We start from the raw sequence: 72,089 nt of genomic DNA on the forward strand, positions 1-72,089 counted from the left end.
CACCTGGGAGAAAGTTGTTTCAAGTGTCAGGGATACATCTGTGTGTAAGAGTTTCCCTTCAATCAGGACTCAGTGCTTGAAGAGGCACCACATACAGAGACAGCATCTCAGCATCAGCTCTGTGTAGTGCTTTCTATTGTAGTCCAGCAGGAGATAACACCACATCCAAACCTTTAAACTTACCTTTCATCACAATCCTCTTTAGGCTACCACTGTTACTTGTTAAACTGGTCCCCTATCTTGTCTATGTAATAACTATGTAATCTATGTAATATATGTAATAACTTTGTAAGTTATTACATATCCATATTAATACAGTTTTGTATATACATTGTTTTTAATATAATATTCAACTGGATAAATGTGGGTTTTAAGCCAGAATCCATCAAATTAACTAAAATGAAGCCTCAAATATGTGTTACATTTCCGTTTTGCATCTTTATTGATAACATGATTTTATCTTTTGTTTTATTTTGTTTTCCAAATTTCATGGTGAATGTGTTTATATGCAATTAAACTTAAGCTACATTGACTGAGAAGGATTGAAATAGTCTGGCTTTGCACTGGGACACCTTTCCTCCAAGTGACCCAGAGTGAAGTCATTATGCTTTCCACTCTCTCAACAGGAGGTGGGGCTTTTGGTGAAAACTTCTTCCACCCAGCTGCACAAAGAGGAGCGTGCAGTCGAGGTCTCTCCTCCAGGCTGTGGCTGCGCACACATCGTCCGCTCTGCTTCTTCAACCACATCGCCTGAATTTGCATAGCCTACTTTTCCTGTGCGTCTTTTCCAAGCTGATCGTTAACTATTCCGATTTCCCCACTCCCCGGGAGTGGTCCGGGAACTTTTTGCCATAATGAGCAAACAAACGGTCAACCTTGACACCTACAGCCTGTCGCTGCTCACAGCCAAAGAGGACATCCTCAACCCCCGCTCCTCTACCAACTGGTAACTCTTTTTTTCTCTCCTTTTACACGTTAATTTATGCGTAATACCCTTTTGCAAGATTATAGCCTTTTTGGAAACTTCGTGCTCTTAACGTTGTTTTATAGTTTTGGACAGCTCATGAGAGCGCACACGCAGTTGCGTAATGGGTGGTTATTAGAGTTAATCCAGTCGGGGATGTAGGTGACCAACTCAGGGAAACGCACGCTACTTTTGCTATATTTACCAGCAGGACTGTGACAAACGTCTTCAAGTAGATCTGTTGCAGCTATAGGTGATGCACTGAAGCTGGAGAGAGCAGCACCTGGCGTCCAGCTTGATGGTGGCCTCACCCTGGCCATGCGCTCTTGGTCTGCTGTCTCCAGAGGGAGCACTACTGGGATCGTGTTTCTTCTCTGACAGGGCTCGGTTTTCAGTGCTGGACCCTTTAATTTCTCAGATAACACTGCATTTCTTGGAATAATAAAAAAAAAAAATATAGACCAACAGACAAGACTGAGTACACAAAAGGCTTAGGATGCAACCGTTTACAAGAGAAAAAAAAAAAAAAAACTCCCAATTGTGTCGCATTAAAAAACTAACAGGTCTAGTTATTACTTTATTAATATTGCTGGTAAAGTGAAGCACATTGAGGTGTAATCTGACCACCGGATGTGGTCATTCTCCCTGTCTTTTTGTCACAAAGCCTGGTCACTCTGTCAGTGTGGCAACATATTCTTCCTTCCAAACAATCTCAGCCTGTTTGTTTTTTCTTCCCTTTCCCAGTGTGTTTATCAGGGACTAGGTGGTTTATTGGTATCAACAGGCCATCTCAATGAGAATATGTTGTCTCTTGCTATCTTAGGTAAAAAAAAAAAAATAATAATAATAATAATTTTACATGCATGTATGTATATCTGGCTGTCTGTCTGTCTATCTATATCAGAACATGGAACTTGGCCATCAGAAGCTGGAGTACCTGGAGAGAACCCAGGGATGCACAGGGAGAACAACTTGTAAACTCCATCCAGGACTATACTTGCTGCAAGGCAACAGTGCTCCTTACTGGGACACCATGCAGCCCTATTTATTTATGTATCAGAGAGAGAGAGAAATATGTAATCAATATTAGTGTATGTTTTCACACCTGATGAGCTCATGCATGTAGGAGTGGTATGGGCATTGATCACGTGTTCTATGCTGACTTTGCTGCTGAGATGATCAGCATTAAGGAAACAAATTTCCTTTTGAGAAGCTGAAAGCTTTATATTGATACATCACTGACTCACTATTTCCACGTGTGGATGCTTGAAAATAGGATAAACAACAGACAAAACCTTACATCGTCAGTGAGGTTTGACAAAGATTAGATTATGTCTGAACCTTTTCGTTCATCCATCCATTTTCTAGCACGCTTATCCCGAGGCAAACAATCATTCACACACACACTCATACCTAAGGGGACTGTAGAGAAGCCAATTAACCTAACAGTCTTGTTTTTGGACTGTGGGAGGAAACCGGGGTACCTGGAGAGAACCCACACATGCTTAGGGAGAACATGCAAACTCCATGCAGAAAGACCCCAGGCTGGGAATCGAACCCAGAACCTTCTTGCTCCAAGGCAGCAGTGCTACCCAACATCACTGAGCAGCCACCCTTTTCGTTCACGTGTTTAAAAAAAAAAAGTTAAAATGTATTTTATAAATCTGCACATGTGCATGTTGAGTCACTGAGGAGTTTGTTTACAGCGTGGTGGGAGCCTTGGTTGACTTAACAATCCCGCCCCCCCCTCTGTGTAACCTTGGGGTCCTTGTGTGCTTTATCTAATGACCTTGTCTTCTCAATGGCAAACTGGGGTTTTGTCAGCAAGGCTCCCTAAAAATAAGAGCTTTTCAATGCATTCTTCACTCAGACCTCCATGCTCTGTGTACAGCTTAGATGGGCTCTGCATTTTCTATCTGAAGACTAAGAAGTTTGTTCTTTCTGGGGTGTAAACTTGCACTGTGGCCATGTGTTATGTGTTTGTTTGTGCAATAAGGGAACAAAGGAAAACTGAACTAAAAAAAGAATACATTACAAGGGTAGTCCCCGTGAAAACGAATAGACTAAGACTTGTGATAGCTAAGCTAAACACTGAACGGTAAACAAAAGGGGGGGGGGGGGTGAAGAAGGTATATTACACTATAATTTCAGTATTGCAAACCATTTTACTTGAGACGTTACTTGCCAGTTCTTTAAAACGTCTTAACTAATGTATCGAGAACCTTTTGGTAGGATTTTTCAAGATTTCTTTCCTGTAGGGTGATTTTATACTGTGTGCCAAGTTTGTGGAATGTTTTCTCTGGTAGAGTTTACTGTAGTCAGGCATGGGCAGATAAAGTAAATATGTGATTTCATTGCATTAACACTCAGTAACGTTATTTAACAGTGCACACCTAAAGTGAAAAACTCTGGTTTGACTGGAATCTCGTGAAATAACACGTCTCTACAAACTTATTAAACCAAGCCATCGTTTTTTATTTGCTCATAAAGACCCATAGTTCTGTTTTCATGCCGTATTTCTATAGTCCACACCATCATCTGTTTTCAGAAGATGTTTATTTTTGTTATGAAAGTTATGTGATAGGAAGTAGTGTGATATATTATATTTGTACTCGGAAAGGAGTGTCCCAAGCCAACACTCACTCTGACTTGGAATGTTTGATATTTCCAAGCCACGCTCAGGTCAACATCCAACATGGCCGACGTATAAAATGTAGTATCAATTGCAGAAATTAACTGTTAATTTGCTCTCTAAATGGCCTGTATCTAGATAAGCCAGTGCCACTGTAATTTTTTTTCTCTCAATCTTAAACAATTCCTCTACTTCCTCATTGCGTAAAATCGAAATGCAATGGCTTTTATAGCTAATATTAGTTGTGCAAATGAACACCCTACTGGAGGGTTTGATGTTATTACCAGATCAGAATTTTGGCTTCCAAGGCAAATCAATGCCAAAAAAAACCTGACTCTAATTAATTCAAGTGCAAAGGAAAAAACTTTCCCAAACAGGGATGAAGAAACCTAGAATGGAAATAATGGCAGAAGATCAATTAGTTGCATCCTTAGGGACTTTATTCAAGGCACCCTATTAAGAAAATCGTAACACATAAAACGCGGATAATCTAAGAGGAAATGGGCTTTAAATCTTTTAATAGAAAAAATGGTACTTTATGAATAATCTTAAGATTGAAATTCAGAAGAAGAGCTCACACAAGACATGTTGGTTTCAGATCAAATTTCCCATGCCTGCTCCAGGGGCTTTGCTAATATACTGTAGTGTCTTTAATTCATCTAAAGTATTTGTTTTTGTAACAGGTTACCTTTATGACCCCTGGGGGCAAGTTGAAGTTAGTTTCTAATTACCCTGCCTGTGTGTATCTTGCATGTGGCTTCTTTACCTTGGACAAAATCTTAGATAAACAGATCTTTCTTTAGAAAACAGCCACGTACAATGACCTATATAAACATTTTTAAGATAAACTAACCATGGGACTGGCTTTGCACTGGGACACCAGTGATGGGATCCGTAAATGACAAAGGCACTTGTCAAACACATTCAAACCAAGCTTCGTCTGGATGGGGACCCAAGATACCAGGTGTGGTTCTGGACTTTTATACATTTCTTTAGCTCTAGACCATAGAAAAATATTTTCTGTTTACCTTCTGTAATGACACATCATATTTTAAAGTGGTTTGACTGGAATAGAAATTGACATACTGAATTTCTAAGTACTTAAAATTGATTTGAAAGGATTTGACACTTAATTAGGAAAGTCTTTCAGTCTGAACATTTGTAGGGGTTGGAAAAAGGTGCAATCTGTCAACGCACTGTAATACTCAGACCATCCCACTCATTCCAAAATCACCTCAAGCAAATCTGACAACTTTAAAGACTTTGCCTGAAACTCTTTTTCCTTTAAAAAAGGTTTTATGTCTCAGTAAGTTTTGTTTGGCAAAAAAGGATAATGTTTTCTTTGTCAAAAAAAAACCCAAACTTGTCTTTAGATGGTGAAACATGACATCCAAAGATTACCTAATGTAGAAGTTTGTAACTAAGTATTCACCAACAATATTTTTACTTCACAATTGCAGCATATATTCATAGGTTACAGCTAAAAAATATTTAGAGTAGAAAAAAAAATCAAACCTTTTTGGATATTGGGAGTGATGTCGAAAAAACTATGTTTTGAACACTCCTTAAAATGTTGAAAATAGTGAATGACCACTGATTAAAAAACACATTTTGTCATGAAGAGAGAAATGAAAGGAGGAAAACAAAATGTGTTGCTGTGGATGGAACCGTGATGTTATACTTTTTTAATAATTTATTTTTTTAAGGTTCCGTTTTTGCTCTGTCCTCTTCATATTTATGAAAACTAACTTAGTAATAAAAGTCATCTTATAGACGTTTTCTGATATGCAGACATTTTTGTAACTCCTGTGTAAAGCTGTGTAAAATGTTAATGATAGCCAGGCTGCAAGTTGATGAGAAGGATTTAAAGTTATTTTCCTCCATTTTTTCAGGATAATGCTTCTAATAGAAAAAGACCGATGGATCTTTTAGCATACTGTAAAAGCAGCATAATGTTAAAGAGTTTGTCCTTGAACCAATGCCCAGTCCAGTCTCTCATTTCTCTCTTGTTTGCTTCTTGCACAACTTCTGGCACTGGCTGCTCGAGTAACATCGATCACCACAGATTTCAGAAAAACTTATGTTTTTGGTACTTTTCTTTTATTTGAAAAGCCAGTTACTTTAATTTTTTTGTTGTTGTTTAGTGTTTGATTTTGCCTATAATGTGCCCAGTTAATGGGCTTAAAAGTAATGTGTATAGGAAAATTAGTCAAATGTGGCAAGTTCCAAGTAATTAGCCCACATATCTCTAGATTGAAAGACAAGAGACATCAAACCCAACCATGAGGGTTGTAACCCTGCCCACAGAATCATCTTCTGCCTGTGGGTGGCCTTTTAAAATGATGATAATTTGGGTAATACTCTGTCTCTCTGCCTAGCAAAGTCTTCAAGCCAGGTTTTATCATGTGTTACTTAACAGCTGCTCTCTACATACCTAAATATTGGTTATATTAATTAAGGTCCTGACAAAGTTAAAGCATTAAGGTGCTGCAGAGTTAAAGCAAGTTTTAGGCACGAAGAGACAGGACTTGAAATTGTTTGGTGATGTGTATGTTTGCCTCTAGTGTTTATGTGTTGGTACTTTGTTGGGTGAAAGGCCACAGACTGACAAAAGTTGTTCTGCCACACAGAGACTCTGTGAGCCGGCAATTAAAGTTTCATGACTTTATGGCTCTCCTGTGATGTCGTTTGTCTCGGTGTCGAATGTCTTTTAGGGAGCAAAGTCAAGCCCTGTTCATAAGATTTTCTGACCGCTCGTTTGTAATATACCTAGGTTGGAAAAAGTTGCTGTAGGTAAATGGTTTAGTTTTCTTGTTTTGTGCTTTCCTTGATTTTAGGTCATTTTTGGTGAGATACCAGAGAAAGAGCCTGAATGATCTGAATATCTCTGGTTGTATGTAACATACAGCTTCATACTGTGCTGTTACTCTCACACCTGTTGTGGTACAATTTCCATTGTGGCTGAAAGAAGGCTGGTAGACATTTCACGTGCTTTCATTAAAAAAAAAAAAAAAAAAAAGGTTGATTCTTTTTAAAAATATTTCAAGACGCCAAAAAAAGTTTCTGTTATTCAACTTAAATTAATTCCTCCCCTCACTCATTGTTAGGCAAGGGTGCTTTTCTTTACTACAGTTAGCAAAACAACAGCTTCTGTCTCTGTAAAGCAGCTGACAGCTTGTCAGCCAAACAGACCGAACGCCTAAATACCGTATTTTTCTAGCTCTATAATATAAAATATTTTACATCTGATGGGTCCAACTTTAGTCCTCAACAACACGTCCTTTCTCCAACATGGCTTATTCGAATTTGGACACACATTCTCATTCAAAGACTTTTCTTTTTTTCATGACTATGAAAATTTAAGATTCACACTGAAGGCATCAAAACTATGTATTAACACATGTTTAATTATATACTTAACAAAAAAAGTTGAAACAGCTTAATAATATGTCTTATATTCTAGGTTCTTCAAATTATCTACTCTTTGCTTCAAGAAGTAGACTTTTCACACTGAATAAGAAGGTGTGTCCGAAATTTCGATCTGTACTGTATGCATATATATATGTATATATATATATAATTATATCTTAAATTTTTTTTTTCTCCAAAAGTTATCTGTTTGATATTGGCTTCAATCTCTGCGTCTAAAGATGCACCTGCTTGGTGCTGTGGTTGATTGTCAGTGTCGCATTTTGTTTAATCTGGAGCAAACAGGACACGCTCCCCATGAAAGAAAGCGATTTGGAAACCCGACAACATATAACTACGTAATTCTTACTGTCAAGTAAAAAGGACGTTTTGACATTTTGCCAAAACCCTGTTCCTTATAGAAGTTCTTGTGGTCCCTTGCTGCAGATAATTTTCATGGTGGATAAATAACCCTAACCCATTTTATACATCAATTTGTCTAAGGGAGATTTTCCTCTCCAGTCACTGCATGGATGCATGCCTGATGTGAAGGATTGCTGAAGAGTAAACAACAAAATGTATTTGAAAATCGCTCATCCATTAGAAGCATATCTTGGAAGTCAATCACTCCATGTAATCAACTGGTTTTCATTGACAGAAATTTTAAACCAATCTGATTGTATTGTTTCTGTAAAGTGCCTTGAGATTACATTTTGAATTGGAGCTGTATAAATAAACTAAATTGAAATGAATTATCTTGGCATTTTTTCTATGGTCACAAGATTGTAAAACAGCGATCCTAGAACCCCACAGGAAGATGTCAAACTGTAGATTTAGAGCTACAGCCAAAGATTCCTCCACAATCTTTCATTAGTCCTCATCTTTTGTTTATGATGGCTAATAATACAATAAATGACCAGCATAAGAATGGTATTGTCTAATAGCCTTATAAAATTTGTCTAAGAAAAGCTGCATATTTTGGGCTGTGATTGGTGTCACTTCCATTTTGTTCACTATCAATTTAACAATCACCAACTAAAATACTACTGGCCTAAAATGTTTTTTGGGTTTGTAAAGCACTTTTTGCAAGTACTAAAGGCCCTCACATTTTGTCAGCTAATACAAACCCAATAAAAAAAGTATATTTGTCCTTTATTTCTCTGCAACTTAAAACAAATCCCAGAAATACCTAAGTAACAAGGATATAGTTTAGCTGCATTACAATATAAATCCTGGACAATAAAGAGTTTTAATGAATGTTGTGCAAGTAACCAAGTGCATTCTGAAATACTCAGTCATCCTGCCAGTCTGTGCCAAGCACAACACTGCTATTGCTCAGAGTTATGTTGCTTGTAATTGCACAATTATGAAATCATCAAAAACAGGACACACACACACACACACACACACACACACACACACACACACACACACACACACACACACACACACACACACACACACACACACACACACACACACACACACACACAGCAACACATTAGTACTTATACCCTGACAAAAGGCAGAGTAAACTTTTTAAAACAGACACACACTTGGTCTCATTTTTACTGCAGTCCTTACTACATAAGCCATTGTCTATTCTACTTTTTGGGTGTCTAAAGACAATTGCTCCTTTGTCACCATGGTTACAGCACAGCTAAGGGTTAACCAGTACTTTTCAGCATTTACACTGAATGCGTTCTCTTAGCTGAGAACTTCTCAGCTGCCTTTCTCCTGTTGCGTTTATTTGCTTGGCTGGTAAGGCTGAGCTGTGGGCCCTGGCTGAGAATTAAGGGGCTCCTGTTGTCCTGGCGACACCAGTGGGAAATCTGGGTTTCGTGCCAGGAGAAAGTGAATGAATTGATGGCGATAAGTGGAGAGGGATTTGAAACACTGACACTGGGCTTAAAGTGAATGGAGGAAGATATTACTTTGAAAAAGACATGGAAATAACAAAAAGTGTGAAGAAATATAGAAAATTTGCCTAAAATGAAGAAGCTTAGAAAATGAAAACTTGAATGAAAACGTAATATTTTTACTGTACTGATAAGGTCATAGAAAGAGGATGTGATAAAGAAAGACTAAGATATAGAGCAAATTAAAGTACTTGAGAGTTTACATATGAGGGAAAGGATCGGAGAGGAGATAAGATGTTTTTTTACTCTTGCTTGTCCCATAATAACTAAGATATGGCGGAAGGGGGTATTCTTGTGTTTATGCAAGTCAGCAAGAGCAGGAAATGCCACATAGATCCAAACAGCCCATGATTTGAGGGTATTATCATCCTTTTCTTCTCTTCTTTCCCCATTCGTCTTTGCCTTTTATGTGTACAAAGCAAATTCAGAACCCCCCTACCTTAACTTTTGGAGCAAGCCCCATGGCTGCTCAGAGTCCTAACAACTTACCACACGGAGTCATCTAACATCTACTCTGTGTTATTTTGCTAACATTGTTTGTCACTGTTTACTGCATATTCCTCTGCCCCCCCCCTTTGATTACCTCAATACCTACTGATTGTTTTCCATTAATATGTTATTGTCAGATGTTTTCCTCCTGGAAGCTCATTTATACTTGTATACAACCCCTGGTACTTTTTTACATTCAGCTTTTCTCCATCCCTGCTTCCCTTGCTTTTATAACCTTTTAAGCTTTAATGGTGAGTGGCGGCCTAATGGTTAGGGCAAAGAGCTTGGAATCCTGAGTTTCTGGGTTTCAGGCCCACTCCCACAGACTGCCACTTGGGGTCTCTGAGCAAGACCCTTAGCCCCACTCTGCTCCCCTGGGTGCCCCACGATGGCAGCCCACTTCTCCCCAAGGGGATGGGTTAAATGGAGAGGTACATTTCTCCAATGTGAGATCCATAAAGTTCAATTAAGCTCAAGCACTGATGAAAAAAACTCATTCCTTAAGCGTGAGCATTAAATTTCACATGACTACATGTTCTTAAATGGTGATTGGTTAATAGGAAACTCAAAAATCTCATCTTTTCATAATCAGTAAAACATTATTCTTGAACACTATGGGTAGCTATTTTTGTATTGGTGATGTGTGATAAAGATAGAGGAAGCATTGAACTGCAAAGTGTTTTCACTCAGACTGTGACATCCAGAGAAAACAAGAGTGTAAGGATTTTCGAGAATTTCTTAAAAGACCCACCTTTTCCACTTAAAAATAACAAAACACATACACAACCCTGTACCCGTTTCCAAGAGGAAACCCATATTAAACGGATGCTAGAGCATGCTGTTTAAAAGTTGCTGTTTGCATCGCTCATACAAGCTTAGTTTCCAAAAGAAGATTTGCAATTTTTCCACTATGTCAGACTCAATGTGAAAATGGGGATGAGCACATAGGATGGCTTTACGTAAACATATCACATGAATGAATGACATTTAGGAAGACCACTTATTTTGATGATTCACCTGGAAAAATAACATCCTTCACTATACCTTTAAAGGCTGAAAATAGTTGGGCCTTTCAAGTTCTGTCGTAAAATATGTAATAAAAAATAAAAATAAAATGTTAAAGTTAAGGTAAGGTAAGCATCTAAATCCACTTCCACATGGAGTTGACTGTTTAATAATGTCACCCACACCTACTATCAATCCCCATTGTTTGCTGCTACAGGGTGTTACATTGTCATACATTTGTTTTAAGTGATTAAAACCCTATCTTATACAAATTCTGGTATAATTCAAATGCCATTCAGACCTCTTTGATCTTAAAGATAACTCAGATAAAGCTGGTATTGGTAGGTCAAAAGAAAAAAAAGCCCCTTTGGTGACTTTGCATGCAAGAAAACAAAATAAAAAAAAAGGACATTATTTCTATCAATGTACCTTAAAACCTTTTATTCTGTTCTGCCAAAAGGTGTCCAAAATATTACAATTTCATGTTATGATATTCTGCCATTATTGTATAAGAGCACTCGTGAAGGTCATTATTTTCTTATTATTATTTTGCAATATGACCAACTAGTGTTATCTGTGGATTTTCTCAAGACTCTTACATGAAACAGTCATATTGACGGCTCTCTATGTTTTTGGCTCCTTATCTGCTGATGTAGCACCTCTGTAATTAACCTTGAGGGAGTTCTCTTATTTTCTTCGAAAATTGTTGTGTGGAATGACATCCAGCGAACAGAAGCTTAATCTTTTCCCTCTTGCACCCCCCCCCCCCCCCCCCCCCCTCCCCCCATCTCAGCTAAGGGGGGCTGTTTACTCTCACTGGTCCTCGGCAGTGATTTAATTACTTATTTGTTTACTTTGTCATATTCCAAACATCTCTGGCTCTGTGTTCTGCTGAGAAAAGAGATTTTCTTCCCTCCCCTCATCCTTCTGCATTCCAACCAGTCCTGTCTGCCCTTCAGTTTTTCACCCTCACTGTCTGGTACTGCATGCAATCTATTGTTTACATTTTAACCTTTTTTTTTAATTAAATGTCAGTTTTTTATATATATTTTTTTCTATCTATTCTCTGGAGGCCAAATAGTTTCAGTGTTCTGTAATAGTCTCTGGGGGAGTCTCATTTGGCCTCCACCCTGTCAACTATTATACAGATCAGTCAGTGTTACTCACAGGGTGGATCTGAGAAAGTGGTCCCTAGGATCAAAAAGGCAACCAACTTAAAGTACACTGTAACATGATTTGTCATCTGCAAGAGGTTTTACTCCTTCATCAGTCTCTGAGAAACCATTTCTGTCAGCATGAAGATTTCAGACATATTTTGGTTGTGCAGATGTTTTGTTAAATTACTTTCAAGTCACCTTGGCTTTGCAATTACACCAATAAAGTCAATTATTTTTATTGAAATCAAAGCTTAACTTTTTAAGTTGATTTTTATTTTTATTTTGATGAAAATATGCATGGTATAAAAATAAAACCCGGAAGTAATACAACTCTTGCAGAGTCTTTAGTCTTCTTTACCTTACAGAGAAAAAAATTAATTTTGTTGCTAATGACATGCTTAACGCTTACTGCACATGGGTAGGTGAGTCAAATTGTATCACAGTTTTTGTGAAACTAAACTACGCTAAAGATTCGTTTAATCTGGTTTGCTTATCATGTATATTTCCAATTATAAAAGGTGGAATAGGTGTGATAGTTATTTATTTTGACGAAAAAAACAAAAAAACAATGATAATTAAATATAAATGAAGTATAGACTTTTTTTAACTTTAGCTATTTTTGCGTTGAGGTAATGTCTGTTATACCAATAAACTTTATAAAACTACTTTATAAAACTACTATTAAAAATACCTTGATCTGATCATAAGTAGACTACATGAAGGTATTTTCAATATATAAATATACATTCCTGATTAACTGAACCCCCGATACCCATCCTTGGTGTTTGGGGATATTATTTCTGGTGTATCTTTAGGGTTAGCAAGCTATTTTTATTTTTATTTTTTTGTAAACCCGATAAGCACTTGATGTCATTGAAATCTTTTTTTAGTAAAGCCACTGCAAAATAGAAACAAACTTCTTTAGATTTTATTTTACCCTATCTGCCATAATCATAAACATTTTATTGAAATCACTATTAAATTTTAGTATTATATCTGCAACTGGTATTATAGATAAATTAACTCTTCAAGATCTTTCTCTGTTGAACATTAACTCTTCATTAGACATCAATGCTGCCTTTATGGGCCTGCTTTCTGTTACCTTCTCCTATTTGGACATACAGTATGCTATTATTTACTAGAACAATTGCAGGGAACTTGTTTCCTGATTTTTTTTTTTATTGTTTATGGTTACAAATGAATGTTAAGAAAATGTGTCTGTATTTGTTTTCAGCCATTCTGAGGCATTACTTTATAGAACCACCTTTTGTTGCTTTTTCCACCAAATGTTCCTGACATTGGCCATGGCTCAGGGACATTAGCTGTCTTATTGCACTTCATCCATTTTGCCATGCTTGTTGAGAGCAAATTGATGTTTGAACAGATTATTTTACCTGATCTGTGGTTGCTGCACCTTTTTCTCAATGATTTATATCTCTGTCTAATCCTCTCTTTGGGTCATTTTAACAGCTCTACACATGCGTCATGCTCATATTATTTGGTGATGGATTAAATAGGACTTTGTGAAATGCTTGAAAGCTAACTTTTTGGATAGATCATGTAAACTATTACACTATGTTATGTAAATAGTAAAAACATTGGATTTATATAGAACTTTTCTACTCAAACTCACCAATAGATGCATTTACTCTAGAACAGTAGCCTCGAACTCCAGTCCTAAATGGAAGGTGTCCTACTACTTTTAAATATTACAGAGCTTTGGAGAGCTTGGCTACAGATCAGTCAGGTAGCAGGTATTTGATTTGAGGGTGTGGGGCAAAGGACACACCTAAAAGTTGTAGTACACTAATCCCTAAACATTTTAGTTTTGTTGTAAATGTTTTCTTTTTTTAAATGAACAAAAAATATTACATCATCATTGTTACTGCAATTAAAATCAATTTATCCGATTACACACATACAAACATATTCATCATAGTCAAATGTCACTTTATTGGCATATGGCATATACTGTGCAATTATTTTTGTCATTTTTTAACCATTATCCAGTCATGCAACAAATTTAGGGATCAGGCCCGCTTAACACTAAATCGTGTGTCATGCATCGTGAAGTATACAAGGGGGTCGAGGTCTCAAATAGATATTGTGGGTTGCAAGAAAATGAAACCTGTTTGGTGTTTTGGTCATGGCTCATGAATTAATTGTATGTTCTAGCGGTGAAACTACGAGACTGAGAAACAAAAGAAAAATACTGAAGGTCAGCCTGGCGTGTCATTTGGATGGAGGAGTAAGAAACCTGACTGGTGGAAGTGTGGCAGTTGCAGCTGTGTCTCTTTAATGTGAGCAAACAAAAGTGCAAATCGCCATGGCAGCCCATTTCTTTGATAAAAGCAAACTGTTGCTGTTGTTATTTTTGTTGCAGTCTACTTCTTATTCGTCTTCCTAATTTTCTTCTTCTATTATTCCCAAAATACTTGTGTATATGGGATATTCTCTCCATTAAGTAAATTTTGTGAATGATCCCATGCCACTGGACCAATTTTGGCAGATTTAACTGTAACCATCCCCTGGTTATGGCTTTCCTTCAACTTGCCAGAAGAATCTCAAACAAGTATCTGTCTTTATGCAAGAATGTCTTTTCAGAATAGTACCAAGATACAGAGTAACAGGAGTTAAATCAAAATGCTCTTCTAGTATTTTATTCATCTCCATAGACACCTGGACAGGCTGAAAAACATGAAAGTGGTTAGCCATAAGGGTTTCATATTGTCTCCAACAGAAGCCTCAGCTCTGTAGGCCTGTCTGTAGTGCTATTAATTTAGGGGTCTAAATCTCACAACATTTTTCTAGTCGCAATCTCTTAAAGCTCTCCTATTTGCAGGGGTGGAAACATTTGAGTTTTGACTACTGCACAAGAGCATGGCGGCAAAAGTCCATGCCTGGGAAGCTACTTTCCTTTTACTCAGCTTTTAGATCCATCTCTGTGCCAAAATACCAGCTTTTTCAGGACTAAATTCGGGAATGTTGGAGAACAGATGCATGTTAAGGTTGCAGGATAGTAGCTCTCAAAGAATGAATTTGCATAGCCCTGTCCTAGAGCCATGTTGTCTCAAATAAATGATATACTGATTTGCAGGCAATTTGGAATAAAGTGCATTGTTCAGAGGCAAGTCAACATATGACAGGGGGAGTCAGACAGCTTTCTACACAATCACCACCAATAATACTATTGGGTCCTTTTCCATACTATCCTATTTAAAAAAAAAAAACAAGGGAAGAAAGACATAAAAGTAGGGCTACAATCTTAGTCTAAATATTAATGGCAATGTTTCATTCCACATAAGCTATTTGTGTTGAATCCATTTAAAAATATGTATTAGTATAGTTTGTTGCTAATTTTTCTTTTTTTTTTTTGCTTTTATTTCTCTTTTTCATACTCTATAAGTTATTTATTGTATTACTTCCTTCTTACTCGAAAGTCACAACCCCCCTAAAATATATCTCCATGTGTCTCTGACAATAACAGGAATGTGTGAACCTTTGGAGCTGGTTTATAGAGGCAGCATGAGTAACTACCTCAGTGACTGAGGAAAAAATATTTTTTTCAGCAGTCAGCTCTTGCTGGAATTATTTTGCCCATTTTTGGACAGAGGAAAGGAGTGAGTTGTGCTGGGGGGGACGTCTCTGGGCTCCCCAGTGCAACGTAGACTAAGAGGTAGACCAGGAGACCAGCTAAAAATAGAAAGAGGAGACAGGTCAGCTCTAAGCTGAGAGTGGGGGTTTGGGGAGCAGAAAAGGGAGAAAGGAGAATAAACAAAAGCATAGTTAACTAATGGATTAAGCATCCACCAGTATCCACTGAACAAACCACTTATTTAAAAAAATAGGAACATTCAGTAGTACTTTTGGAGATTTGAGCAAATAAATGAAAATCAAGACCTTTACCAGGGCAGCAAAGTCTTATATTACCTGAACCCTCCTAAAGGTTCTCATACCTATCATTTAAGCATACTTTATTATATTCCTTATCTGGTCATGCAAGAATCTTCATCTTTATTCACAGGATTAAAATGGTTAGATGATAAGCTGACAATAAGCCAAGGAGACATTAATCTAATCCCCATATCAACTGTTTTGGCTAATAAACTGCATAGAGAAATATATTCTAGTGCTGTCTCCATGTCCTACATGCAGACAGTGTGTAGTAGTAATGCACGGCACAGGGGGTTAGAAGGTCTTAAAGATAATAGAGTGTGTTGTGAAGGTGCAGCCTATAGAGATAAAGTAAAAATCAGGTTTAGTTTAATTTCACAAATGTCTGAGTTTGTGAAGATCGAGAAGGAGAAAAACAATACAATGTTTGTACAAAGATCAGTACCTAAAAGATTTAATATAGGAGTCAAAGATATAAAATATAATGTTTGCATCTTGGCTCAGGATTTACTGTTATCCATTCTTAAGGTGGTACAATAGAAAATCTCTTCAGTAATGATAAAAAAAAGATTTCTTGTGTTTTATCACAGCGAAATAGAATTCAGCCTTGGTGTAGGAGCATGTTTGCACTGGTGATGACAAGGTCTGCTTCTGCTCCTGTTAATCTTAAAATGATAGAGCGTAACACGTTTGGATGGGTGGGGGTGAAGGGTCTCTGGAAGTCCTAAGAAAAGTACTGTAACTAACTTGAAAAGCCAGGAGATTTTCTTTTGTGTGTGTGCATGTGTGTTATAAACGGCATGCATGGCTTTGAGTACTTTTCACACAGGATACAGCTGTATCAGGTCTCTAACTGTGGTAGCTGTAGAATTTGTATCTATCCAACATACAAGTCTGACACATTTATTTTCTGAGTAAGGATTGGGATTGTTTTTCTTCTTTTCACATCCCTCACCTCCCTTATTGGTGGCCTCTTTCCCTATTTTCAATTTATCCTCATCCCGCTGAAGTCATAGCTGGCTGCATTTAGAGGTGGGCTGGAGTAGAGAGAGAAAGAAAGTCTGTTTTTCCCATCTGTTGCTCACTCCATGTCTGTGGAGGGGCATATGTGGTCTATTAGCTTGGGAGACCTTACAATTTCTTAGGCAGCTTATGCTACCAGTACTACAGTGATAAAACTAGCCCCTTAAATACAAAAGCTTATGTTGTTTTATTGCACACTGCAGTTCATCCAATAGACTCTATAATCATTCAGCTGTTTCAGAAAGGTTTGAAGCAATTGGGGCAGTGTCAGGGTGTACTGTAAATATGAAAACATCCTAGATTTGAATCTGATCTACATTAAATTGAATTCCCTTCCTTTTATTATGACTGATATTCCTTCTGAGGCAAAAAAGAATATTTACAAAAATCTGTTAAACGTTTTGAGTTAACTAAAATATTTCAGCCCCACGCCATTTGTTGTGCAGAAACAGAAACCAGTCATAAAGCAATCTATAAAAAGTCTGACCCAGTACGTACACTAGGAGCAAGCATAAACCCCTAATTGTCAAGTTCAAGAAAGTTTGTTAATTGATGCGTTATTCTGTTACACTGTAGCAGTAAGGGGGTCGACATAATCAGAAACAACACTTAGAAAGGCTGTTGGGTTTAATTGGTGTTGGAGATGTAGCGATCAGATCCCCAAATCAAATATCGGCTCCAATATTGACTTATTATGTAGATTATATATCGAATGAATGACACCAATCCAGCATTTCAATCCATTCCCCTCTTTTGTATTAAAATCACATCATTATAGTTACAGTGGTCTGCAGAGACAGCCGCTGTTTCATATTACATTTGAAAATATCTGTTAGCAATGCACTTCATAAGAAATTGTTATTTGCTGCTAATATACATTTGATCTGTTAATTTGATAACATTAACTATGTTAATTTGTCTATGTAATTTGTTATACTTTTTACCAATGTTTATATCAAGCCTAATGCCTTCACTCATTTGGCAAGACATATGGTTTGTTCATTCAACACTAATATGTTATTGGTATCAATATATAACTGGTATAGGTTAAAACACAGGTTTCAAAAAGCCAGGAGAATTGATTTTTTTTTTAATATAAAAGATAAAGAGAGCAGGGTTTGATTATTATTAATCCATTAAAACATTTTCTTACTGAAAAATAGCTAAAAAGTTTATAAATACCTGCATTAAAATATTAAACCCTGCTGGCACAAAAATACTCTATTTTATATTATGGTACTTGCAGTTTTGACCAAAAATCTAAAAAAGGCTTTTTAATTTCAGCTGTTGCCGACATAATCCCCAACATCCAGTCTTCACTTGGGGATTCTGAGCACTGTCTCCCACATGTATGAGGGCAGCTATCAACAAGAAGAGAACATTTAAGTAGAATCACAATCCTGATTAAATGGCTACACAGAAGTGCTGAAGGATTTTGCCAAAAATTTTAATTGGAATTATTTTCGACAAATATTGGGATTGATATTTTATTATGATTTTCCTCTGCACTGTTGACTGATGTTTAACTCCAGCCTTTCCGTTTTTTCATTTTGTCCAGCTCCTTTGCTGGAGGACTTAACTGTAACAATTGTTTGGAAAAGTGCTAACTTTTATGTGCATAGCTAGAAGTCTCTCTTTCCTTTTTTGGCACATCAAACCTACTTTAAATATATTAGCAAACGGGAGTGAGACAATATTATTATCTTAGTCTTGTTAAAAATTATAAAACCAACATTTAGTTCCTCTGTAATCCTAAAATGTAATGTTGTTAAATTGTAATTATATTGCAAACTCATTTAGTTGCCCAGTCATACTACAGTACACAGATTAAGTTATGAGGTTGGATTTTGTGGCTCAAAAAAACATGTTAAAAACAATCCCCCCCAACTCATCTAAGGAAATAAAGCCTTGGTACTTTTTAGATTGCAACAACAGAAAAGGCATCCAGATCGTTGATCATCCAGAGTGCCTAGCCTCAGAATGAACAAGTGTCCAACGAGAGGTGCTTAAAGAGTGTTTGCATAAGAGATGATTGTGATTAAAAAATATATATATACAGTATATTCATTCTCATTTAGTTTTATAACCAATTTCATCTATGTTTTTCCAGATGTTAACTTGCATTTCTCTAGCTTGTTACTCCTCAGTCAGGAGGCTGTTATGCTACACCCACTATTCTAAGGAAACAAGGGGGAGGATGAGTGGAGCTCATGAGGCTCCGAAGTGGAACCTTATGTCATCCAGACTCTAAGTAGAAAGAGAGAGAGACACAACAAGAATGCAAAGATAAATTATTGAGCTAACTTTAATTGACCATATAAATTATTTCTATTACGGTATATGAAAGTTTATTTATGGTTTATTGCAACAGTCTTACTGACAGCTATTCGTTGAAAGACTATTATAATCTCAGTTAAAATGTTTGGATTTTTAACATGTTGACCTTTAGAACTTCCAGTCCAAAGATCATTGTTTGTGCAAAGTCAAGCTGGTAGAACAAAGTGTGTACCCCTCCGCTCATTGTGTTCCCAACTACATTCTTGTTTCAATGTGGGTGGAGAATTTGCTCATGCAGTTAGTACTCAGAGGGACACTGTCCTTTGCTTGTGAACGCTGACCTTTTGAAATGGATGCAAACCAAGGATCCATAAATTTGGCTCACTGCCTCAGTTTGGAATGAATTGAGCAACTGTGCAGTTTAGGAAAATTATCTTTCCTATTAAAAAACCTAATCTTTCTTTGATTATTATATTTGCCACAATTTTCTTTTAATCCAATTGAACAATTTTGTTAATTTTCCTTTATTATCTACTTACAGAGATCTATCTACTTTTTGCACAGTTCTTTTTTTTAAGTAAAATGTAACAATTTAGTCATGTGAAGAACAATACCTGTATGCATTAGTCATGAATGTCTGTATTAAACACTGAGGATTTTACCATTGAATTAAATAATGATAAACACAACCTGAAACTCTTTTTGAATCTTACTTTTCTTTTTTTGTGACTTAAATTCTGCATTTAGTGTAATTTATTTTGCTTTCAATCACTGTTATTCATATTTGACTGAGTAAATTTATACATCCTTTCTTTTGTTTCTTATTTACCTGTTATATGCTTTTCTGCTTTATGTCTGTTTACCTAAATCATATAAAATGTTACGTTATGTTGTTTCAAAGTACTTCATAGCAGTGTCCTTTGCTCCTCAGTTGCAGTTCATTCACCTTTTTGTTGCTCATTTTTCTTTCTGCTCTCTATATTATTAACATTTTCAGAATCATTTTCCTCATAATTTTATCTTCTTCCTGCCTGCATTAAGGTCCTCTGCTATTACATGATATTATGGAAAAAATAGAATACATTTCTAATTCATTTTACTATGGTGTTGCGTTTCTTTTTTAACTCAAACTAGAAGTAGATTGAGATTTCATTATCCTCTGTAGACAGTGCTGCTTACTTTGACTACACCTCTCGCTTAGCACTGATAATCTTTTCAAAATCTACAGTTTGATAGAAAACACTGTGTGCTTTATAATCTAATGTTTGCAAAACATCCTTTTGCTTGGTGACATGCGAGAGACGTAGTTAACACTTGCATTATCAAAACATTAAATAATAAATGAACAGTGCTGGCTTGCCCCCTCGTGCAGGATGAAGCCTGATGAATAGAGGTGCACAATATGGTCACTGTGTCCTCAGCAAACTCACATACTCACTGACTTTTGGTGTGCTTTGTTCAGTGGGAGGAGAAAACAAAGGCAGGTTTGTTGTATTAGGGAAAACATAACTGAGTGTTTAAGAGATGCTTACAGAGCTAACAGGCAGGCTGACAGTATATTTTTAAAATAAAATGCTGCCTCTTTCCTCCACATACACACATCCAGGTACCCATAAAAGCACCTTCATAACTGACCTGCTGTTAAAGCTGTCCATGGCCCCTCACTACCTAGCTCCAGATGTTATTGACATAGTCCTGCCGAGAAAGATTTACATCTACGCACATTCAAACAAGGAGAAATGCAGGATTCTTTCATCCCCACAGAGACATGTGGAAGATTAAATAGAGATTTGTCATTTTATCTACTCTCTTAGGCTATCTTGATAAGTCACACAACCTTTTTTTTGGACTAATTTGGCTCCGGTTGATTTTTAAAGCATATTACACAAGAGAGGAACTTTGATTAAAATGCAAACTAGTGATTTCTACACAATCAAGGCTTATAAGATCTTCCTCTCTTCATCTCCTTTATCTCTAATATCTGCCTTGGAGCTTGAGCAACAAAACAAATTAATTATAGTGCTCCTAACTAAGCAATAGAGTTACCTCTCGATGGTCTCATGAAAACAAACCATAAGTTGGGTTGCCACAGTGACAGTAGACTGAAGGGTGTGGTTGGACAGGTTTTCACCTGCAAAATGCCTAAAACCCCAGAGCTTAACGCAGCGCAGGTTGCTTTTGTTTCACACGAAGGAGCTGTCCAAGTTTGAGGGAAGCACTATGAATGCTGGTAATTGTCCTCCGCATGAAGCAACGGAACAAAAGCTGGAAAGAAAAATACAGAAAGAAATCTGAAAATTGCATATCACTGTTTTAAAAAGCTGATTTTTTTTAATGTACAAGAAAGCCCCTGTTTTCCTGTTGTTAATAGTATTAGTCTTTTTCTGTGTGTACCGTTACGATGCCTTGGTAAAATCGTTGTACCCCTTTAACTTTGATGCATGGAATTACGTGTGTTTTTTTACAAATATAAAATTTGCATGGTTTAGCATGCATTTAAATTTGGCTAACCTAAGCCCATACTTGGTAGAATCTCCTTTTACTCTAATTAAATCTCCAAGTCTCATCCTACTTTACACTTTAAACTTCCAGAGATTAACATTGATATAAGAGAGAATCTGACTGCAGTTGCAAAAGATACTTAATTGTCTTTGGATCTTAGGTTTGGACTCTTTTAAAAATGCTTGTATTGGTTGACTATGTATTTTTTTGTGTATGCATTTCACACCACTGAACATTGTAGAAACCCTGTTTAGTGCATTAAAGGCATTGAAAACTAATATGTATTTGTGTCAAGGTGTGTAGCCACCCAGAAATTAAACAACTATTACATTCTAGATATATCCACTTGTGCTGTATGTCAAAATTCTTCTTTGATTTATCTGCATGATTTCTTTTGTATGTTAACAGGGCATTATTTACCTATGAAGGGGTCACCAACAAGCTCAAATTGGCAGACTCGGGAGGTATATTGAACTGATAATTTGTCAAGTAATTGAGAAGTTAAACCTTTGTTTTGCAAAATAAAGTGAACAATATTGTTTTTCCTTCTTTAAACTTCTTTCCTTTTCAGCGGGCGGTGTGGCAGAACTGGCAGAAAAGTTTCACATCTCCAAACCTCAGTATGGACTGTGCAAAATAGGAGGTATTGATGGAGGTGCTCCTCGGATTCTTATGATAAGCTGGGTAAGCTGCATCAACTGCTATAAAACAGCACAGATAAAAGAGAGACTCATGCATAAACACACACAGAGCCGAACATATTTAGACTAGTTTCCTTAAACATTGCCAGGAGCATTTAGAACAATTTCAGAGCATCTACATACTATAGTGTACTAACAAAGAGAAAAACCTGATTCATTTTAATACATTCTTTTAAAGGTAACCCTTGGGCTACTTATTCTAATTTGAATGCCACTCTAAATAAATAAAGGCTCTAGGCTAAAGTAATAGTTAATATTGACTTCCGGCTACTGTTAAAGCTTTATAAGGCACTTACTGAAATACTTTGAAAATCTAAATTTCAAGCCAAGAATGTTAATGGAGGACAGGACAAGATCATGTTACTTTTGTAACATTCATAAATATATGTTTACTTTGATGGCAAAAATTAAGGTCAATGTAATAAGAAGGAACGGACAAAATTAAGAAAAATAACAAAAATGCTTCTATACAAAATTCATGAAAACCCCTCCCACAGTGAAAGAATTTTTTTTTTTTTTTTGCTACAATATAACCTTAGAGAATTAATGCTGATACAAACACTTGCAAGTTTTACTTTTTTAACTTCCCCTAATAACTTTTTAACTTTGTCACCTAACTTTTTTACCTTTTTTTTTTCTTTTTAACTTTTTTAAACCTTTTTTAATTTAATTTACAGTAGGTCATACATTATTTGAGGGCCAATCTAACTGGTCAAAGACCTAAAAAACATTGAAAGTACAGCCACATAGCATTTTTGTTGAAAGAATGGATAAAAATCTTGTGCTTCTAGACCTTACTGAATGATGGGGTATGCAGGGGTATGCAACATGAACTATAAAAGGTTCAAGCTTTTTAGGAGCAGACTAGAGATTTGTGAGCAATTTCTGATCTTCTGGCGCTAAAGCGCTCTAATTTGTTTATAGCAATTCAAGTTTATATCAATTCCATTATAATAACTTTTAAACAGTCTCTCAGAGTGCTTCCTTTAGCCTTCATGCTTTGAACATCAATGCATTTTTATTTTAGGAGAACAGTTTTAATCAGAATGGATACATGGAAGAGCACTTGTGGTTTTACATTTTTAATACAATGACAACAACTTAAGGTCTTTATTTAGCCTCTTATGTTAGTAAGTAGCTGAATAAGCATAGTTACTATTACTATCTGTCGAAAATCTGTCTGTATTCTCTGGATAAAGAAGAGCCTTACGCGAACTTCTTATGTTTCCAAACCTAGGATGATAAAGAAAGTCCAGAAAAAGATAAGAAAAGGGATATTGCGAAACATTTTTATGATATGCTTCAGATTTCCTTTGATCATGTCTTGATCCTTCCTAGGAAAGTTTTTGGTATGTTTGATATTAAGCGAGTATCTCAGCTGTTAACTGTTGAAACACTTTCTTTGCTTACATAACTGACCCAAGGATGTAAGGAAAAGGACATTTATTTGGGTTTCCTCATCAAACTGTTAGGACTAACATCTATCAGCCTAAAAATCTTCATAAACTTTTAATAAGATTATCCCATCCTGGACTTTTTTCAGGTTTTGGTAAAAGGAATGTTTGAAACAAAGGGTGATAGAATGTTGATGATGAAAATAAATCATTGTGATTGACTGATATATTTATATCACTTATGTACAATGTACAGCACTACAATATGAATCATGTTGAGTAATGGTAAAGGTTAGGTTGTAATGACTATATTTTAAAGTAACAAATAAATGCAATTTTTCGTTAGCATGGTTATTTGAGAATACCAGATTATTTGTAAATCTCAGCATATATTTTTAGAGTTAGATATAATTTGTTTTATTTTTAGTAGTTGCAAAACACCTTTACTGAGATCTGCTTTTTGTATAGGAACACAAACAAAAACTAATACCACATACTGCAGTCGGGTATACATCACTCCATGGATATCTACCCTTACTGTTTTGCCTAAAGCATAGCCTAGTTTGTTTATGCCTTGGGTAGGCGCTGATCATCTTGTGACTTTATCATTTTGGTCTTTTGTTTGCCAATTTATTTGAGCATGACATGGAGCTGCATGCGGCAAGACTTTTTGCACTGACTGTGAGTGAATTCTTATCCACCAGAGAGAGATGTTCTCGGTTAGATTTTTGAAATATTGCTACCATGTAACATTGCACTCATTATGTAATTAACTTTTTTTTTTACCTACACAGTATAATATATATACAAACAGGATGTGCTTACCTTAGTTAGAACATACTTTGTCATATTTTAGGTGGGAAGTAACGGGATGAATAGGAAATCAGGTTTAATAAAAGTTTCAGAGTCAAAGTATATCTAAGCTAGTTTGATTTTACATAAGGTTTTAGCATTTAAAGTTACTCCTAAAAAAATCCATCAAAAATGTATCCATTAGGAGAATTAACTAATGAATAGTTGGTTCTAACAGTAGTAAAAAAGGACAAATTCCCTCCACATAGATATAAAATGGCTGTGTGAATTTTTAAAATGATGCACTTGCCTAGATCCACCTTTGCTGGCTTAGTTTTTCATAACTTTCAGGAAAATATATTATGCTAAATGTATTTTCAGGATACGTCTTATTAACTCTTACGGTTGAGCACAAGTTGCTTTTTAATACACTTATCCTGTTTAAGTCAGTCATGAGCAGTAATGTTCCTGCTTTTATACATTCACAAATTGTTTATAGTAATTCTGTTCATGACCACAACAATAGAGGTTCTTGTAATGGGCAGCTGTCTTTACCAGGTCCAAAAACCAATGCTCTAAAGAGATCATTTATATATAGATCATTACACCTTTGGAATAATCTACCTCACTACATCCGCTACACTGAGAGTAAATTATCTTTTAAAAAGAATCTGAGACTCCATTTGATGCCCTGAAGTGTTTTTGTTTTATTGACTGTTTTATTATATTTGTTCTTGTTTTATTGGCTGTTTTATTTTACTTGTTCTTTTGTACTTCCTATAGTAATTTTAAGAAATTACATTTTTGGAAATTTTTATATTTGTAACTGTTTTTACTGTATGTTTTTAATGTGGACCCCAGGAAGACTAGCTGTTTGCCATGGCAACAGCTAATGGGGATCCTTAATAAAATTACAATTACAACTCTTCAAATCTTGTCATAGATATCTCAAACTATGGTACAAGTCTAACCTTTCAAACAACAAATGAAGGAAACAGAATGTCATTTGACATTATTTTCAGTCTAACTCTCCCGTCTGTTTTTCCCTTGTCTTTTTTTCCTAAGAGGCTTATGACAGTATGTAAATATATACATCCTGTCTTTGTCTGCAGGTCGGCCAAAATGTGGATGAATATAGGAGAAATGAGTGTGCCACCCACATTCCAGCCATCAAACACTTCTTTAAGGTATTTAGTCTCAAGATAGTGAATAATTGATCACCTTTGTAATCATAATTTTTTCTCATAGCAAGTTAATTTTATGCAAGAGAAAATATTAACCTTCTACATTACCCTTGAACTGTGGGCTTCACTCTCAAAATGCTATATTTATACTCAGTAGTTTACTTAGTATTGTTTTGAGAGCTTCCTGTTCTCAGTCCCCTTCCTGCTCTATTGGTGTCTTGGTGCTGTCTGTGTTCACCACAACCGGAAGGTTTCAGTTGAGTCTGAAGCAAAAAGTTCATTTTTTGTGATGAAGCATTAAGTCTTCAATCAACTTTACAATCTTACTTGTTTCTAAGGGGATAAACTCTGCCCTTCGTCTTATTGTTATTTAACTCCCAACAGACGTCTTTTAACTGTTGCCTGGATATTGCTGGTTTCCATATAAAGGCATCTCCCCATCAACAGCAGAAGCATCTGTGGAATGTTTGTTAATTTTTTTTTTTTTGTGACAAGTCTCGAAGATTTTGGGAGCCAAAAAGACTCCCCAACCCTACAGAGATTTTTTTTTTAATGTGTGCACTTCTCTGCTTTTATATATTCTAATTTTAGATTTTAGAAAACTGTAGAAAAAATATTGCGTGGTAAACATAGAAAAGACCAGTTTAAATCAGCTCTGCTTCTGTGAACTGGGAAAAAATTTGAACTCTGACCTCCCCAAATACTCACACTTGTAACAGCTGGACTCGAGTCACAGCAACACCTGAAAGTTGGTGCTTTAACTGTTTTAGCTATTTTTCTCAGTTAACACCATATAAAGAGTTTTTGGATTTAACATTTTCTGGTTTTAAGGTCTGTATCTACTGTAAACTCGAACACTAAGGATATGATTTGTATGTTGGCCTGAAGACTTTACTTGATTTTAATTGAAGCTGAATCAGACTTAAAAACAACATACTTTGCAGTAAACTTCATTGCAATGCATATGGTTCCCATTTGCAAAATTATCGTGACCTCTACACAGCAGTGGTGACGGATATGTGAAGAATCCTGTTTTTTTTTCTCTGATGCAATACAGCATTTTTTTTACGATTTGGACCACTGAATCATTTTTCCTGTTTTTCTCAAGTGAGTTATTCATGGACAAAACACATAATTCACTGGTGAAGAATTCATTAAAATGAACGATGTATATATATATATATATATATATATATATATATATATATATATATATATATATATATATATATATATATATATATATATAAATTTTTTTTAATAGTATGTATTGGCTCATATGTCTGTTTTATGGTTTTAGTGACTTGATAGTCATTTCAATTGATGTGGTTTATTTCTGCTTATTTCTTCGATCCCATATCCATAACATAACAGCGAAAGTTCTGAAGAGATTTAGAATTGTCATGATGGGAGGTTGGCCGGTTGATATTGGATACCAAATAAATCCTTTATCTCTGAAGACATGAAAATATGAAAATGGCCTAGACAAAAGATTTCAAAGAGTACAACAAGAATTTACCTGTGATGTTTTAACAACAAGGTCTAGAAATTGTCAATCCTTCCTGGTCTTCAGGGGCCAGCATTGCAACATCAGTGTGTCCAATATTTACTTACATTGCAAAGCATGATTTGGAGTGCAGTCAGTTTTGACATACCTTACAACTACCCACCAAGCAAAAATTGGTCGAAATTACATTGAAAAGATGACATCATTTACGTCCAAACGACATCTACATTTGGTTGACAAATGAAAGGTGAAATGCTACAATTTTCAGATCATTAAGAAAAAAAAAAGAGGACGTTGAAAACCCAGTTCGTAACATCCTTTCAACATCTATTATTGGACTAGGTTGGACAAAATCAGCACCACCAAACAAAGCCAAAATTCAACACCTATTTCTGTACTAAATCAACACTATTACAGACCGACCAGATTTAGTCTAAACACCAACGTCTAAATGACGTCTGTTTTTTTGAGGGGTTAACATCATGTAGAATATGGTGAACTGCTAGAGTGTGATAGTTTAGGCAGTGTTTTACTTGGCATAGGTCCTGCCATTTAAGGGTGTAAAAATCATCTTTGTATTAAGCCACATCGACATCAAGCATACATCTCTGTTATTATAACATTAGTCTCAGTCATTTCAGGTTAGAAAACAAACTAGGGATGCAACTAACAATTATTTGCATATTGAATAATCTGTCGATAATTTTTTTGATTAATAATTGAATAGCCAAAGGTTCCTTAAAGAAGACTTTGTAAGCAATTAAACTAGGAGAAACTAAAATGTTTCACTTGAGGAGGATAGAGCGTATTGACTGATGAACATTTTTTATTTTGTATATTTGCTGATGAAGATTCTCAGTCATCCAGGTCAAAGTCATTCCGTAAAAGTTTAAAAAACTCCACTGGACGTTTCGCTACCTCTCCAGGAAGCTTTCTCAATTCAAATGTCTGGATCCGCAGTGAGTTTGAGTCTATATTAAGACTCAAATCTTGGAAACCAAGTCCAGTGGATTGTTTTTTAAACTTTACGGAATATTTTGTATATTGTTTGAACTAAACTAAATGTATATTTTTTTTTACAATCTTGGTATAATTACTGCTCTAATTTGGTTGTTCTGTCAGCTATTGGCATGTTTGTGAGTCTCTATACCCCATTTAGCAATTAATCAATATCTTAATTAGTTGACAATTATTTAAACCATTCATTGTATCTCCACCCCTAACCAGATTGTTTCAGCTCTAAAACAAACATTACCACTCAACCAAATATCAATCATCTGATGTAAAAACTGCAAGAAATTATTAAAATTTGTTTAATGATTTCTTTTTACCACTTTACCATTTTTTGTTAAAGACAGAATGAAACTGCAGCAAATCATTGTGAGTTTCTAAGAACATATGTGATTAATATGCTAAAACAAATTCCCACAAAAATCTTACCACTGCATCTGGTAGTATTAACATATATAAATGTCAACACACTAAGATGCATACATTCTAAACTTACCTGATCCTTCCTAAACTCTGAATGACCTTGCTTGACATCATCTAATTCAAGTCTCTACTTTATGACATGGCATAATATGCCTTTTCAGAATCGTAAGAGCTGACTAAATTACCTTAGTGGGCTGGATTCAGCCATCAGGACTCCAGTTTATTAACACACATGAAGTAGTTGTTAATATAACACAAACCCCCTACCTGAATACTGTTCCAGACTACAAAAAGCAAAAATGGTATATGAAAAGTTTGATTCACCAACTCTTAGTTCAAACCAGTATCTGTGGGATATACCCCACATGCAGGACTTACAGGACTTGATGCAAATGCTGCTTACATATTGGTGCAAGATACCACAGCACCTCTTCAGGTGTCTAACGGAGTCCGTGCCATGATGACTCAGGCCTGACTCTTCAACTTTGCAGACACTTGACATATACATACTTTTAGTGTCATGCTGGCTCTTAGTGGGTCAGTACTGATAATTGTCAACATAGTTAATGAGAAATCTTACATGTGCTTACAAAGTAATGCATAGGCTAGAGAGTTGGCTTAGTAATGTATGAGAATCTATGGCTGTAGTGGAATATTTTGATGAGAAGATGATATGCATGTTTCATACAGCATGACATTGTCTCTTTCAAAAGATCTGCTTTGAGACTAAATTCCCTCCTGGCCTTTCAGTGACATACAAGCTAAACCTTTTGGATTGACTACATAACGCACACTGATTAATGATATAATTAAAGGATGAAAGATTATTTCTTAGACTCTTGTCAGCCACTTCTTTGTGGTTTTTTTCCATTTATTTAACTTGAGTACTTTTTTCTCTTTTTTTCATTCCTCTTTTTTGTAAACCTTAGTTAGGCTTTCTGGCAATCTGTGCTGCATGTCTGAGCTGGCACTAAGTAGGTTTTGTTGAGGCGAGTCTGCAGCTGCTGACTTGGTTCTGTTACAAGCTGAAGTCTGAAGTGGCATTGGCTTATGAAAACTAAATCTGAATGGAGGGCAGGGATATAAATTGCTTTAGGATTTTGGCTAAGAAAACATGGATAAATTAGGTTTTATGCTTGAGTCTTTATGAAATATTAGATGGTAAGTAAACAGGATTGGGGAGTTGGATTTAAAAAGTAAAGACTATATGCTATAATTAAATGTATATTAGTTTGCAAAATTATTTACATCTTTCAACCACAGATTTTAGTATATTTTCGCAAAGTAACACTTGATTGTGAATTAGAATACATGTGAATGTGAAGAATACATACCTCTAAATTTTGATACAAAAAACCCTGGTATAGTGTTTGTTTCATCTTTTACTTTAATACATCATACATTCACTATATACTAGATAAATGGATTGTCTTTTACATTTTTTTGCATAATTCTTACTCTCAATTAAGAAAATACTGCTCCAAGTTAAATTAATTGCTTAAATTGGTAACAAGTATCTAAATTTGATTTTTTTCCCCAACTTAATGAATTTATTTTTAACTTATATATATGATAAATTAAGTTGGAATGGCATTTTCTTTTCAGAAATGATTTGTAGTTTCCTGCCACACAAGAAAGGTTTTTAGATTTGATCCACTAAAGCGTAATGGTTGCCTTGCTTATTCCACCCTAAGCCTGTTTTAATGAGTGAATGGAATACTTTACTTTTGAAACTTACTAGTTAGATTTAACTAGCTCCTCATTTGATTTTAATTATACTTGCACTATTATACTTAGTACATTTATACTTAGTAATAGGGATGCACAATATAATCGCCCCCCTATCGGTATCGGCCTGTATCGGCCTTAAAACTGAATATCGGACATCGGCCACCCCACCGATATTTAACCCGATATTTGATCAGCTTCTGAGTTTCTAAAGTCTAAAAAAAAAAATAATACTACTTCTTCTTCTTCCTCAAAAACTTCTTTTTTACAGACTTAAAAACTTCTAAAGACGAGGGAAAATTTATCGATACATTCAAATATCACAATATCTTCATATGCTGATATATTGCCATTTAAAAACACCATATCAATCTCTTTATTGCTATATGTCATCGTTATGCTACGAAATCCCCCGAAAATTCACGAAATTTTGGCATATTTTTATATGTTGATAGATTGACGCAGTATCGATCTATTTTACTAACAAAATCTCACAAGAATTTCCAAATATCATGAGAGTTTGTAACAGAACGATGAAATTTCACGATAATTATCCATTGTTAAAATAGATCGATACCGCGGTTTTAAAAATCTATTTGATATCAGCATATGAAAATATATTTGAGTATATTATTTTTCAAAGTGTCAGAAATGGATAACAAAACTGCTATTTTTAATGACTACTTATTTTTGTCCAGCTTTAACATCGGTATCGATATCAGTTATCGGCTACATGAGTTTTAAAATATCGGCATATCGGATATCGGCCAAAATCCCAATATCGTGCATCCCTACTTAGTAATTATACTTAGTACATTTAATTCCATTCATATTGTCCAGTACTTCAGAACAGTTGCAAAGAAAGCAATTTAATGACATGATGTTACCACCAGATGCTGATAGGTGGTACGGTTAAAGCTGCTCTTTACTTTTAAAGAGCTACAGTTTAAAAGTATCACATTAGTCTTAATTTAGATATTTATTCATGGCCACTACAAAGGTTTCATGTATCCAGCACAGCATCAGTATCACAAATATGCAAGTTAATGTGTTTTGTCTGATTGATAATTCTTACATATCAGGTCGTTCGCTTACTGAATTACTGTAAATATAATACAGAGCAAGTTTTCAGTTTTTGGGCAAAAACTCTATTGTTTTTTTTCCTGGCAAATATCAAAATTCATCCCTGGCACAAAGGAATCTGGATCTGTTGCTGAACATTTTTGGATTGTCCTTTTTCTCCCTGTCAACTCTGTGGACTCCTTGTCTGGTCAATGTGCCAAGGCTGCGCAGTTTGCATTGACAGGAAGATTGATATGGATTGCACGCTATAGTGACGCTTATTATGAGGCACACTGAAAGCTCTGTTCAGTGTCAGAGTTGTCAGTCAGATAAAGCTGTGCTCCTGTAGGAGGTTGGCAGGCATCGCCCTCGTGAACAAGCCTGGAATTATGCTCTCAGCAAAAATTATTCTAAAGTCCTATGCACACTTAGATTCTCGCATGAAAACAAAGACATGATGTTGAAACATCTAAATTCTCTCAGTATTGGTCCGTCAATAGGTTTTGTTTCAGCCCTTTTGTCTTTTTTTTTTTTTTTCAAATATCCTTAAAGGATCCAGCTCTGGGCTGAATATTAGACAGTTAAAATAAGATGCTCCTACTAAGTGTTCTAGGTTGTATTAAAAAAATAAAATAAAATCAAATGTAGGGTGCCTTCACATGGTCAATAATCTGATATAATTTAGGGCTGGGTAAAGTGTCTTAATAATATATCCCTTATTTTTTCCTACCAAATCTAATTAATCATTATTTTTTTCTCTCTTAAAGGTATAGTGGGGGATTTTCAAAACTCTGTACCAGCTCCCGATAGAGAATACTTATTAAACATGTGCAAGAGTGTGAACGAGCCCATTTCTCCTCATGCACAGTCTGTTTAAAAGTTTCTGTTTGAATCGCTCATACAAGCTTACTTTCCCAAAGAAGATTGGCAATTTTTCTACCATGTCAGACTCACCACCGGTAAGTGAAAATGGCAAACATATCACCAGAATTATAAACAATTAGCAGGACCACTTTTGATGATCCACCCGGAAAAGGAACATCCTCCACTATACCTTTAAGTTTCATCATAAAAAATACATACACATACTATTTTCCAAAAATCTTTAGTATCATCTTGTCTAGTAGGTGACCTTAATTTGAAGGCAACATAATTCAAGCTGTGACACAAACAACACTAAATGGTTGCAGCTAGTGGTATTAAACAGTGAACTAGTTTATTAGTTATACAAAAAATGCTGAGCTAGAAGGAGTGCGTTGGTGATAAATAAATCCAGATCTACCTAAAGTGTAATTGCCATTGCCAAAATGTGGCCAATCAATACAATTATTTAAAAAAACACCTCAAAATACCCTACAAAAAAGATTTACATTTACATTTTCTGTTCCGATGTATTGCTTCCTTGAATATTTTCTCAATATTTCTGGCCCCTAGACTTCTAATTTCCTTTCTTTCCCTATTTGCAATCCATAGCCCAGGCATGCATTTTTGTTCTCACGCTTCATTCTTTGCTGGTCTTTTCTCTCTCAGTCTTTACAACTGAAGGGGTTGCACAACTGTTTGGCTCCAAGTTTTCATAACTCAGTGTTAGAAGTAATATCAGACTGAGTGAAACTCCACAAGGCTTGTGTACGATAGCATTTCATCTGTGAGTGTGTGAACAGAGGGACTGCAGAGCAGCATGTTAGAATTTAATGTAATTAACATCTGTCTTACTTCAATCATTTTGTTTTTATTCTTTGCCCTCTATGTTTCAGGAAGCACATGCTTTTATTAGTGCAGAAAAGTCGGAGGATGTGACAGAGGAGAGGGTGAGAGCTGAGCTGAGCAAGGCTCAGACTCAAGCTCCCATGCAGTGGGGGAGGAGAAGTTCCAGGTCTACTGACAAGGAGGAAATTGTGGTGAGTTTCCTGCAGTACCTCATCTTTCCATTAGATGGAGACACAGCATCTCATTTAAGAAATGAAACAGTTTGAGACTGGGGGGAAGCACTTCAATTTTGCTTCCAGCTTGCCTGTTACATGAAACCAAATCTTTTTAGGTGTCATACTCATTATTTTGGTATCATTTTCTTTCTTGTTTCAGGGTACAAACTACAGAAAAACCAATGCTGCAATGGAAATGAGACTAATTAACAGAGACTCCTTCTGGGCACGTGCAGAAGTAGGTCCAAATACATGCAAACATGTTATTTTGATTTAATACAATACGGCAAAGAAAATATATAAAACAGAAAAGCTAAATATGTAGTGCTAATATGTGCTAAAATGCATGTTGTTTTGTTATTGTTTGTGTTTTTCAGCGTGAAGAGGAAGAGCGTAAAGAGGAGGAGAAAAGAAGGGCTGCAGAGGAGAGACGTCGCCTTGAAAGAGAGAGGATTCTAAAGGAGCGAAGGGATGCAGAAGAGAGAGACAGAAAAATGAATGAAAAACTTCAGATGATTGAGGAGCAAAGGTTTGAACACTACATGCAATGCTGTGCTCCTTATAAGAACTAGTTTTGCATTGAATTCACACAGGGTAAAAGCAGCAGTTGTTAAAGCGTGTGAATTTTCAAGTAAAACAGTGACAAGGGAACCCTTGATATACAAGTGCATCTCAGAAAATTAGATTATTGTTCAAACGTTCAATGTTCTTATCACTCATTTAGAAAGTGAAACTCAAATGGATTGTTACAACTTCAAACCTCAAGTGTCTCATTTGTGAGTGCCACTCTGCAACCAGAGATACCATTAGAAACATTGGCTTATGGGAGAAACAACTGGCCTCTTGCAGGGTGATTATCAGTCCTCAGTTCAGATCAAAACTTTTTAATAAAAGTAAGTTTACATTTTATTAAAACAAAAAAACTGAGTCTGGAGGAACAGTATAGAGGCACAGAATCTATGTCAACTTCAGTCATGTTGTCCCACACATCAAAACAGTGTCGCGCATTTAAATGGGTCAAATTACGATCAAGAAAATCACTCAGAGAGCGCAGGACTCCAGCAAGCAGCAAATTCTGCCTTATATTGTGACATTTACCTATTGCTGAAACTTGCATGTCTGGATCATGACTTTTGGATTCCAATGCTGAAGCTAATAGGGACTGCTGCCATCCTCTGGTTCAGGGGGGACTGCTTGTCTCCTCCATAAATCACTATCTCATAATATTAAAGAATCCTATAAAAAAACAATGGATAATGTAATGGATTGTTTAAAAAGAATGTAATAAAAAACCTGTCTGTAACTTTTCAAGATATCCTTTAAATAGACAGAGGGACAAACACAAACAAAGTCTCATAAAAACATAACCTCCTGTACAGGGGTCAAAAGTCACAGGAGCATATCCTTAATGCAAAGAAAGCAGAGCTGCAGTGCTTGTTACAGAGCTGTGCCAGTGGCCCATGTTAAGACCAATCTGCTCACAATGCTCTTAAAACAGAACAGGTAATGGACTTTATTGCAAAACTATGATTACTATGTTTAGAAAAAAAAAAATAAAGCCACAATGAAGAATGTGCAACCTTTATAACAGGGTGAGGCCAGTGAAAGGTGATTTTTCAGAGAGCTTCTTGTAAAGTTATAAGTGTCATAAGCATCCTAGTTAGTCCAGTCAGCATATTATTATTCTTTGTGGAAATGGATGCTTTGGAGCAGTTCATGCTTCCTGACAACCTTTATGCAGATGCTTACTTGATCTTTCAGAAGGACTTGGCTCCTGCCCACCCTGCAAAAAACACCAAAATCTTTCCTTTCACTTACTTAATTTTGTTTTTAAGAGTGAACTGAAAATCTATTCATTTAAGAAAACATTTTAATTCTAGTAGATTAAGGGTTGTTTTATGACCATGTCTTTTGTGACTGTATATGTAGTTTAGTTATATTGTAATTTTGTGAAGCACTTGGTGACCCCTATGTCTGTAAAAGGTGTTATATAAATAAACATTGCTTACATACCTACAAAATCTGCTTGCATAACCCTGGTGTTACTGGGCTTTATAATCCAGAAAACGTACCTGTCAAGCTGTGAGGACTCCAGACCCAACAAAGCAGATGACCTAAAGGGTTCTATCCAAGCAACCTGGGCTTGCGTTAAAATTTAGGGGTGCCCACCCTTATCACCTCCATGTCATGATGCATTGATGCAGTAATTAATTCAACAGAAGGCCTAAACAAGTATTGACTGTATCAGAAGGAACCCATTTACCATCAGCATACAATTTTGTTTTATTTTATATTTTTGTCATATATAGTCTAATTTTCTGAGACAGTGATTTGGGGGTTTTCCTTATCTGTAAGCCATAGTATTCAAAATCTCTAGAAATATAGGTATAAAATATTCAACTCTGTTTGACGAATCAAAATTATATATGAGTTTCTGAAATGTTTTAAAACTTTTGAACACTATCCTAGTTTCTTAAAATGTACTTGTATAATAAGCTGCAGTTTAAATATTGAAAGAAACCTGTATATAAGATCACTGTGAACTTTATTTTCTCAGAGGCTTTTTTATTTAAAATATCTTGATAGACGGAAACAGAGGGAAGAAGAAGAGGAGATGCGGAAAAAGGAGAAATTAAGATGGGTAAGTTAAAAATGTTTTTTCTACAAAATGTTTTTCATGACAGATAATAAATGTTGTATATGTTATTATTGCAAGGAAATGGTGTAAAGTTTTACATTTGACATAAAATACTGATAAAGGAAACACTGAAGTCTTATTTAAGGGAAAATCCTTTCCCAAGAAGTTTAAATTAAGACCTTTAAATGTTCTGGCAGATATTGCTGTTAATATGCAGTGGATAAAAAAACGGAGTAGCCAAAAAGCTTTAAGTGTTGCAGAAAAATCTATCATCATAAATCCTCTACTTTTCTGACTGTCAGGAACAGCAACAAAGGGAACACGAAGAAGTTATGAGGGCTCGTCTTAGAAGAAGTGAATCCATAGAGAAAGCTGCTGTAAGTTATTCCTACAAGATGATTATTTGTTAAATACTGTAACTCCTTGGTAACTAACGTGACTTGGAAGCCTTCTTTGTTCTAAGAGGGCTTGCACTTTTTCTTATCTTTCAGCACTGTATACTTCTTGTTGTGTATTTTGACCTATAGGAAGCAGCAGCATTAGTGTCGCAGCGCTCCATGAATCCCAGAGAGTTCTTCAGACAACTGTCATCTTCGTCATCGCAGAGCCCCACCAGTCCTGGATCATCCCGCAGTGGTACAATGGAAGCTTTTTTCTTTTTGTCTTAAGCCAGAAATCCTTTATAAAACCCAATAATCTTTCACGCATCAGAATGTTGTGATCTTGCATGTCCAACTTAAGTTATTTTTGGAAAAGATAACAGTGCTGTTTCTCTGCAGGAAAACCATTCAGACGGTACCAACGCAGTCTGACGGATACAGCATTTATCTTTTCAAAAGCAGAAGACAGTGCAGGATGTTCTCCGCACACGTCTCCACTGGTCTCCCCCTTCTCAAGAGCTCCTCCGTCCCCAGTTTTCCGGGCCATGTCTCCCCCCAGAACCCCAGATTTTCAACCGGTCACCTTACCACAGAAGCCCAGAAGCCCCATGACGCCACCAACATCCCCAGTTCGATCTGCTCCCCCAGTTTCGGCTCTGCCCAGTGTTCCACGAAGTAGCGACCGAGTTAAGGCTGCAGCTGAACTGGAAGCTTCAGAACCAACAGAACCTTCTGCGCCTCCAGCTTCCCCTAGCCTACTAAAGTCTTTGTCCCCCAGTTCAATAAATGAAAACCTCCCTCAGTTTCTTTCGGAGTCTGTGCCACCCTCAGATTTAATGAATACAACCGATGCAGATCAGCATGAGCCTTCGCAGGTTCTAACAGACCCTCTTCTGCTGAACACAGGTAAGGATTACATTTTTTTCTCCAATTTAAGTCCAACAGAGAATTTATGTATGTTAGAACATATATTTGACGGTATTCTTGAGTTTCACTACATCTTACCATGTCACAACTGGACGCTTAAACTAGGTTCCCTGTTCATGCATAAGGAAGCTTTCCCACAGCATAGTGCTGCCACTCCCCTGTTTCACAATGGGGATGGTATGTTCAGGGTTACACAGTTATGGAAAACAATATGACCCTGTGTTTAACTTTAGCTAGCACTTCCTGTGGCTTTTAGCAATTGTATTCTTCTTCTCCTTTAGCTGCTATTTAATGCTACCCTTATCCAGCCCTTATCAATTAGGTTTTTAACTGCACCACACCCTTTCATTTTTCACATCATAAGTCAAAGATGCCTTTTTTTTTTACAACCTATCACAAATTTACATTTATTCCTCCTATACTCAACTGGCCTTTTGTTATCCTTAGCCTTTATTATTCCCTGCTTAACCAATAGTCTCTGAATGCCCTCACAGAGCATTGGAGCCTTATGCTGAGATCACAATAATGACTAGCTAGGCAATATTTACTAAAACATAACCTTTAAAGAAAATTTGTTGCTGTGGATTTTATTAGATATCAGATTAAAAGGGGCTGAATATAAGGCCGCACTCTTCAGAAATATAAAAAGGGTGCACACCATTTATTATTTCATTCCAGCTTAATTATTCATAGCCTCTCACATAAAGTACTAATTACAAACATTATACATTGCAGTTGTATTGTGATAACACATTAAAAATATATATTTTTGCAAGGCAGTCTAAAATGGTTATGAAATTGCAACTTAATTTGAGGCATAACAAACTCCCTACCACAGACACAGCAGTACTCTAATTAACAAATAGTCATTTAATGCCCTCTTTTATTTATAATTGTATAATTGTTCCAATTAACAGAATTTAACACACCATGCCTCGTAAACAAGCTGGTCTCAGACTCTGGCTTCAAAGTACAAGCTGTACTGGTGGAAGCAGATGAGGAAGAGGATCTACAGGAGGAGGAGGAGGAGCAGAGAGATGAACCTGAAACAAAACCAGAGGTGGAATCTGTCACTAATGAACCAACTGGGATTGAAATGGATCAAGTAGATAAAGAAGAAATGCAAGACATGACAAGAGATGAGGAGGAGGAGAAAAAGGAGGTGGACAAGGATAAAGAGTTTGAAGAAGAGGGTATGGATGGGGAACTTGAAGAAGTGGAAAATAAAGAGAAGCAGGAGGATGAGAGTAAGGAGGATCAGCACGAGATGGAGGATAAGAAGGAACTCGACAGGGATGAGGACGCGTCGGTGGGATCAAAACATAAAACTGATCCTTCATCCCTGGTACAGCCAGCAGAGACGCCCCAGGTTGAAGAGAAGGCAGAGAAAGACGAAGAAGAGAACATTCATTCAGGAGTCAACCAGTCTCCTACTGAGCTATCAGAGGAAGAAGAAGATGAAGCAGAAACAGGTAGTGTTTGTTTCCCAACATTCTGAATCATTCCAAATATCTGCAGTTATATTCTGATCCATTTTATCTCATTGTTATAGACCTTGAACCAGTTTGCCAAGATGTCAAAAATGTCAACATTCTCCCATCAACCAATGGGATGACAAATGGTGATTGCACCCAAGAGGAAAATTACACAGGTTCTAGCATTCTTTTTCCATTTTCTTCCAGTTTCCATCCCTAGTTGAACTGTTCTGAATAGTTTCCTTTCTATTTTGCATCAGTGAGCTCTTTGAGTCCAACTAACACAGACGGCAGGATATCTGAGTCTCCTGACTGCTACAGATCCGCAGAAGAGGAAGAAAATGACGAAGAGGAGCAACAGCTCTCCAAAAATGGACAAGAGGTGTTGTTTTCTAAATATATTTTGTGTTTTTATTCAGATAAACTTTCTATGATCCAGCAATTGGAGTGCAAAAGCTTAAACAGTCACACAGTGATGACTTTAAGACCTTTAATGCTATTATCCTAAAAGGGGAAACATACATGTAGTTTTATATTAGTATAGTGGTATCTGTAGTTTAGAGAGGCTTTCTTGGATTAAACGCTGTTTTTACATACATCTTGGCAACATTTTAAGAACCAAAGGCCTCCCTTATAGTTGTAGTGATACCTTACAATGATTTTAAGACAGATGCATATTATGTGCAAATAATGCACATGAATCCTTTGCATGTTTTAGTGGCAATTTCACAAAATAAACGGCTCAAGTTTAAATTTATTATGGCTGATATTTCTATGGCAGCCCATCTTTAACTATAGAACCCAGAAAAACTAGAAGGAAGGAATGGTGGATGAATGGACAAAAGAGAAAGACTAAGATTGGGTTAAAGAATAAAGGACGTTCACAAAGAGAAAGAGAAGAATGACAAGAATGAAAGGAGAAAAAGACGGAAGGACACAATGGGGAAAGAACAGAAAGTTTCAATCAAGCATTCTTTGTTTCAGACACTGTCTGTCCATAGAAAAACAAAGACAGGAACACATAACAAAAAACTTTAAACACGACAATCCTCATAGGCACATTCTCCAGTGACTACAATAACAAGAGGTGTATCTGATGCTACTTTCAAACAATTATTTCAATTTTTGAGTCCTCAACAAACAATATTTTGTGCAAAAAGCTGACTGGCACATCTAGAAAGGGACCTTCAGTAGAATCAGAGAGTTTACCCTTATACGTCTAATTATTTTTTATCGTTCAAGATGGTATCTGGAAAACACTTGTACAGCTACATATTCTGATCATTTACGCACTAGAATAAAGATGATTTTTCACAATGCATTTTTTAAGATAATACATCAAGGTGGGATAAAATGTACTTCATTAAAAACAGTATTTAGGCATAAAATGTAGTGACGGTGGCCGTTATTGGATGGCCTGATGAAGTTTGCATCTTTAAATAAAATGAGCAGTCTATGATAATTATGATTATCAGGTTTATTTTAATATGTCTGAAAAAAATCGTAAGAAAATATATTTATATTATATTATATATATTATATATATTTATATATATATTATATTTATATTTAAAATAAATGTCACAACTTTGTTAGAATTTAGAAACAAGAGCTGTATCTGTTCTTCAAGCAAACTTGACTTTTAATTTTCCTTTGCAGATTTTCTGTAATATTTAAAGTAAATATTAATATTGAATCATTTTAGGAGAACAAAAAATCCTCACTCGCATTAGCAACATTAGAATGTTAGCACACATCCAATCCATCCATCCATCCATCCATCCATCCATCCATCCATCCATCCATCCATCCATCCATCCATCCATCCATCCATCCATCCATCCATCCATCCATCCATCCATCTTATCCTGCTTCATCCATCAGGGTTGTAAACATCATAGTAATCCATCAGCTGGGGTAAACCCTGGACAGGTACCATTCTGTTGCAGATGTTAGCACCCTCTCAGTATTAATAACAATACAGAAGAAAGATCAAAATCACAAGCCCAAACAATAAACTCCAGCCACTTTCACATCTGGAATTTCCAAGTTTTAATTGAAGCTCAATACTAACAAACACATTTTAACAGGAAAAAGTCAGATTTTCAAAGGAGGATTAAAAGACTGTATAGTTCACTCGAGCACTTAGATGAGATTTTTTCTGAGCTTCTATTCTCTGCTGGTGATATATGCTTTGGATCTTTGTAATACTGTTGATCTATCCATGACCAGTGTTGATAGAATCAGCGTTAGATAATAACAGCGTTACTAACTGTTTATATGTTTTGTTCACAAAGTAATATAATTTCTTTTCACATATTGGTAATGCTTATACAGGTGCTGGTCATAAAATTAGAATATCATGAAAAAGTAGATTGATTTCAGTAATTCCATTTAAAAAGTGAAACTTGTATATTATATTCATACATTACATACAAACTCATATATTTCAGATGTTTATTTTGTTTAATTTTGATGATTACAAATGACAACAAATGAAAATCTCAAATTCATCATATCAGAAAATTAGAATATTACTGAAGACCAATAAAAACAAAGGATTTATAGAAATGTTGGCCAACTGAAAAGTATGAACATGAAAAGTATGAGCATGTACAGCACTCAGTATTTAGTTGGGCCTCCTTTGGCCTGTATTACTGCAGCAATGCGGCGTGGCATGGAGTCAATCAGTCTGTGGCACTGCTCAGGTGTTATGATAGCCCAGGTTGCTCTAATAGTGGCTTTTAGCTCTTCTGAATTGTTGGGTCTGGTGTATTGCATCTTCTTCTTCACAATACCCCATAGATTTTCTATGGGGTTAAGGTCAGGAGAGTTTGCTGGCCAATTAAGAACAGGGATACCATGGTCCTTCAACCAGGTACTGGTAGCTTTGGCAATGTGTGCAGGTGCCAAGTCCTGTTGGAAAATGAAATCTGCATCTCCAAAAAGTTGGTCAGCTGCAGGAAGCATGAAGTGCTCTAAAACTTCCTGGTATGTGGCTGCGTTGACCCTGGACCTCAGAAAACACAATGGACCAACACCAGCAGATGACATGGCACCCCAAACCATCACTGACTGTGGAAACTTTACACTGGACTTCAAGCAACGTGGATGAAGTGCCTCTCTTCTTTTCCTCCAGACTCTGGGACCTTGATTTCCAAAGGAAATGCAAAATTTACTTTCATCAGAGAACATGACTTTGGACCACTCACCAGCAGTCCAGTCCTGTTTCTCTTTAGCCCAGGCAAGACGCTTCTGACGCTGTCTGTGGTTCAAGAGTGGCTTGACACAAGGAATGCGACAGCAGAAACCCATGTCTTTCATACGTCTGTGTGTGGTGGTTCTTGAAGCACTCACTCCAGCTGCAGTCCACTCTTTGTGAATCTCCCCCACATTTTTGAATGGGTTTTGTTTCACAATCCTCTCCAGGGTGCGGTTATCTCTCTTGCTTGTACACTTTTTTCGACCACATCTTTTCCTTCCCTTCGCCTCTCTATTAATGTGCTTGGACACTGAGCTCTGTGAACAGCCAGCCTCTTTAGCGATGACCTTTTGTGTCTTGCCCTCCTTGTGCAAGGTGTCGATGGTCGTCTTTTGGACAACTGTCAAGTCAGCAGTCTTCCCCATGATTGTGTAGCCTATAGAACTAGACTGAAAGACCATTTAAAGGCTTTTGCAGGTGGTTTGAGTTAATTAGCTGATTAGAGTGTGGCACCAGGGGCCATCAATTTTGAACCTTTTCACAATATTCTAATTTTCTGATTTGATGAATTTGAGATTTTCATTTGTTGTCATTTGTAATCATCAAAATTAAACAAAATAAACATCTGAAATATATGAGTTTGTATGTAATGTATGAATATAATATACAAGTTTCACTTTTTAAATGGAATTACTGAAATCAATCTACTTTTTCATGATATTCTAATTTTATGACCAGCACCTGTATGTCATTTGCAAATTAATGCAGCATGTTACTGCAACTACATCAATCAAATAGAGTTTTCATATAGTCCTTTTTCTGCATCTTGAAGAGATTTTTACTGCAGTTTGGGCATGGATGAGCAGGGAGCTAAGATATGCATACATAAAGCTGATTGGCTGAAGAGTTTAAATGTTGGTGGGTGTTTAGCAGGCCTTGAACACAGACTGAAAGGAGAGATGATGGTGGAGAGCTACTGATTCAATGACATTGTTCCGAAGGAAAGCACTCTCCATAGACAAAGGCTAAATATTCCTGTGATTTGCTTATTATGTGCTGGAAGAAAGACTCTATATCGTTGCTTAGAAGCAGCTGTTACATAAAGAAGCTCCTCATTGCTGACTGACAGCCCCTTGCTTTAATCAAGACATGTTCCTTTTTCTACTCGTCTTATACTGATTTCACTTTTATGGTTTTCGTTCTGGTTCGCACACAGAAAACTGGGATGATATATTTGTGTTATTCATTTATTTATGTTTTTGGATTAGTATAACCCCCAAATAATTCTACTGCAAAGCAATTTTTTTTAATGTAATTGCTTAAAAAGCATAAATTTTTAGCTTCATAGCTATTTTATAGCAAGTTAATGTAAATGTGAAAAAAATGTAAAGTGCTAAAACATCTTATTGTTCTTTTATTACAAACAAAAAACAAAATCACATCTACATGAATATATTGCAACTCACTTGACCAGCCACACACACCAAAATGGTGCAGGTTAGTATTCAATGTTTCCAGAAATGTTGTCCTTTTAAATAATTATCTAATTCAACAATATATTCTATAATTAAAGCTTCTGTTGTATTTAAAGTTCTACTTACATGATGGATAAATTCTCTCATTTAAATTCATTTAAGATCATAAAAAACGTAACTGCATATTTACTTTGATGAGGAATTGGTTATATTTATTCAGTAGAGTGAGTACTACTTACTTTTTTTAAAGTAATGTTCCCTAGAGTGTCCATGATCCATCTTCAAGGTCCTAACCAAGGCCAGGAGTTCCACATCTATTAATTAGTGGCTCCATTTGTTTTTTTTTTCATTCCTGTATGATCACTGTGTGGCCTTAATGGATAACCAGTCTGATGCCAGTTCTTTACCTCCATGTTTGACAGCAGGGGAGGTACAGCTTTTCTGCTCTTAGAAATATGATCAAAAGTGATTATGTGACAAGTGAGAGAAAAAAAACAAACTGTTAAGTTATTTCTTAAAGGTATAGGAAAAGGGAAATTGTTGTGCCTGGTGTCAGAATTCTTATTGGGTTATAGGGGAAAAAACATTTATTACACACGATCAAAGGCAAACCAGTTTTTAAATCTGAAATTTTGTTTTATTATTTAGGTGTCAAAATTCTAAAGGAGACAAACTTACAAATTGTGTATGGGATCAAAAAGTTATTTTAATGTATATTTCTGAGATATTCTGCTTTTGGACAGATAAGGATGAATGCTGTATATCATGATTTAATGGCACAGGTTCTAACATACCATGCTGGGAAAAAGTTGCAAGAACTTTTAACTGAACCATCTGTGACAGTTTTCTTGGAAGCAATATAACTTTTCTGTTGAATGTGTCATGTTAGCTGAGCAAGAAATGCAGCATGTCATGATTATAGCCATTTTTTTTTTTTTTTTTTTCATTTTAAATTTTCCTGTCCACCCCAGGATTTATCCGAGCGACATATGTGCGTCCGAGCTCTGTATGACTACCAGGCAGGTAAGCTGCCATTTGGAGGATAATTACCACACATGTGCACTTAAAGTGCCTCCGTTTTGCAGTAATTACACTGTGATTATCTGGTCCTCACCATGTTATCTTGTGGTTCCCACAGAGGACGAATCCGAGATCTCCTTTGAACCGGGTGACATCATAAGGGACGTGGAGACGGTGGACAAAGCCTGGTGGAGGGGGTGGAGCAAAGACGGTCGTCAGGGTTTATTCCCCGCTAATTACGTGGAGACCATATAGGCAGGCAGAGGCACTCTATACGTACACTTACACACACATTCACACACTCAGGGACACAAATCCTATCTCGTTTCTGCATGTTTTTACCTTAATCCTCCCACTGAAACTTTATGCTCTCTTTTCTGTAGGAAGAATAAAGAAACATGAGGCTCCTTGTTCCGAAGAAAGCATGGAGTAAAGTTTGACTCTTTATTTTGATGTTTTTTTTTTTTTTGGAGAAAAACACAAGTATGCAGAAATTACCCAGCCTTATTTTTTATGGGTGAAATAGTAAAGACCTTTTCCTGGACCAAAATAACTTATTTTCTTTTAACATGCAGTTGAAATGGGGGATTGGGGGGGTGGAGATGCAGATGATAGGAAACTTGCTTTTCTTCTAAGTAACAAACATGTTTTAACTGCAGTGCTCCTTTTTGATCCTCACATATAACAAGCATACCTTTGCTCACCATTCGTACCCATATACCAGGTACCATCTTTGTAATCATCATCTTGTGTCTCTTCCATTATTTTGGAGCGCTGTATTTGCTACTGACATACATTGCAGGTTAATTAACCAAACCAGAGCAAGAAACTGAACAAAATGATAAAAAAAAGTGAAAAATGATGTTGATTTTCTCTTCTGTTAAACTTCTGTATGGATTCTGTATGTTCCATTGTTGATACCCTGCATTACATTTGGTCCCTTGTCTTCTTTCCTAGAATTTAACAGTGTAATTCATAATGTTAACAGATTTCAAGTGCATCATTACTACACTGTATATAAGAATTTATACAGAAAACGTAAATTCTTAGTTCACATGTTTATATGTCCTATGCTTATTTTATTTGCCATTTCTTTTTGTATTTACTCAAAACTTACAAATACAGCTTTTATGCACTTAAATGTCTTCTTAATGTTTCTGTTTGTCTTTATCGTCATTTTTATGGCATTAAAAAAAACAAGCAAAATTTGCAAATCAAGTGTTAAATAATTTTTTCATCATCAGTTTATTATCACGGGTACATCATTTTTATGATAATGTAGCTGTTCAGACATCGGCAAAGACTCCACATCCATGTCTTTATATGATGAAGATATTTGTATGACGCTACTACAAAATCTTTCAATTAGCAGCCAATACGATCAACAGCAACAGAAATATTTAACAGACATAGGGTTTTAATCAAATAGTTTTAAATCTAATGTGAGCTGAATTAAATTTTTTACAACTGTTTGTTTACAACTAACAACAGGTGAATAATACTGCCTTAACAACAATGAACAACATTTAAATATCAAAATGTGTCTTTTTAAGGCTTTTATGGCTTTTACAGTTTTATTTGTGTAAAAATGTTTATTTGCAGATCAAGCATTACACTGTTTTAGGATATCTCTTTTAGGTAAATACCATATTTTTGAAGGCAGTCCTTACGCAGTACCATTTGGTTTTACATTTATAATTATCATAGTCTTAACTTCATTGGTAAAGAGCTCCAATTCTAAAAATCAAAATCAGTAGCAATATGAAGCAATATTTGTGAATATTTTTAAAATGAACCATGATTTAGGGTGCTGTCATGTTAATTCATATTTTGTATGGTTGGGTATTAAAATTGCTTAATGCTATTAAAAAATGTTTCTCACTTACTAGCAGTACTTATGTGACGTTTTCACTGTAGATTTCAATGGGGCTTTCCAAGTGGGATGGAGGGTATATGGGCTCCACAGGGTTAATTCATTGGCTACGTTGAATTAGTTTTGAATATATATTATTATATTTTATATTCTATTAAAGCAATAGTTAACTCACTGCTGATGTGCCTATTACTATAGAGGTAAAGAAGTAAATTCAACAAAGTGACACTAAGCCAAATAAACTTGGACATTATGGGACTTCTCTGCAATCTATTGCATAGAACCATTCCGAAAAAAAGACAAGGAGGAAAATAAAGTTTGTTTTTATAACCTTGTACAAATTCAAAATCATTATTAATATGGTCATCAAAAACCGCCAAAGCTGAAACAAATTGCTGTACATGTAAGATAAGACAATGAAAAAACCAAAAACATTACAGTGGGTTAATAAAGCCAAGAATGCAGCTATAAAACATGTAGAATAAAAATATTAACATGACAGAGCAATGAAACAGATACAATTATTTATAAAAGAGGGTAAATGAAGAAAATAAAAGAAATGAAAATAGAACGTCTCAGTGGGGTTGAAAATCATTGTGGAAAGATACATTTTAAAAATGGCCTGTGTAGGGGCATCTAACGTGTGATGGCAATGCGTTCCATAACTTGGAGTCCTGATAGAGACCTCTAAGCTCCTGTTGGTTGGGGATAACCAGGAGAAGTTGGTCAGTGGACCCGAGTTGCCGAGCAGGAACTGAAATTTGGAAGAGCTTGGATTTCAAAATGAACTCTAATATACAACATACTTGATGGACTAACGCACCAAACAGAGACCACTGGTCTTGTTTCTGGTTAGAGACTCTCCTCTGCTTTCTCAGTGTATCACTGCCGATGAAAACATTTCACTAACAGCCTTTGTTTTGGATTCAGCCTTGAATCAGTTGAGATTTACCCATCAAATTTCAGCTGTGTGCCAGTTTATCAATGATCACTGTATCACCTGTTTTACTACTTTTTAAGCTGATGTTAAGGCGAAAGATGTTTTATATAGTATTTCTATTTAGTATTTTGGTATGATGGTTTTGGGGTTTTTTTTGGGAATGCAGTAGAGGAGGTTAAAGGCGACCAAAATATTTGCTTTGGGTGTACCTTAAAAGAAAATGTAACCATAATAGAGATGCAGTGCTACATTTTATTTTTGAAAAAAAAAAAAAAAAAAAAACTTAAAATATGGAAAAAGCAGACCAAAGTTATATTAATTGCATTGAAAGTGTTAAAAATGTCAACACATGCCAGTGACTGAACAAAGCTACATTATATTTAGTTCTCACTCCGCTTACCCTTTGCACTAATTCTCACACAGCACATCAGCTCGTACGTGTAATATTCTTCTGGCACCTATAGGTGGAGACATTGCCTTTTCCAATTTGTTGCTGACATTATGAAGATAAAACTGCCTGTATTGAGCAGATTCCTCAGGACAAAAGGCAAAATATTTTGACAGGCAGAGAGGGGGCTCATTGTTAGGCACATTTCAGGAGCAGGAAATCCTGACATTCCCAAAGCTAAAAATTGCTAATGCTTCTAAACCTTAAACAGGATTTTCCCCTGAGGTAATGATGATTGATTGGATATGACATTAATATTTCTTAACCGTGCACCTTTAATACTTCTAGGGTGGCTAGGTTACGCTCTTGTAGTGCCAGTTCAATAATAGTGTTTGGCAGACGCGCTTCTGTTCTGGAATAGAGAGGTAATGTTTGACATGGGTCTCATCCTGCTCCAACTGATGCCTGTTGACAGATTGACTAAGTCTATCCAGGAAGACCGTTCTATCAAAGTTATCCAAGAAGGTTAATCATCAGCGATATGTGTGAAGAAGTGATGAGCCACTTATGAAATTTTAATTGCTTGTGGTAGAGAAGTCTGGGAAAAGTTAAAAGAAATAGTGATTAGAGCTTACGAATAGCAACATAAGGACAATTCATACATTTCATGACAAGAGTGATGACAGTGTAATTATTAATTTGCGTTTTAAACTGAAAAAATAGAGGTAAACAGCCTCATCGGTTATTTCCTCACGTTTATTACTTTGCTCTGTACTTCTTCTGATGGTCATTCTCACAGTTCAAGAGATCCCTTGTCTGATCTAATTAAGCAGACTGATATGGAGGCACCAGCTAATGTGCCAGTCAAATTTCCATTCCCCTTTTTGTCTTAAGGCTGTTCTTTGCTTCAGTGACCCTCATCAGTAACAAAAACCTTTTGACTGTGGCTTTAAACCAACAGAGGAGACCACCCCTCTTGACTTTCCCCTTTATCTCTTCTTTAACTGACAGACACTATCTGACCAGCGGAGGGCTGACAAGTGTGGGATGGCCGAGGTGACATAGCGGTAGGGAAGTGCCACTCATTGTGGTGTTATCAGCACAGTGGCAATGACAGAAAGCTAATCTGACCTGGCTGCTGATGGCTTGTGGCTTATTGGCTAGGTTTCAGGCTCTAAAGCAGATTCTGGCATTGTGCCTAGACATTTACAGGGAAGGATGAGCTGAAAACACGTGCAGCCATGTGAAACACACACATACATGTGCACCAAATTGACAACGCCCACCATTCGGAGACCTCTGTTTTAGAAAACTCTTGCCCGTCAGTCAAACTTATATCTTGGCAAAAAGTTTTGTAATTGATTTTCTGTTGAGGGTAGAAGCCTTTTTAAATATAGGAAAAGAAATCTTGTCTCAGCACCATGGTTACTTTCACATCATCTCTGCATCACAGTTGAGAGCTGCCATGTCGGTAAGAGCTTTACATAGTGTACCCTTATCACTGGCTTGAATGTCCTATACTTTTAGAGCTTTCTAATGTTTTTTAAACACTTTTTACTTTTAAACCAACATATCACTTAAGGGTGCTGTGGTTATATAGTAACAATTTTTTTTTTCAGCTTTAGTGCAACATATTTCTATTTGTTGATGTAATTTCAATTAATCAGCTTTCAAACATGGTCCTCCAAGTGTTAACATAAGGACCTATTATATATTTGTTATGGTAGCCTGCTTTATTAAGTCCAAAACTATTTGTATTGTGTATCAGTAATCATTATGTTTGAATATACAGTTTTGTTCAAGCTTAAGCATCCTGTAATGTATCATTTTCATATACTTTTTGTGATTGTAGGAAAACAGATCCATGATTGGAGACGTGCCAGTCTGCATCGGCTACATCATGAACTTGTCAGATTAAGAGCATTTTCTTAGTTGGTATTCTCTTAGTCCACATACTGTATGAATTACATTCAGGGGCTTTTGGGTTTAGTGTCGTGACTATTTAATCTTAACTGAGGTTAATGGAAGTTGACTTAAAACAGTTGTTTTCGATACAATGATGTTTGCAAGTAGCAAAAACATCTCAAAGCTCATCTTGGAACACATAAAGCAGCCTTAAATTTAGTTTCTGGAATGGCCCTGACATCCCCCTGTTGAAAATTAATGGACTACGCTTAAATGCCGGGCTGGTAAAACGAACTAAATTAGATGAGCTTAACCACTTCTGCCAAGCTGAGTGGTCAAATATCCAGCTGGGACCAATGCCAGAACACTGCTGATGATTACAAAAAATGTGTGATTTCATTACAACTTGCCAAGAATCATTTATCAATTTTCTAAATATCAGTGATAGCACGTGTGTCAGCACACACACAGAAACTTAAAAAAAAAAGGTTAGATAGAAAGACAAAGTGAGTGAAGACTTGTTTGCTGGTTAAAGTCTGTAAAATATAGTTTTTCATTGATCATAAAAAAGCCCAAATTGATATGATACCCATGCCTTTCTTTAGTTTAAGTAAATTAAAAGACTTAACTATCTCCTCTGTATCGGAAATGCTGTTTAGCAAGAAAAATATCCTTATCTTAAACCAAATATGATTGATACTAGAAACACAGTATTTCACTTAGACAAGTATAGGCAATCAACGCTTAATCTAGTTCTGATGCTTGTGAGACTCTTTCAAAGCAACAGTATTCATCTTGGAAAAATATAGTTTAAACTGTTTTCCTACGTAAATCAGCTTTAGCTCAGAGATAATTCCATCTGGTTTTAAGTGTTGATAAAACCTTTGCATTTAAGCATCTCTTTTGTTCTTGACACTGTCATTTTCATTTTTAAAGATAATCTTCCAAACTGCAGAAGCAGATAACACTTTTGGAGACTACGGATGGCTGTTGGCTAGATTTTACTGTCAGCAAAGAAACTGGCCCATTAACTTCTGAAGCCCTCTTTGGCAAAGCTCCATATCCTCTTCCATCGCTATCAAAGGGCTATTTTTCCCCGACTAGTCCCACGCAAATCTAACAATGAATGGAGGATAAGAACATCTCACTGTCTTGAAGCAAAATAATGCAAAAAGAGATTTTTTTTTTAAAGTCTCTATCTTTGTTTTCTTTCTTTTTTCTTCTCTGTGAGGACTAGCTGGCAGCATTTTCTCCTCTAGATTTTTCTTGACATCATTTCCGAGAGGTGGTTTCTGCTTCTACAATAGAGGTTCCACACTTGCAATCTGCCAACATGTGGCATTGTGATCAAATCAGAGATCTTCTTTCTTCCTTCAGTTTGTAAATGGTTAAGTCTGCAAGTCTATTGTGAAGAAATCTTCAAAGTGCCTGGAAACCACATGGGAACATGGGTAGCTGTTTAATTAATACAATAGATTCTGCAAATGCTTTATTTTCCTGTTTCTAAAGATGAAAAGAGGGGAGTGGGGGTGCATGTCTAAATCCTTTACTTAATGTTCAAGATGTTATCCCAGAAAAAGGAAAGCTGTTGTTTCACTGGAAAGTATTGGTATTTTTTTCTTTAATTTAATCTTGTTAAGTGAAAAAAGAAGTTCCTCTTCAACTGGTTCAGTTTTCTCTTTCCTATTAACCTATATAAATAATGTTGTATTAAGTATCTTTTTTTTTCTTTTTTCGAGTGATACATTTTTGAGCATTTGATGAGAAAAGAAAAAACATCAAACACTCTAAAAAGAAGAAATGATAGAGATGATGGATGTTTCTCATAATTTTTTTTTTTTTTTTTTTTTTTTTTTTACAAGGGTCCATGTAGTTTACATCTTTAGGCAATAGGTAAGTTGTTTGAGACTAACTATGCAGGATGAATAATAAATATAGCTACCAAAGTCCCAAATTTGCTGATTGTTTCTGGGTATATATTTTTCCTTCTATGTTAAAAATCATAGCTGTTAGGGAAATTAGTATCTCTAAATTTTGCTTGGGTATGATTGCATGCATGCATAGTTGTTAATCATGTTTATATTGGGGTTGACTGTGAGGGATAGTTTGGCAAAACGGCAAAAGAAAGGTAGTAGACACATGTCATCCTTTGTAGCAGGGTGTTTATTTTCTAAAATGATAAAAAAAAGGATTTACAATAATTCAAAAGGATTAACCTAAAAGCTAACAATGTTTATCTACGTAAACATAACTGAAATAAAAGCATCAGAGTTGAGAATAATTAATCAGTGCACTAGAGGACACTGATCACTTCCTAAACATCTAAACATCCTCTGTTTATGTACTTAATCTATTCAAACAAAATCGTCTCAAATTGAATAGTTCATTTAACAGATAATACTAAACCTTGTTGTCTTGAACTTAGTGATCCAATACTTAAGAGTAAAGCTATTACATGAAAGTATGATTTCCATAACTATTTCAAACAAAGAAGACCCTAATAACTAATAAATTCCAAGCGTTTTCCCCTTCTTGACTTTGCACCTTCCTATTACAGTTTTTTTTGGCTTTCAGCTACAACAGAACTTGTATGTATTTGTTTTTCAACCGACTCATCAGTAAAATAAAAAAAAAAAAAGGAATAGTAAGTGTTTTCTGATACAGATAAAAAGAACAAGAAGTTTACTGAAATAGTAACAGACAATTATTTGGAGCAAACTGTGTTTTCATCCACTTAGTCACAGTGATCTGTGCTGGGTGGACCTTGCCTCTAGCCCAGTGAGATCCACATAAGGCGAGATGAATGAAAAGATGAGAAGTTGTTAAATCCTAATAAAGATCCCTGGTTGTGCTTCTACCATAATTTTCTGTGTAAATAGATATATTAATGAATATTAAAATGGGAAATCTATTTTAAAGTTAATAAACCAGTATTCACATCAATCATCTTTTTAAGATTTAAAAATCTTAAGGCTTCAGCCTTTTGGTGCATCTAATCTGGACTTATACTGAACTAAACACCAAGTGGGTAATTTGTTGACAACTTTTGAGAAGAACTTGAATCACATGAATTTAAAGTTCTGAACTATCCCGTAATTTAAAACAAAGAGTTAATCCACTATATAATTAATTTTGGTTAGATTGGAATTACAAATATCTGTAATGAAATTTGAGGAAAAATATCATTTTTCCTGATGACTGGGAAAATATTCTTCATAGACTGATAACTCCTGAAGACGTCGCCACCCTACATCATGTTAATATGATTACAATCCATGAACTCACTAATGGGTTAAGCTGTCTAATACCCTAAAGCCTAACATGGCTGAAAGTCATTGGCCCCTTGGTGAAAAACACACTCATCCACACGCACACACGCTCTGTGCTTGCAGAAACATTGCCTGGAGCACCACAATCACTGCCAGATGCCATGACTTTCTTTCAGACAATTCATTTGGAAAGTATCTCTGAAGGAGTGATGCCAATGCTAGTATTTGAGGGAGACAAATGTGTTTGAATGTGTGCTAATATCTAAGCAGAGAGCGAAATGCCGGGGGCAGTGTGAGAAAGGACACATATGAGATCAGATAGAGTTGAGACTAATTCACAGCATGGCTGTAGGGCACTAGGCGGCATAATGTGAGACTTCTTTTCTCATGTCATTTAGGCTAAGCCCAAGGGGAAAGAGTTTTTTTTTTTTTTTCCTTTCGCTGGACACTAATTTAGGTGCACAGTAAGTAGTTTGAAAAAAAAAAGATTATTTGCTACAAAAGCAAGACAAAAAACATAATTAAATAATCACTTGTTATAATCAATTTTACTACTTCTCTGCTTAAGACTAAAGCTTATCCTTTTTACTTTGTTTTTCAAATATTGGGTTGCTAATCATGCAGATTTATAGCAGAAGAAACATGCAGTGCCATGCCTTGGCAGCCCAGACACCTTGCCTGCCCCAGGGAACGTAGATGATGGCGAGCAAGCAGCTAATAATTAATGCCATGATTACACAGGCTGAAACACCAGTGGCAGACAAACCTTCACACTCCAAAGAGCACCCAGCCACCACCAGAGCATAGCGTACCTTTTACAGGGCGGAATAGAAGCATCAAAGTAATCACATTTTTCTGACCAAATACAGTAATTCTAATGTACATGAGATTTGCTTCAAATCCATCCATGCATCAATGATACTGGCTCACACACATAAACACAAGGCCAGTTCAGGTACTGTATGAACCTCTTTAGCAGAATGCTTCCTCCCTTGCACCTCACAGCTCCTACATCACTCCATCATACTGAGGCCTTATAAAAGTTTGTGAGCAACTAAGGAGACTAGTTGGTTTCAGCCTCTAATGCAGGCCTACCCACAGTCAGTCCTCAAGGGTTGATGTGCTGCAGGTTTTAGAGGATTAACTGCTTCAGCTGATTTCCTTTGATAGCTGATTAACAGGCTTTTGCTCAAATGCAATAATCAGAATCAGCTGCAGGTCGGCTCTAAAGATAGAATGGCTTCTGCTTGGTCTTTTTAACCAGGTGGGTTATTCATTTTAAGTCCATTTGAGAATTTGTGAATGTCAACAAACCTTATTCCGTCCACATGTCCATCACCTCTCCACAGATGAGTATATTCACTCTTCCCTGACCTGCTGTAGTCCAATCAGACCTACAACAGTAAGGTTGTAAAGGTGATTAGAGAACGTCTTGCTTTAGTCAGGACATTATGCATATTGTGCTGTGCTTTCTTTTTATCCATCACTTAAGAATACACCAACAAATGTTATTTTAACCTGTTTTCAAAAATACTAATGTTTTTTTATGCTTCTGTGCCTTTTAGCACAGTTCTTTCTTTTTTTCTATTGTTTTGATTGATATTTAAACCACAAATAACCTTATCTCTAAACATGTTTGTGCTTATTTCTTAGTATGTACGGATCACTTGTGTTGATACTGATAGATGTAAATTTCATGTTGATAGATCCATTACATGTAGGCTACAATATACTTCTAGGGAAAATTACATCACTGTTCGATACTTACTTTCCTCTGTAAAAGCTCTTCTTCTACATTTATATCTAGGAAATGGAGTCACAGATCAGTTAAAAAATGTGAATACTCCATTTAAGCACTAGAGGTAATAAAAAGCCATTTATAACAATTCAACTCAATTCACAGTGTGGTAAATGTAACATTAGTTCCTATACAGTAGATCAGTCTGACTCCTATGAGAAATTTAAAGTAAATAAATCCACCCTGCCACTAAACCCCATCTGCCATGTGTAGAACTGATACTATAATTCTAAGGCTAAAATGACCATAAAATGTGTTCAGGCTGTAACAATACTGACTGGAAGTACCCTTGAGAGTGTGGATGAAACTGTCCATCCTTTAGCCATTACCTAAGCCACACAGTAGGATAACACAATAAAAACGTCACAGTCACCCTCATTAGCAGGTGGGATGGTGTTCTTTTGATTTGTGTGGGTATGCAATTGCTTCCATATGGGCACCTCTTCACCTTTTATTTTAAATAGCAGGCATTGTGTTACTCTTGAATGAAGTGACTGCTCTTTCACCAAAAACCACACACTTTTTTTGAACATTTAGTCTACATTCAGGATCTCCCACCCTTTAGAGGAATTATGTGTGTGTTTTCATTGCAGTGTTTACCTATCTGTCTTATGTATGTGTGTTTTCCATGGATGAGAAATGTGGTGTGAACGTAGTGTGCACATTTAAACGAGGGTGCATGTCTACGTATGTATAAAGAGATGCCAACAGGGAAGGGGCCACTGAAGCCTTGAGGCCTGTAGTTATTGGCTACCACATCCTAACCGCCTGTGCCACATTGACTGTTGTATCCATTATCACAGTATATGGAACAATAAAAGCCTGATGTGGGAGAAGAGTCTACTAACTAAAAAAGAGACCTGGAAAGTCCAAAACAGACTGGACTCAGGTAGGGAAAGCTAAGTGCACTTCCCTAATCATTTTAGATCCCTCTTATGGGTATTTTTTTTGCCATTAACCATCAAGTCTAAGAGCAATTCATACATTTACTGTAGCCCATACTCCCAAACACACCATTATATTGTGTAGACATGTGTGTTTAAAGCTTTTAACTTTTTGAATAATGTCAAGGAGCTTCTCCACTAAATTACTTTACTAGAACACATGAGTTGGTTATTATGATGCAGCCTCTGTCGAAATGTTGTGTATTCATTAATTTAAAGGCAAAAAGACATTTGTAGACCCCTGCTGCTGTTTTTGACAAAACAAAACAAAACAGTTTTGCCAGTTAGATGTGGCTCTGTTACTGATGTAAATTGGAATAGGTTGGGTAAGAATTGCTTATTGTTTAGCTGTGATCTATTTTTCATCTTTGACTATACAAAATATCTGGAAGTCCAGCATATATACGTACATGTGTTTTGTTAAAAAAAAACTAGGTTTGGAAATCAAATCACTTCAATGGACTTAAGTACCTACAGTATCAGCTGTTAGGCTTCTCAAATTGTCCTTATGTGTAAATGTGTGTGAATTGTGTGTCTCTGTGTTGCCCTCTAACAGATTGGTGACCTGTCCAGGGTTTACCCCTCATCTAGCCCATGGACTGCCAGAGATACTGTAGGCACCGGCCCCACCGCAAATCTGATGGAATAGGAGAAGGCTGATGGATGGATGGTAGTTAAAACTCTAAAATGATAAAAATCCATCCATCCATCCATCCATCCATCCATCCATCCATCCATCCATCCATCCATCCATCCATCCATCCATCCATCCATCCATCCATCCATCCATCCATCCATATCCATTTTCTTCCACTTTATCGGGGGAGGCATCCGGAATAGATGCCGGAGCCTCCTTAGCTGGGTCCTTTTGACGAGGAGGAGCAACGACTCTACTCCGACCTCCTCCCGGGTAACTGAGCTCCTCACCCAATCTGGAAGGGTGCACCCAGCCACTCTCCAAAGGAAACTCATTTCTTTTGGTCATCACCCACATCTCATGAACATAGGTGTGGTCAGTTAAATATTTTTTTTTTCTTTTTTCCAATGTCTCTATTCTTTCATTCCATAATCAGGCATACTGTAGTACATGAAAAAACATGTTGCTCATGAAAAACAGTATTACATGCTCTTCAGATTTAGTTATTTCTAAGACTTTTTATTTGTGTGGTTATCTTTTTTTTATTGTACCCTTCATATTTCCAAAATAATAAAGTAAAGTTTTTAATACGATTTTCTGTCAAGGACTGAGGGTGATAAAGCCTGCTCTATCCCACTGGCCGTTAGGCATGAACACTGGGCCGCCCATCTCTAACTTCTTCTGGTACCTTGAACACATGTGTGAGAGTCATGCATTTAGCTTTTTGTGAAGAGTGGAGAAAGGGAAGCCGTTGTTAAAAGAAGAAGTCATATGGGGCAAAGCAAACTTTTGGAAGAAGCAAAGCCAGCACCTTACCTAAGTGCATCATGCACTTACCTGGGAGAGCATCAAAATCTTCAAGTATAAGCAATAAGAAACAAAAATACTTCAGAAAAAGGTGGACTTCTCTGGTCTATCATGGTGCCCCCACCCCCACCTCACAGTGGTCTGTTTGATTATGCTTTGTACCTGTGTTTAGAAAAAGCAGTCGGGTGTGGAGAAGAAAAGAACAAAGACAGCAGGATCATCCTTGCATATTGCTTATTGGTACTTTAACAAAGTTATTAATTTCTGAATAAATTATTTTTTTCTCTCATTTCTTGAAAAGCCAGCTCCACTCTGTACAGCGGATTATTAGTTATTAGGGTCTCCTTTGGAGTTTTTTTTTTTTTTTTTATTGTTGCAGACAAAAGAACATAGCCAGACACTATTTTACATACAGGTATTTAATTATGAATTAAAACTAAAGTTATTTGAACAAAAAAAAGAAGCATGCAAACGTTAAATGCAAAGGCAGCATGGAGGTGAGACGTGTTCCCATGTCTGCTTTTTAAAGCTGTTCTATTCAAAAAAATTATGTACTATGAACAGCAGCATTAACCTTAAATGATAAGCAAAAGTTCTGGAGACTTGTATAAAATTTGGTTCTGATAAGCTGCTTCCAAGAATCTTCCTCAGGGAAACAAAACTTGTCATAAAATATAATAGAACGGAACAGAATGGAGATGCCTTTTTCATCTCACCATGAGGATATAGGGACATGACTACTGAAAAACAACGTAGACAGAAGTCTCAAAGCTTACATTCAGATTAAATTCTAATAATAAAAAGCAATGGTAGTTTAAAAAACAACACATGCATAACGAAATGGGTAACAGTAAAAGACAACGAGAAAGGGCATAGAGGTGCAACCAGTAGGAGAAATATTAAATAGCCTCCTCTTGAAAAAAAGGCTAACATCAGGGGGATGAGCTCTTGTATCTTAAAAATCACAACACCTTATTTTTGAACATTTATCCATATCTTTTCACCATTTTTTCACTACTTTGTGTTTTTCTTATATTCATAGAGTCCTCCACAAATCCACTGGAGTAGCTGATTAAGTTTCCTAAAGTTAAGGCAAAGCCTTACTGTCACACCAAATGCGAATTTCACAGCTGGAGCGAAGGCTTTCAATAGTATCTCTATGTAGAGGGCGGCTATGGAACTCTGCGAAGCAAAGCAGAGCAAGGGGACGTTTGACGAACTGGTGAGGTCAATGGAGCTTTTTTGGTGAATTTGGGTGAAATTAGATTGCTTCAGCACCTGCAAAGTATGAAAAGCAAAATTTACAAAGAAAAAAAAAAATCTAATTTTTTGTTGACATTCACACCATGAAATCAAATCAATGAGAGAGACAAGGTTTTTTTTTAAATCAAATGAGAAGATTAAGAAAATATTGTTGACAAATGATGAAGTGGGGAATGCTCTTAAGAGGTTTGTGGGTGACTTTTAAAAAAGCGTATTTTTAACTTAACACAAAAAGGACAGTTTTATCGTCCTACCTCCTGCACAAACAACAGCCAGCCGCCGCCCTCTCTCCCTCCCTCCTCCAGTCTGTCTGCCTGGCGTGCTTCTCCACTGTCCTCTTTCCATCGCCTCTTGTGCGCTGTCTGCCCTGTGGGCTTCTCTGATCTCCCACTGTGGTTTCTGAGATTTAGGGCCCTATTCCTGGTTATGTTGCCCTTTCTGCCGGTGCTCTCACACTGATTTCCTGCTCCTCCTGTCTTAGCTACAGAAGAACATCTCACTTTGCCTCTGTTGTCTAGGGCATTATTGGGTCCCGGATGAGCGTAGCACAGCTGACAGTGACTGTCAACCAGATGTAGCTTCTGGAGAAGGTGGTGATATTCTCCATACTGGTTCCATTTCTGGTAATCTTGTGAAGACAGGGACCCCCACAGTTTTGTTTGGCTCTCAATAGCAAAACGAAAACACTGAGTCACTTCATACATCCACGTTCTCTATGTCTAAACGGTTCAGAGAGGAGAGTGTCCAACCTGTCAGTACTGAAATGTTTTTTTAAACCAATAAGCAGACTCCATGATGTGTGAGCCTTTTGCCAGCTGAGTGAATTTGTTTGCTGTGTAAAATGCTTTCCCTTGAAACTGCAAACATTTTTGCAGGTGTCACGTTCGGTGTGAACCTACCTTTAGAAAAGAATCCACATCTACTTTTTAGAAGAGGATATGTCAAAGATGGAGAGCAAGATAAAAAAAAAAAAAATTAAAAACTGATAAATTATCCAACACATTAATTCATGTGAAATGTGCGAAGAAACTAAAGGGATAACCTTGGGGAAAATGTACAAAAACTATCAGATTGCTATTGTTTTTTCAAATATGGCTTTGCTGGAACATCCTCGAAAATCCAACCCCACTCTACTGTTTCTGTACAACAGATGGTGGAATCCTGATTCTGTTAGTGTGAAGGAGCACCTATGCAACCAGGGTGCTGAACTGTTAGCTGTGAGTGTATTTGCATGTTGTCTTAAGAGACATTTCACCATTGTTACTTGCCAAAGCTTCATGTGAAACCATCATCACCCTGATGCATTTCATGGTCTCTAGAGATTGCCACCACACCCTTCTCAGTACTGCATTTCCAGTGTGTTTTTAATAAAAACATTTATTAGCTGAAATTGCAAGAATTGGTTCCCCATCATTTTGTTTCTTTGTTTCAGGAGAAAACATTTTTACCTGACAACATTTTGTTTTATTTGATCCTGTCTACCAGCATCACATCAACCTCCTTATGCCTTGTCACACTGACAGCTCACAGCCTGTAAGGCATGGGATCATGGGTGCTGTGTCAGACGCAGTGGGGAGGTCGAGGGAAGGAAAACTAAATGCATGATGTGTGTCCATGTGTGCCTATGCATACATGTGTGCCACATGTGCCTTTGCAAGGAAAATTGCATATAAATGTGTGTTACACTGAAGGGATGGATGCACCCCAAAGGCGAGAGTAACACCATGTCAAAGTGCTAGCATACAATGCCTATTTCAGATACACTAATACAAACAGTCAGCTTGGCAATGACACCATTTCTTCCACTTCCTTCTTCACCCTTCTAAATGCATCACCAAGGTTTAACAATGTTTTCATCTAAAATTTTAAATAATTCATTTAATGTTTATTTGATGATGAAAAAACATACCAAGAAATGTACGGTATTTATTTGTATAAATAATCTAAATATACTAGACTGACTTCTTCAATTTGGCATGTCAGTTCTGGCCTTTGGATTTAGGAGGCTGAATAATAGTTGGCAACTTGGGGTAAATCCTTCATATTTACTGTAATTAAGTCTTTTCTTTATCATAGACGTAGATACTGATACATCTACTTTTTGGAGACTGTCCTTCACTTGAGTTAATGTTGTAAAGGTTTTTCACCAGGGCAATAATTCTATAATCATCCATGATTATTGCCTCTAAATCATCCACCACAGTTGTCTACTATGGACATCCAGGCCTTTTTTAGATTCCTAAGCCCTGTTTGCTCCTTGTCTCTGCAGATGGAAGAGATCTAGAACACAGGATATAAAGCACAGCATTTACAGCTCTCTCGCTCACTCTCTCACTTTCCATGCCTCCCTGATGGACACGGCGCTGATTCTTTGCAGCTGGGACTCATCTTGATCTCATCATGAACTTTCGATTTTGTATTTGGTTTTTGCATTACATATTTTCACGCATAAATATTTACACACAAGGCATTTGCACTACGCCACTGATACACTTTCAATCAATTATGTTTTTTATTATTCTTTGCTACAGTCTAAATAAAGGTTGTTTGTTGTAAAACTTTAAGCAGCAGCTTAAGCATCTATCAACCAAACACATCCAAATGGTTTTCTACAGCTATCAAAATGTATGCAGTCTTATGAATAAGAAGGTGTTTTGCTGATATGTTAAATCAAGATGTTCAAAGCTCAGGACTAACGCTTTAGTGTGCTTGAACAGTGTCTACTAGTAAACACAAAGGCTAAATTCTAGTATGAATCAGACATGCTTTCCATGGCTGAAATAGAATACAATAAAAAAAATATGGGGCCTAGTATGTAATTGCCTATTAGCAGCTGGAACACTGCACGCTTATGGGGTCTCTCCAACAAAGACCATTTTGTACTTAAAACTAGAGCACAAACTCACTACATACAAAGTAAGTATGGAAACTGCAATGATCTCATGCAAAGATAGTAATAGTGCACTCATAATAGTTGTGGCTTTGCCTGAATTATCCGTTTTGATTGAACAGTTGGTTATAGCATAGCTTTGAAATTGTTTAAGCTGTCCACAACTGTCAGACAAAAAGAGCACCATTTACATTCAGTATTTTGGTTATTGTATAATGTACTTTGCAGATTTAGGAGTCTCAGAGTTATTGGTTTTTGGCATTGGCTCTTGTGTGCCACCTGGAGAATCCAAATAACACTGCCAAACCACTTCCCATTTACACCCAACTGCACACTCATATACACACATGTAATATTCACATAAGGATGTTCCTTGGAAGCAGAAAGAGAGAATACTGGCTCTCAATGTAGATGTATAAATAGACCTCACAGTGCACAACACATTCTGCTCTGAAATAATTATAGTTCAGGAAAAGGCTAGTTTATAGAGGAGCACTTTTGGGGTCTTAAAATGGGATTTGGTGAGGAAAACGATTGCACCTGTCTGATTCTGGCACATTTTGGACTGAGAGAAAGGGCAAGAAGGAACTTTAGAGAGGTAAGTAAAGTAAGGCTAAAATACTATAGAACTGGAGGGTAAGAGAATGTTCTAGTGTAGAATTAAATCAAAATGCACATTTACACTGAACTGCCTTCACCTGGACTGATAATACACAGATGCTGTGATCAGGAAAGCTTTCGTCACGATTATCAAAGTAACTTGGTTCCAAAGCAGTCACGGGCAAGAAATAGATTTTCTGAGCCTGGTTCATTTTAGACTGAAAAACAGGGACAGACATCACTAAAGGTAGGCATTTCTCTAGATTATAACTTCACATTCATTCAATGCTTTCAGAATTAATGTGTGTTAACATATCTTAAGAGAAACCACATTTCAATTGCAGAATGTTACAGAAACAAACAAACAAAAACACTAAATACCTCCAGTAAAATAGGGTTGTTTTTTTTTTAATAAAGAATATACATTTTTTTCTCAGGCATATTACAGGTTTTACACTATTCATAGTTACAGTGTATGGAATGGACATGATTTATACTTTGTGAATCCTGGCCACGCTCTCCTGCAAAATAAATAAGGATAAGAAGCAGAATTGAATGGTGAACACAAGGGGGAGCAATTATGCTTTCCGTATGTTTCCTGGACCATGCAGCTTCCACAACTTCAATGCAGAGCAATATTTCCAAACCCATTGTTCCCTCCTGTAAATCAGGAGGTACAGGGTGCTTGTTTGTCCCTTGCTGGAGAAAATAAACCAACATTCCTGCCAATCAGAAGTATCTTATCATACCAAACCACAGATGCTGCATAGAAAAAGAGATAGACACACAAATATAAACCTAGGAATTTCCACCATTAGTAGAAACCTTTCAAAAATTATACATATATGACATAGGCCTATACATAAATGTTATATAATATAATTTTTATTTAAGTTTCTTTTAATGGTGGAAATTGCTACAGTATATATATATGTATATATATATATATATATATATATATATATATATATATATATATATATATATATATATATATATATATATATATATATATATATATATATATATATATATATATATATATATATATATATATATATATATATATATATATATATATATATATATATATATATATATATATATATATGTATATATATATGTATATGTATGTATGTGTACCAGTATGAAATTACAGGCCTTTGGCATTGAGTGATTTAAATTCTTACTCTGGTGAGTTTCCCTCTTCCGTGAATTAATTAGTCATTGCCAAAGCGGGCCACATTTGTCATCTGAATTTATGCTAATGAGTGCCGAGGTCTCGTGAAAGAGCTGATAGGCCGGAGCAGATGCTCTGTCCTTGCGGGGCCTAACTGTCTACCCCTCTTTAACTGCTCTCCGTCTTTTTCTCTGTCTAGCCTTATATTCCAGTCTTCCGTTTTAAGTGGGGTTTTTTTGTACTCCTCAAACACCAACAACATTCTCTCTTTTGCAACTCACCCAGAGACACACACACACACACACACACACACACACACACACACACACACACACACACACACACACACACACACACACACACACACACACACACGGGTATCCCTACCTTTAGCTTCCACTTTTTTTCTTAATATTCCTTTAATCTCATGTGGCCTTATCATGCCTTTTCTCCAGTGTCCTGCTAGTCCTTCGGCTCCATGACCTGTCAATGTAGAAGAGATAGCCCATATCCAGGACTGATAAGGAAGCTAATTATTCGATACCTCACACAGGTATTACAGAATAGATCAGCAAATCACACAAAAAGAACTATATAGGTGGGCATGGCAATGATATCAGAACACATAGATAGATAGATAGATAGATAGATAGATAGATAGATAGATAGATAGATAGATAGATAGATAGATAGATAGATAGATAGATAGATAGATATAAAGAAAGGTAGGTAGGTAGATAGGTAGGTAGGTAGGTAGGTAGGTAGGTAGGTAGGTAGGTAGGTAGGTAGGTAGGTAGGTAGGTAGGTAGGTAGGTAGGTAGGTAGGTAGGTAGGTAGGTAGGTAGGTAGGTAGGTAGGTAGGTAGGTAGGTAGGTACTGTAACTGCAGCCTCCATGTTTCGAAAAGCCTCAACAATGTAGATATAACCATATAATCTAAAGCTAAGTCTCTACAAGCTGGTATTTACTGTGATAAATACCAACCAGTGTTCACTGTGGCTTTGAAAGCTACTGAGCCCATGCAAAACTAAAATTCTGTACCCAACTGCATCAACGACAAACCAAATAGATTGTATAGATTTGCTGGAACTACTATTATGATTTCTATGGTAACAAGAAATGCTGTCTAATCAAACTCACTGGAAAAAGTCAGCTTTACGCTAATTTTGGCAGAACAGTTCACTTACCCATCAGGGAGAAACATGGTTACTTCAGCGTTGTTTTTTTTAAATCATTGTCCTCTATTATCTCCTTCCACCTGGAGCAAGCTTGCCCGATGTCCTGGTTTTTGATCACTCGTTTTTGATGTCTCTTTTGGCCTTTCTTTGGGAGGATGAAACCGTTTGTTGTGCTGCTGCTGCTGCATATGCATGGTCTTACACTGTGCTGCAGTAGTGCAGACTTTCAGTTTTTGGGTGAGCGTCTCCATACAATCTTCACCACCACCTCTCAATCACACTGAACTGCCATTAAGGGGAAACACAATGTTATTATGTCAATAGTACTATTTTATCCATTGCCAGCATCTGTACTTTCAAGATGACTGAATGTCAAGGTGCTTCACAAAAGGGTGACCAGCCTCCTGCCTAAATTAATATAAAATTATTTGCTTATGAAATTGGATCTGAGTATTGTTGGAGGCAATAATACCCCAATTATAACATATGTAAATGCAGTCATCAATTTCAGGCAGTAAAAAAGAGAAGTTATTACACAATATCCCTCTAAAAGTGGTGTCAGGCTTCTAAAATGTCCATATATTACTGTACTATAATGGTGTGGTATGGAGGTATGTTGTACCTGTGGTACCACTCTGGTGTAATAACAGCCCACACTACATTGATAGTAGCCTTCATGTCATTTGCAACGTTCGGTTCCTCTTCCTCTTAACAAAGCCATCTCTATGCGGTTTAGGTTAGACCAGTTTGCTAGCTAATCAGTCACAACAACACCGGAGTCCCTTCACAAGCTAGTAGGGTGCCCAGTAGCCCAGTTTAAACTCCATCATCTCCATCTTAGTAGTTGTGTCCTTTGGAATTACACTACACCAACATTGCCTGCTGATAGTGTTCAGAGGGCCCAGTGGCACTTTTGTTCTATACAATACAAGTCCCTGCCCCCTATGGGCTTTTCCTTAAACCTTGGTGTTGGGATCCTCAGGCTTGCCCACCAGAGGGCGCCGAGGATCCTCTTCTGCTCTCTTTGTTTTTCCCTTAGGTTTGGAGTTACTGTGGGGATCTGGAGATTACCCTCTGTCTCCAGCAGGATGCGCTGTGGGTCTTCTGGAGCTGGAACTTTCCTACACACCTGTTCCTAATCCTCTCATTAGAAGACCTCTCCTTTATAAGCTCCTGCCTGACCTTGATCCCACGCCGCAGTGTTGATCTTAGTTGGTTAGCTTCCTGAACCTTCTGCTATTGACTGAGTCTTGGTTGTTCCTAGGTTGAGACCAGATTCTGATCTCTCTTTATCTGTGCCTCACAGGAATCCAGTCTCCTCGTAAAGCTCTGGACGAGCTTAACCTTCTGTGTCCTCGTGAAGCCCTGGATGAGCTTAACCTCCTGTCTCCTCGTGAAGCTCTGGATGAGCTTAACCTCCTGTCTCCTCGTGAAGCTCAAGAAGAGCACCCTCCCTGGAACCCAGTCTCTGGTCTGCAGCTCTGGAGGAGCTGCATCTCAGAAAACCAGTCTCAAGCCTGAAGCTCTTGAAAAGCCTAACCAGCTAATCTGCCCTGGTGAGCCAACCCGAAGATTTCTTCATGGATGAAACCTGACGACTTCTCTGTGGAGTTTCCCTAGAGGTTCCCATGTAGATTTTCCCCGTTGTTACCCGCAGTGAGCTGGAAGCTCAACCAGAAGAAACCTCAGACTTAAACCCCTGTTGTTCCCTGCTGTGAGCTGGAAGCTCAAATCCTGTCTTCACCCTTTCCCTGCACGGACTCCAGTGAATCAGCCCCCCGCCTGAACTGTTATTCACGTGCTTGTGCCTTAAAATAAACTCTTTGGACTTTTTACCAGTGCCTCTGTGTGTGTTCTGCATCTTGGGCTTTACTCTTAGAGAACCCATCATGACAGAACACTGCGGCCACACAAAGCCCAGCAGATCACCTCCGTCGTAGAACTGAGAAACTGGATGCTCTGACTCCTGATCACACACAGTCCCTCCGTGAGTTAAAATCCCAGTTTTACTTTAAGAAAACACACGTTTCAAGATCCCACAGGCTTCGTGGGAATCACAAGATGGCGCCAGTTCAACTTCCGGTTCCGGTTTCGTCACTTCCGGAATTCCGCACGTCACCCCCGAGTCAAGATGATAACCCTCTTTTCTATTCTGAGCTCAGTCCGTCGTTTTCGTCACCTGGTCCTTCACTTCCTGAGAGATTTTCTGGCAACCCACGTAAGCTAAGGGGATTTCTATTTCAGTGTCGGTTATTTTTCAGTTTTCATTCTACTAGCTTTCTTAATGATAAGGATAAGATTGCTTTTGTAGTTTCTTTTCTGTCTGATGAGGCCCTTGAATGGGCAGAGACCAAATTTCCGCTCAAAACCAGAAAGAACCACACATATGAGAGATTCATCCGAGAATTAGAAAGAACCTTTAGCCAGTCCTCTAGTTTCTCCGTTTCCAGTTACCTTCTGAATTTTAAACAGGGTATTAGGTCCGTAGTTGAATGTTCTTCCGAGTTCCTGGGTAGAGCAGCCGTTTCTGGTTGGAACGAGTCTGCACTCAAGTCCGCTTTCCTCTTAGGTCTTAATGATTCTGTCAGAACCGAGCTTTCCTTTTACGTCGAGCCACCTAGCCTCGATGACCTCATTGAACTAGCCATAGGATTAGATCTAGCATCTCAAACCAGTTTCAACTCCTCTCCGCGCCGGTTTAGCCTTAGTTCCCATGTTCGTGACCACCATTTAAGTTCATCCGTTAAAAACCTCAAAATTAGTCCACCAGTTTCACGTCCATCAGTCAGAGTTCCACGCCAGCCAGATTCTGACCCAGAACTAGTAATTAACCCGGATAGTTTTAAACCTGACCCCGTGCCTGATCCCTTAGCTTCTGATCATGTTATTCATTCTGGTACCCTCACGTTTCAACCGGTTTATTTATCGCCAGATCCAATCAGTGAACCCGTCAGTTTAACTTCTAAGACCCCCCGATGTAAGAGACGGCGTCGCCGTAAGCCCGCTCTGAGCCGGCTAGAGACCCCTGAGTTAGCCCTGTGCCGTCCAGTGACCCCTGAGTTAGCCATGTGCCGTCCAGAGACTCCAGAGTTAGCCATTTGCCGTCCAGAGACTCCAGAGTTAGCCATGTGCCGTCCAGAGACCCCTGAGTTAGCCATGTGCCGTCCAGAGACCCCTGAGTTAGCCCTGTGTCGTCCAGAGACCTCTGAGTTAGCCCTGTGCCGTCCAGAGACCCCTGAGCCTACACTGTGCCGTCCAGAGACCCTTGAGCATACATTTAAGAGAACTTCAGAATTTTGTGTTGGTGAAGCACTCCTCTATCCGCGATTGTACCTGAGGTAGTCATGGAATCTGAACCGGGTTTAGACTGCTTTGATCCAGTTGAACTTTCTGAATTAGCAAAATTATTGTCTTCATCTAAGCCTTCAACTTGTATGTTAGATCCAGTTCCAACCAGGTTATTTAAGGAGGTATTCTCTTTGATCTCCTCCTCCATTTTAGATGTGATTAATCTATCTCTGTTACAGGGATATGTACCTAAAGCTTTTAAGGTTGCTGTAATTAAACCTCTGCTTAAGAAACCGTCTCTTGACCCAGATGACTTGGTCAATTATAGACCTATATCCAATCTTCCTTTCTTATCCAAAATCCTTGAGAAAGTAGTTGCCAAACAAGTTTGCGATCACTTACACCATAATGAACTTTTTGAAGAGTTTCAGTCTGGCTTTAGAGCTCATCATAGCACTGAAACAGCTCTGGTGAAAGTCACTAATGATATTCTCATGGCCTCAGATAATGGACTTGTGTCTGTGCTCGTCCTGTTGGATCTTAGTGCTGCATTTGATACAGTTGACCATAATATTCTTTTAGAAAGACTTGAATATTTTGTTGGAATTAAAGGAACAGCACTAGACTGGTTTAAATCTTATCTATCTGATCGAATTCAGTTTGTTCATGTTAATGATAGATCTTCAACACGCTCAAAGGTTACCTGTGGAGTACCACAGGGATCGGTGCTAGGACCAATTCTCTTTACTTTATACATGCTCCCAATTGGTAGAATTATTAGACAGCATGGGATTAATTTCCACTGTTATGCTGATGATACCCAGCTATATCTGTCTATAAATCCAGATGAAGCTCACCCATTACATAGATTACAGGCATGTCTTGAAGACATAAAAACCTGGATGACTCTTAACTTTCTGCTTCTGAATGCAGACAAAACAGAAGTTATAGTCTTTAGACCAGAGTCTCTGAAAAAGAAACTGATTAGCCAGTCACTTCATTTGGATGGGATTAAACTGATTTCAGATAATAAAGTAAAAAATCTTGGTGTTATTTTTGATCAGGACCTGTCTTTTAAATCCCATATCAAAGAGGTTTCTAGAATTTCCCTCTTTCATCTGAGGAACATTGCAAAAATTAGAAATATCCTGTCCAGGGGTGATGCTGAGAAACTAGTCCATGCATTTGTTACTTCAAGGCTGGACTATTGTAATTCTTTACTATCAGGAAGTCCACAAACTGTGGTTAAAAGCCATCAGCTGATCCAAAATGCTGCAGCCAGAGTTCTGATGAAAATTAAAAAGAGAGATCATATCTCGCCTATCCTGGCTTCTCTTCATTGGCTTCCTGTTAAATCAAGAATAGAATTTAAAATCCTCCTTCTCACATATAAAGCCTTAAATGGCCAAGCTCCATCTTATATCAGAGATCTGATTGTTCCTTATGTTCCTAACAGAGCACTTCGCTCTCAATCTGCAGGTTTACTAGTGGTTCCTAGAATTTCTAAAAGTAGAATGGGAGGCAGATCTTTTAGTTATCAGGCTCCTCTCCTGTGGAACCAACTACCAGTTTTAGTCCGTGAGGCAGACACCCTGTCTACTTTTAAGGCTAGGCTTAAAACTTTTCTTTTTGATAACTCTTATAGTTAGAGTGGCTCAGGTTGTCCTGAGCTATCTCTATAGTTATGCTGCTATAGGCTTAGACTTTTGGAGGACATAGGGACCCCCATTTCATCATTCTGCTTCATTCTCTCTCTGTTCTCCTATTCTGCAGAATCTGTTAGTTCAATCTCTAACCTTCTGCTCTCTCTGCTTTTCCTCAGAGTAGCTTTGCCTCGTCTGTTCCTGTTTGGCTGTGACGTCATCCTGGAAAGAAACATCAGCTGTGCTGCTTCCATCAACACCCTTGTTTATAGATGTTGGAGATCGGCCTGTTTTCCAGTGTAGTCCTGTTTCTCTGACCGTGACTGAGTGGATGTGCTCTCTTCATCCTCTGACATGGGAGCTGCCTTGGAGCTTGTCTGCCCGGCTGTGTGTTTCCTGGACGGGGCCGCCTTTTACAGCTGCTTTTTGTATCTCTGCTTCTGTCTCCTTGAACCCCAGTCGGCCTCGGCAGATGGCCGCTCACACTGAGCCTGGTTCTGCTGGAGGTTTCTTCCTGTTAAAAGGGAGTTTTTCCTCTCCACTGTCGCTACAAGCATGCTTAGTGTGAGGGATTGTATTTGAGTCAATGACTCAATGCAATCAACTGGTTTTCCTTAGATAGAAAACTTTGTATCGATTTGACTGTATGATCTGGTTGAAATGTAAAGTGCCTTGAGATGACATGTGTTGTGAATTTGGCGCTATATAAATAAACTGAATTGAATTGAATTGAAAGTGTGCCTCCAAGAGTCCCTCAGCGAAGGCCTCTAATCACCAGGGACCCTCCACCAACGCCCCAAGCCACCTCAGAGACTGAACTTGAGCCTCCATGGGTGATCCCTTCGTTTCCAGAGGTGGAACCACAGTCGGTGGTCCCACCTGCTCCTGAGGCTGTACCGCAATCAGTGGTCCCTCCTGCTCCTGAGGGTGAACCACAGTCGGTGGTGTCACCTGCTCCTGAGACGGATCCACGGTCGGTGGGTTCACATGTTCCTGAGTTGGAGCCACTGTCGTTGGTCTCCCCTGTCCCTGATTGGGAGCCGCAATCGGTGGGCTCCCCTGTTCCTGACCGGGAGCCGCAATCGGCGGGCTCCCCTGTTCCAGACCGGGAGCCGCAATCGGCGGGCTCCCCTGTTCCAGACCGGGAGCCGCAATCGGCGGGCTCCCCTGTTCCTGATCGGGAGCCGCAATCGGCGGGCTACCCTGTTCCTGATCGGGAGCTGCAATCGGCGGGCTCCCTTGTTCCTGATCGGGAGCTGCAATCGGCGGGCTCCCCTGTTCCTGATCGGGAGCCGCAATCGGCGGGCTCCCCTGTTCCTGATCGGGAGCCGCAATCGGCGGGCTCCCCTGTTCCTGATCGGGAGCCGCAATCGGCGGGCTCCCCTGTTCCTGATCGGGAGCCGCAATCGGCGGGCTCCCCTGTTCTTGATCGGGAGCCGCAATCGGCGGGCTCCCCTGTTCCTGATCGGGAGCCGCAATCGGCGGCCTCCGCTGCTCCTGAACCGCACTCGATAGTCTCCCCAGAGCCTCCTTCAGAGCCGCACTCGACGGTCTCCCTAGAGCCTCCACCAGAGCCGCAGTCGGCGTTCTCCTTAGAGCCTCCTCCTGAGCCGCAGTCGGCGGATGTTTCTGAGACTGTTCCTGAGCTGCCGAGGAGGGGACGGGGTACCCCGTGGGGGTACCTGCTGAAGCTTGGGCGTCATCCTCCTGATAAGCTGCTTCGCCTCCGGCCCCGCAGCAGACCTCCAGAGCGTCAGCTTCGCCTCCGGCCCCGCGGCAGACCTCCAGAGCGTCAGCTTCGCCTCCGGCCCCGCGGCAGACCCCCGGAGCATCATCTTCACCGTCGACCCCGTGGCAGACCCCCAGAGTGTCAGCGTCGCCTTCGACCCCGCTGCCGGCCTCCCGAACCTCAACCTTGTCTCCGGCTCGGCGGTGGTCCCCCTAAGACGCTGCTCCACCTTCATCACAACGGTCGACCTCCTGACCAGCAACTACGCCTCCGCCGTCGGCCCCACGGCAGGTCACCTGAGACTGTGTCCTGCTGCCGGCCCCACGGCAGGCCACCTGAGACTGTGTCCTGCAGCCGGCCCCACGGCAGGCCACCTGAGACTGTGTCCTGCAGCCGGCCCCACGGCAGGCCACCTGAGACTGTGTCCTGCAGCCGGCCCCACGGCAGGCCACCTGAGACTGTGTCCTGCAGCCGGCCCCACGGCAGGCCACCTGAGACGGTGTCCTGCTGCCGGTACTTTGGCCGGCCACCTGAGACGGTGTCCTGCTGCCTGCCCCACGGCTGCCCACCTGGGACTGTGTCCCGCTGCCGGTCCCTCGGCCGGTCACCTGAGAATCTGTCCCACTGCCGGTCCCTCGGCCGGCCACCAGAGACTGTGCCCAAGAAAGTTTTTGGGTTTTCTTTTGCTGTCGTCCACCTGGCCTGTTTCCCCCTTCGCCCACCCTGGGTTGGTTGTTTTTTGTTTGTTGGACCTTTTTTTCTGTTGGTTCTGGCCCTCCTCACCCTAGTGCCCCCTCCGCCCACCCTGAGTGGGTTGTTTTTTGGACTTTTTTTTTCAGGGGGCGTCTGGAATCCGCCCTTGAGGGGGGGGCTCTGTTGGGATCCTCAGGCTTGCCCACCAGAGGGCGCCGAGGATCCTCTTCTGCTCTCTTTGTTTTTCCCTTAGGTTTGGAGTTACTGTGGGGATCTGGAGATTACCCTCTGTCTCCAGCAGGATGCGCTGTGGGTCTTCTGGAGCTGGAACTTTCCTGCACACCTGTTCCTAATCCTCTCATTAGAAGACCTCTCCTTTATAAGCTCCTGCCTGACCTTGATCCCACGCCGCAGTGTTGATCTTAGTTGGTTAGCTTCCTGAACCTTCTGCTATTGACTGAGTCTTGGTTGTTCCTAGGTTGAGACCAGATTCTGATCTCTCTTTATCTGTGCCTCACAGGAATCCTGTCTCCTCGTGAAGCTCTGGACGAGCCTAACCTTCTGTCTCCTCGTGAAGCCCTGGATGAGCTTAACCTCCTGTCTCCTCGTGAAGCTCTGGATGAGCTTAACCTCCTGTCTCCTCGTGAAGCTCAAGAAGAGCACCCTCCCTGGAACCCAGTCTCTGATCTGCAGCTCTGGAGGAGCTGCATCTCAGAAAACCAGTCTCAAGCCTGAAGCTCTTGAGAAGCCTAACCAGCTAATCTGCCCTGGTGAGCCAACCCGAAGATTTCTTCATGGATGAAACCTGACGACTTCTCTGTGGAGTTTCCCTAGAGGTTCCCATGTAGATTTTCCCCGTTGTTCCCCACAGTGAGCTGGAAGCTCAACCAGAAGAAACCTCAGACTTAAACCCCTGTTGTTCCCTGCTGTGAGCTGGAAGCTCAAATCCTG

General features: G+C 37.8%; 1 protein-coding gene across 2 annotated transcripts; it reads left to right on the forward strand.

The window, feature by feature from the left end:
* The first annotated feature begins 660 nt into the window (after positions 1-660).
* si:dkey-40c11.2 (drebrin-like protein A) lies at positions 661-45,328 on the forward strand. 2 transcript variants are annotated; one of them, XM_038269830.1, is made up of 17 exons: positions 661-946; positions 21,679-21,734; positions 21,842-21,954; positions 25,270-25,344; positions 32,830-32,973; positions 33,158-33,235; positions 33,375-33,526; positions 35,584-35,638; positions 35,938-36,012; positions 36,163-36,271; positions 36,415-36,921; positions 37,860-38,414; positions 38,495-38,593; positions 38,678-38,799; positions 44,066-44,117; positions 44,233-44,369; positions 44,498-45,328. In XM_038269830.1, the coding sequence occupies exons 1-16, from the start codon at positions 855-857 to the stop codon at positions 44,367-44,369; spliced, it is 2,421 nt and encodes an 806-aa protein (XP_038125758.1). In that variant the 5' UTR covers positions 661-854; the 3' UTR covers positions 44,498-45,328. The 2 variants fall into 2 exon arrangements, with proteins under 2 accessions (XP_038125758.1, XP_038125757.1); XM_038269829.1 differs by having other exon boundaries at positions 44,233-45,328.
* Positions 45,329-72,089: the final 26,761 nt, after the last annotated feature.

Source organism: Cyprinodon tularosa, unplaced genomic scaffold, assembly GCF_016077235.1.
Source record: "Cyprinodon tularosa strain WSP-4 unplaced genomic scaffold, ASM1607723v1 ctg74, whole genome shotgun sequence".
Lineage (NCBI taxonomy): Eukaryota > Metazoa > Chordata > Actinopteri > Cyprinodontiformes > Cyprinodontidae > Cyprinodon > Cyprinodon tularosa.

What these genes read in the sequence shown, in the direction of transcription:
- si:dkey-40c11.2 (XM_038269829.1), top strand. Translation starts at nt 855, where the DNA reads ATGAGCAAACAAACGGTCAACCTTGACACCTACAGCCTGTCGCTGCTC. An exon ending in CCAAGAGGAAAATTACACAG is followed by an intron (nt 38,594 to 38,677) that starts GTTCTAGCATTC and finishes ATTTTGCATCAG; the next exon opens with TGAGCTCTTTGAGTCCAACT. An exon ending in TCTGTATGACTACCAGGCAG is followed by an intron (nt 44,118 to 44,232) that starts GTAAGCTGCCAT and finishes TGGTTCCCACAG; the next exon opens with AGGACGAATCCGAGATCTCC.